The sequence below is a fragment of the Mauremys reevesii genome, unplaced genomic scaffold (assembly GCF_016161935.1).
Source record: "Mauremys reevesii isolate NIE-2019 unplaced genomic scaffold, ASM1616193v1 Contig177, whole genome shotgun sequence".
Taxonomy (NCBI): Eukaryota; Metazoa; Chordata; order Testudines; family Geoemydidae; genus Mauremys; species Mauremys reevesii.
In genome coordinates this window covers 8,725-70,260 of record NW_024100801.1, presented here as the reverse complement: position 1 = coordinate 70,260, position 61,536 = coordinate 8,725, and the positions used below count along the sequence as shown (strand labels likewise).

Genomic DNA, 61,536 nt, shown 5'->3' with positions numbered 1-61,536 from the left:
CCCAGGCCTGCCTCTTGCCTTCAGCCCAGGCAGCCAGAGGTGCCGGGGAGCTCCCTGGCAGGCCACCACCTCAGCCAGGAAATAAGGAAAAGGGGATGAATGAAGAAGTCAGGAAATAACAAGGAAATGAAGAGGTTTGTCGAATGGGTTTCTGCCCGATTTATCATCTTCTCAGCTACCGCTCAAAGTTAAAGACCTAAAGTCGACCTATCGGCATAAGTACAGATGGTTAGATAGGAATTAAAAGGAGCTGCTGTCACAAGTGTTAGGTGCCTGCAAGCAGCATGCAGACTGTTGAAAAACACCGCAGTTAGAGGCTCAGATGAAACGTTTGCCCTAAATCAGAATCGACAATAGGAGGACCAGCAGAACGCCACTCTAGGTAAACGGCCGAGTACTGGAGGCTATTAGAGGCAAAAAGTCATTCCTCAAAATTTGGAAATCAGATCCTAGTGAGGATAATAGGAAGGTGCACAAACTCTGGCCTGTTAATTGTCAAAGTCTAACAAGTCAGGCCAAGAAAGAATCTGAGAAGCAACGTGCTAAAGATACAAAAGCTAAGCATAAATCCGGTCAATGCGAGTCCTGGTCTGTCCCCGCAGAAAGGTGAACCCCCTCTGTGGCTGGAGTGAGCTCCTCTAAGCCGACCTGCGCCAGGTAGTGCTCATTGTGAAAATGTTTCCTCTGACGGTTGGGAAAACAGGACCAGCGGTGCTCAGGCTGGCTGACACAATTAACCCCCCCCAACAACAACAACAACGAACACCATGCAGTCCAGAGGAAGGGAGCCTTTGATCTTCCCTCTCATGCCTTAACTGGGGACCATACACACTAATATAGCAGTAACCAGTGCCACAGAGCACAAAGCCCACCAGTAATGCCCTCCCTGGTCGGAGCTCCACCACCTTCTGTACTCGCACCACGAATGTGACTCCAGCCCCATCATTCTTCCCTGGCCAGGAGGCCCTTCCTCCAATCACCCTCTGCCTATTGAGCTACCCTAGAGTTATTAATGGGCATTTCCTGAACACTCACCATGGCTAAGTCCAGCTGCTCCAAGGCACTGAACATCAAGCACCTCCTCCTGGGCCCCCAAATCCCTTCCATCTTCCACACGGCCACTTTTACAGATGCCCCTTCCCTGGTACTGCCCTTGCTCAGCTGCACAGAGGAGTTTTCATCCCCTATTCCTGCCTGTCACTGCCCAGCAGCCCTCTGGCACCATTCCTGAGGGTCACCCTGCCTTGCTCTCTTCCTGCCATGTTGGGAAAGACAGCTCCCATCTCTCCTTGTTAAAAGTCAGGTGGGCCAACTAGGGGCAGAAGCCCATTCTATGTTTTCCTACAGCAGAGACTCACCTTCAGGGCCACCCAGAGGGGAGGCAAGTGGGGCAATTTGCCTCAGGCCCTGCAGGGGCCCCGTGAGAATACAGTATTGCCACATTTTTTAATGGAAGGGGCCCCCAAAATTGCTTTACCCCAGGGAAACCCTGCTCATCTTGGGTGCAGGCACCACTGGGCTTCTAGAAAACAAGCTGCCCCTGCACAAAGAGGATGAAAGCACCTGCCAAAGCCTGGGATTGAACCAGGGACCTTTAGATCTTCAGTCTAATGCTCTCCCAACTGAGCTACTTTAGCAGCTGTATGCTAGTATTTTGGCCTGGTGCTTCTCTGTCTGGGATGTTTTTGCAGCAGTTGCACACAAAAAGGGCGTCATTGGGAGTGGCCCATGAAGACAAGACTCGCTTTTGCCTGCCTTGCTCAGCTTGACTTGCTGCTTCACCCCGTTCCTGCCCTAGTGCCCGGGTTGACCTGGTGGTGGAAGGGGACTGGGGCCAGTGGCGCGGGAGGAAGTTGAGCTGGACCCTGGGGGTGAGAGTCTGGCCACCACCTCCCGCCCCGTTGTCCTGGCTTCCCCACTGGGCGTCAGTTCGGGAGGAAGTGGGGCTTCTGCCTCCTCCCGATTTTCACACCGCAGAGGAGCGTGAACAGGAAAACGAACGGCTGCTCCACACCCCACCGGAGGAACCCGATGCCTTAGCTGCTCCCCTGCTCCCAGCTATGCTACTGAGTGGAAGTGTCCTGTGCCCATAACACAGAGGTGGATCAATCAAAACCCTCTTCTGCCAGCACCAGGCCTCCTGCTTCTTACACTGGGCCTGCAAGCGAGGGGGCAGCTGGCACGGTGCCAAGAGTCTAACCTGTGAGGCAGGAGGTGGCTGACACCCGCAGCCTGCTGGGAGCTCCCAGAAGTTATTAAGGACAGAGACTCCTCAATGCCCTTAGTAACAAGGGTTTGGGGGTCACCGAGGCCAGTAAGGGGGTCACTATGTCAGCCCTATAACCCTGGGTGTCAGGTCACTGTGTAGCTTTGATCTAGAGCTCGGATCCCAACAACCGACCAGCAGCCCACAGCCTCCCCCTGTGTCTGCCCCACCTGGTTCCTCCTTACAGGCCGACCTTACCCCCCTTCCAGCCCCGGATTCACCCCTAATCATCCTACTGCCACTCAGAGCCACAGCCGTGGAGGTGCTGAAGGAGGAGGGTGACTCTAGGTGGGGTTCTTCTCTAACGATGGCTGGCAGAAAGGTGGTGCTCTGCTCTGTCAGCGACCTGCCCAGGTGCCTCGCTGCCAGGGGATGCAGACGTTTCTGTAAGGCCATTTAATGGGGTATTTGGCTTCTGAATGAATGTGAGGAATGTGCAATCCTGAGAGGGAATTTCCACCTCTCTCTTCAGGGCCCCAGTGGCCTAATGGATAAGGCATTGGCTTCCTAAGCCAGAGATTGTGGGTTCAAGTCCCATCTGGGGTAGAAAAACTCCTTCCTTCCTGTATATTGCAACAAAGCCCTGGTGTTATTTTCCCCAAGGAAGCTGGGAGACGTTTGAACCCAAAGTACTGGATCTTGGGAGCAATCCCCCAGAAACAGCATCTTCCACTTGACAAATCCTTTCTAGACCCATCAGTAGCAAACACTTAATACTAGTGTTTGTCTGAGAATAGAAGGAAGGGGAGTGTTTACTCCGACACCTCAGTGAGTGACACAGACAGAAAGAGCAAGGCTGTCCTGAAAGAGAATGGATCTGTCTGGAGACAAAGCACAACCTGAGAATGAGCAACAGTGTGAAAAGAAGAACTTCAAATGTGTGTTAAGTGTTAGATAGGTTGGTCTGACAAATTTCAAGAAAATACCAATGCTCGTAGACTGATGCGGACACTGGCTGCTACTGATCTTTTACTGAGAATTCATTGAGAAATATTTTCCTTAACTATGTTATGGAATATAAGATGGGCTATGAAGGCATCATTCCTCCTGCTTTCGCCCTTCGAGACAACACGGCTACATGGCATGCGGCCAGTGCTCACCTTCCAGTCAACTGCTAGAGAAGACAACACAGATAGGGATGGCAGCAGGGCAGACTGGAGCTCCACGGAGACGGTGGGACCAGCTCTCATCAATGGGGAGGTGGCCACCCCAGCATGCACAAGGCTGAGCCAGTAAGTGCGGCGTGTGCTCCACGGTGCCCCTACTCCCTGCATGTGGTGGTGGAGGGCAGTTACTGAGTTCGGTTGGTTTGGGAAATTTAGGGCTTGGCTACACTTGCAGAGGTAGAGCGCTGGGAGTTAAACCACAGCAGGGAAACCGCTGCCGTGTGTTCACACTGACAGCTGCAAGCGCACTGGAGTGGCCACATTAGCAGCTCTGGCAATGCCACAGAGAGCAGTGCACTGTGGTAACTATCCCAGTGTGCAAGTGGCTGCAATGTGCTTTTCAAATGGGGGGCCGGGGTGGAGTGTGACAGGAAGTGTGTTGTGTGTACGTGGGGGGAGTGACAGTGTGTTTGGGGGGGGGCTGAGAGTGTGTCAGCATGCTGTCTTGTGTGTTCAGACAGCAGCAGACCCCCACCTCCCCTCATACACACTCACAACAGCAGCACTCCACACTAATGGTTGCTTTGTCCCAGAGCAGATAAGCAGCCGGCTGTCAGAAACGGAGCTTCGAAAGGGGATATCCGCATGCCTGCAGCCGATTTCAAAACAATGACCAGAGTGGGCACTTGACTTCAGGGGATTATAGGACATTTCCTGAGGCCAAACACAGTGCAGTGGTGCAACACGTCATCCACACTGATGCCCGGGTATTTCAGCAGGGCTCAGCGAGCTTTATACTTCTCATGGAGGTGGATTACCAGGAGCGCTCCACCTACAGAGCCCAGGTGCTCCATGTGCCTTGCGTGTGGACACCTCAGGAGTTAGGGCACCTGGGCTGCTTTAATGGGCTCTAACTTGCAAGTGTAGCCAAGCCCCTAGACTATGTCACTTGTGTGACTTACTTGTGCTATTGTAATAAATACAATAGACGTGCAATGGTCAGAAATTGCACCAGCAGAGAAGTATATTAAAGGGAAACCCTAAGGAAATTAAGAGTTTAAATTATCCTCCACATGTCCCGCATCCCACTAAAATGAATCCAACCCACAGGGCACGTGGGCAGAAGTATCGGTGTCAGGATGCTACATTGTAAGCACAGTAAATGAAGCTGCAAAATAAATGATGTTTAAATGACCTCACTCTATTTTTTACAATCCGGTGTTAAGAGGTAATAGATACAGATGGGCACCAGGCAGGGTCGTTTGGAGGACGAAGCCTTTATGGTTCCATCCCCCACCACTGTCAAGTTTTAGCCAATTAGGACAAGTCAGCAAATAAGAACAACCTCAGGTATCAGTAACTGCTACAGGTAGCAAAGTCCTACAGGGAGCAGTTTCTGGCACTACACCTGCGCAGCTCTGCTCCCCGGCTCTTCTCAGGCTCCTGCTCTCTCCTTAGCTCCGCCCCACTCTGGCCCAGGCAGTTCCAGCTCCCACGGAGGATGGGACCCCCTGGCCTGGTGACTCCCTCATTACACTGCCTGGCCTGTCAGTCCAGCTAACTTGGAGCTTTGGCCTCTCCCCGTTGCCCCTGGGGACTGTCAGTCTCAGGGTCCTGATTTCCCATTGACTCTTCCCCCTTCTATTGCTGCTGGGAACTAGCCAACCAAAACCCCCACTAAGTTTTAGTAAGGGGTCAACAGTCCCTTACTTGATCCGGCCCCGTGAGGGTCACTGATGCACAGAGACAGCAGCATGAGCTGGTCCCATGGTGTAATGTTCCATGGGCATCCTACTAGATTGCCAGCTGCTTTTCAACTGCAGTGTGAGACTGTTTCTGTGTGGGGAGAGACAGTGAGTGTGTTGAGGTAGGTAGGAGCGATCATTATTATCCCTCCTTGAAAGAGGAAGAAGCTAAGGCTGAGAAAGGAGAATTGACTTGTCTTAGGTCACACGGCCAGTCAGTGGCAGAGTTGGGAATAGGACCCAAGAGCCCTGATTTTCAAACTAACCATCACATCTTGAATTTCAGACATTGAATGATCTGAATAAAGTGCTCTCAGATGAGCTCCAGACCAACAACAGTTCACAGTAATTATTCAGCAAGTATTTGAGGAGAACTGCAATGTTAGAGAGAATCATGAACTGCTCAGAGACCATTAATGCAGAAAGCAGCAAAATTTGTCAAACATATGACTGGTTCTGACTTATTTCCTTGGTCTTAAAAGAGAACAACAAGGACCTGAGTCTCCTCCCTGTCAATAACCCCCTGCTCAGCCAATCAGGGTAGAGACTGAGGACGAGAAGCTGAGGGTTCTCACCAGAGAGCCCAAAGGATGGCCCAGGTCACCAGTGGGGATCACTGCCCGAGCACTATTTCAGCCCCACATTTTTGGGTGGACCTCCCACAGTGGGAGCTCCAGACCACTCCGTCACAACACACACACACACACACACACACACACACCCCTCGCTCCTGGAGTTGGGAGGGGAACAGGTGAAAAGACAAAAGAAGCAAGAGACAAAGAGAAAGGAGGAAGGGATGGATGGAGGAAAAGGGGAAACAAAAAGGACAAAACCTAATGTCCCCAGTGATTCTAAGGGACAAAATCCCAGGTGCAAAATAAAATTCTGCCTCCTTAAGCTCGTGTTTTCCATGCCTAGAATTCAATAGTCACCACATGGATCAGACTGAACAGGTTTCAAACCTCGAGGAGACTCTTACCTTCTAAACAGGGAGGGCTGTTTTCTAGTAAAATCAGGAAAAGGGAAGGAGAAAACTCGAAAGAGGTTCCTCCTGACGCTCACGTACGTGAACCCGAATACTCTCTCAGCCCTGGTCTACACTAAGGTCGGGGGTCGAACTACGGTACGCGAATTCAGCTACGTGAATAACGTAGCTGAATTCGAACTACCCTAGTTCAACTCACTTACCCGTCCAGACGCCGCGGAAGCGAACTCCGCGGCTCCAAGGTCGACTCCGGCAACTCCTCCTGCCGCGGTGGAGTACCGGAGTTCAAACTAGCGCTTCCGGGGTTCGAACTATCGCGTCTAGATCAGACGCGATAGTTCGAACTCCGAGCAGTCGAACTTGCCGCGTCGACCCAGCAGGTAAGTGTAAACGTGCCCTCAGTCCTCAAAGAGAGACCTGGAGAAGGAGACTTGCTGAAGCAAAGCCACAGGGGTCTCTGAGGTTTCCCTGGCCCTTCGCCCCTGTCCTGCCTGCCTGATGTCAGCATCTCTCTGTGAGGTCACCACCTCCCCACCACCTTTGACCAATAGTCTGAGGTCCTGCAAAAAGCCTTTGTGATGTCACTGCCACACCCCTCCCTTGCTGTGCTAATGTCCTGCCCCTGCCCAGGCACTTTGGAGGTTTGAGCTACTCCCTGTGGATCACCCCACTCAAGGAGCGTTCGTTCTAGGAAGCAAGCCGGCTAGACAGGAAAACATCAGACGCTGCTCCCAATGCTACACTCAGTTTTTCAGAAATTAGTCGACTGTATGGCCAGAAGAGACCATTAGAGCATCTAATCTGACCCCCTGCATATCACAGGCCTCCTGTATGACACCAGAGCTACTTTTGGGGCAAACCCATTCCAGAAAGGCATCTAGTCTCCATTATATGACATCAGGAGATGGCAAATCCACCACTTTCCTTGGTAGCTTGTTCCTGTGGTGAATCATCCTCGCTGTTGAATATTTGTGTCTTATTTCTAATATGAATTTGTCTCTTTTCACCTTCCAGCTACTGGGTCTTGTTATGCCTTTCTATGCTCAATTAAAAGCCCTTTAATACCCAATCTTTTGTCTCCATTAAGGCCCTTCAACACTTCAATGAAGTCACCTTTCAATCTTCTTTTGATAAGCTAAAGAGGTTGAGCTTGTTCAATAGCTCACTAGAAGGCATTTTTCTCCAGCCCTCAGAACACTTCGTGGCTCTTTGGTCATCAGATTCCTGAACTGCAGCTGGATGTGGTTCTTGTTCTTCTGCACAACATAGCTCCTGGAGAAGAGGATCTGCAAATGTACATTCCTATGATACCTTTGTTTAACTGATGAAAACATAAACTAGACACTTAGAGGATTGGAACTGATTTCAGCTGATGGACAGCTTCGCTAGGTTTTTATGCATTTGGACAGCGAAATGTTGAGTGTTTACATTGATATCAAGCACTCCTGTATAGAGGAGCCCTGAACATAATGGAGAATGGAAATGAAAATGTTTAACTTTTTAAAAAAAGAAAGAGGGTTATAAAGGAACACGGGGGTTTGAACTGAGGACTACTTAAACTGCAGTCAAGCACTCTAACACTGAACAATAACCCCATGATGCTAAGAGTATGGAACCGTGATGTCCAGGACTTTGAAGGACAAACCCTGCTTCATCGAGGTCCTTTGCCATTCCCAGACCACAGGTGGTTTTAAAAATGGGGTTTGATTAAACTTCTTAAATGTGGCAAACACCACAGCTTGCACACCCACCGATATAGCTTCTCCCAGTGACATAGCTGCCATCTCTTGGGAAGTGGATTAACTACACCCCCAGGAAAACTCTCTCCCATCAGCATAGAGCAGTGGTTCTCAAACTGTGAGTCAGGTCCCCAAAGTGGGTCATAACCCTGTTTTAATGGGGTCGCCAGGGCTGGCATTAGACTTGTTGGTGCCTGGGGCTGAAACCAAAAGTCTGAGCCCCACCAGCCAGGGCTGAATCCCTCAAGCTCTGGTTTTACCCTCTCCTAACTGGGGCAGGGCTCAGGCTTTGTCTCCTCTGCCTGTGCTCAGTGTAGAGGGGCTTGGTGTGTCTTTCTAGGGTCAGGTAGTAAGTTTTTTGGGGGTTTTTTTTGGCAAAAGGGGTTGTAGTGAAAGGAAGTTTGAGAAACCCTGGCGCAGAGCCCTGAGTATGTCTAGACTTGGCTCCTGTGGAAAATCAGACACTGGAAGTACAGCCATGGAGACACCACACACCAGCCTTGATTAACTGGCAAGAATAAAACCTCCACAGACAAGTGCCTTTTGTTTTCTATCCCATCTCCCTAAGCCCTCAGCCACCACCACTTAACAAAGGGGCTTTGCTACACGATGGTTCTGGTCTCACTGAAGGGTCATTTCCAATTGTTTGCTCAAACCAGCATTAGGGAAAATGGTGCCCTGGGCAAAGCTTGTACTTTGGCACTTCCCATTGCCCTGGGCGATCCCCACTCCCTTTACCGCTAGCTCCTGTGCTCCCAAACCTTGTACCTCCTTCACCCCTAACTCCTGCCCCTCCTGTGCCCCCTTTGCCCTTAACTCCCTGTGCCACCAGCCATTGCCCTCTCCTGCAGCCCCTTCACATGGCTCCAGTGCTGGGGCCCTGCACTTGTTCTCCCTTTCCTGGGTTTTGGCATCACTAGCCGCTGATTAGTGAGTAGGGTTCAGTGGTTCCCAAAATGTGGGGCAAGACTCCTAGGGGGACACAGAGGAACATTCATGGAGTCAATGAAATCAATTGAGCTTCTTCAGTCTCTCGCTGCAGACATTTCCCTTGTTTTTAAAGGCAAAAATCCTGATCTTTCCAACGGGAGCTGCTGCTTCAATGTTCAGTTTGGGGAGGGATCTGGCTGCACTCAGAGATCTGCCCGCGGGTTACAATCTGCGACCCGAAGGGCCGAACGCAAACAGCGTTTAGATGGGACCGTTAGTGCCGCCCCCGTGTGGCCAAAGATTAGAACTGACCAGCAGAGTTTACAGCTGGAGCCTGGGACGCTCCTGAACAAACTGGGCCCGAAGCCTCTCGCGTGGGATCCTCGCTGTGCAGCAGGAGGCGGAGGGAAGCTGATTGTCAGGGCTCAGGGCAGCTCCCTGCCAGGCTGAGCCGGTGTCTGTGCTAAGCTTGGCATCAATCAGGTGATTCTGGGCAGTTCGGGGTCCCCGGGCTCCCACAGGAGGGTGAAGCAGGTCACCCCTGGAGCAGGTTAAAGCTGCAGGGTGACAGTGGGGTTGCTGCCCCTGTGAACAGCTGCTGTAGCACCGCCTGGGCAGGACAGGGAGAGCCAGTTATAATCCCCCCAGCCTGTATCGGGGGATGGGAGCACTCACACCCTGGGGACCCTGAGCTGGGGCGGAGGGAGGCCCCCGTGCCCCAGGGTTGCTGTAAGGGCGAACAGGGGCACCCACCCACCCACCAGAGATCTACGGGGGGGGGGAGAGTGGCACCCACACATCCAGGATCTTGTGGGGGGGGACAAGGGCATCCACATTGCGGGATCCTCTGCAGAGGGACGGACACTCACACATCCAGGATTCTGTATGGGGGGCAGAGGTACCCGGACACCTGGGCGGGGGAAGGGGGCACTGAAACATCCGGGATCTTACCTGGGAGGACAGCGGCACCTGCAGCTCGACATGAGATGGGGGCGGGGGGAGCAGGAGCATTTCCCAGTTCCAGGCTGTCCCCGTCTGGCCCAGGCACAGAGCTCACAAGCAGAGTTTAAAGCTCCAGCTGCCAAGCAATAAAAGCAGCTGGGCTCCATGGCTGGTGCCTGTGATCCCAGCGCCTGGGGAGGCTGAGGCCAGTGTATCGCTTAAGCTCAGGAGTTCTGGGCTGCAGGGGGGCTGTGCCGATCGGGTGTCCGCACTAAGCTTGGCATCAATATGGTGATCCCGGGGAAGCTTGGGGTCCCCAGGTTGCCTAAGGAGAGGTGAACCGGCCCAGGTTGGAAACAGAGCAGGTCAAAACTCCTGTGCTGATCAGTAGTGGGATTGTGCCTGTGAATAACCCCTGCAGTGTAGCCTGGGTGAGACACGGTCTCTTTTATACAGACACCCCGCAGAGCCTGCAGGGGATGGGAGCACCCACACGCTGGGGATGCTGACTGGGGTGAGGGACGCACCCAAGCAACACGGATCTTGAGAAGGGGAACAGAGACACCCACAGATCCTGGATGGGGGCAGGCAGGGGAAACCACACACGGGAGGTAGTTCATGGGGTGGGGGACAGAGACACCCACCAGAGATCCTGGATGGGAGCACCCACATGATGGGGATCTTGAACTGGGAGCAGGAAAGCACCATGTACCAGAGGTTCTGAAGGGGAACAGGGACACCCACACACCACGTGTCTTGCAGCAAGAGCTGCGGTCTTCATTTACACAGGGCAGTGATGGGGACTTAACCACGCCCCTCGCGGAGCTTGTTCCACTAGATGATTAGCCTCATTGCCAGGGCGGCTTCAGGAAGTGCGGGGCCCAATTCGAACAGTTTTGATGGGGCCCCGGCAGGGATGACTAAAACAAAAAAACACTTAAAAAAAACCCTTTCATGTCTTCCATGTATTATTTACTTTCCATGACTATATAAATAATAACAAAATTATCTATTACATACATTGCATCATATATTAATTAGCTGATTTGCACTTTCATATCAGGAAAATAATTTGTTTTGATAGTTGTACAACTGATTTTCTTCACTATTTTATTAAAATTTATAAAATATTTCCTTCTTAATATAAAATTGCCCCCATCCTTCCCACCCCTCCAGCGCCACCCACCCCTGTGTAAACAAACCCTCCTACCCAGCTCCGCCCCATTGAAACAAGGTTCAGGGGCGGGGGGAGGAAGAAACAGCACACATGGGGTGACCAGATCACAGCAGTAAAATAGGACCTGCCCCCTCCCTGCTCAGCCCCACCATCACATCCTTCTTCACCCCCTAGCCCCCCCGCTGGCTTGCTGTATCCTCCTAGTCAGTCCCCACCACTCGCCTCCTTTCACCTTCTCCTCCCCTGCCAGAAACCCCCATGCCCGCCCCTAGAACTCCTGCTGGCTCACTGCTCGACTCTTTGCCCACTCACCCCTCATCCTTCCTCCAAGTATAACGCTCATTCAAAGACCCAGGGTCACTATATTACTGCACATTGCAGTCCATCAATGCAGTTGTAGATAAATCTCTGCATTATGCATTTTTGTATAACTTTATATGACTTTGTATTGAACCTTGGTAATATGTTATAGCAGGCCCTAAAGGTAGTGTAATTAAGGTAAAAGAAAATGTCTTTTGCTTGGAGTAGAATAAGATCTTCCCCCCACTTTGTAATCAGTTGCCCTGTTGAATGGATGAGGTGGGACTGAGGAAGGTGTGGAAGGCAGCACCTCCAGACACCTGCAACCCTTGGAGAGGGGCTGGGAGCCAGACGGAGGAGAGCTTTGCCCAGGCTGAGTGGGACGGAGTTTGGGTGCTGGGTGCAGGCTCTGGGCTGGGGCACAGGTGGGGTGCAGGAAGGGTGGAGGGTGCTGGCTGTGGGTGGGAGTGCAGTGGGCTGGGTGCTGGCTCTGGGATAGATTTTGGGGGCCGGAGAGGGGGTGGTGGATGCTGGGAGGGACTGCCATCACATGTGGCTTGCTTTCTCCTCTGCTGCCCTCACCATAGCCTTGGTGGGGAATGGGGCTGCCCTTGCCCAGTGTTTGCAGGAGTGGTGGCTGGGGAAACCCAGTCAAACTCTGGTTTTACTCTTTCGTTGATGGGTCACTTTAACCCATTACACACCCTTTCCCGCCTCTCTCACCCCCTTTTCTACTGGGCTTGCTTGATCTTTCGGTGGAGCCAGATGAAAACCACAAACCCCAGTGAGAGCAACAGGCTGGAAGACTAGACTGAACCCACCACCCAGCCTAGTCCATCCCAGAGCCCAGGACTGAGGGCAAATGTCCCCCCACCCCCAGGCCACCTGTTTCCACTCCTGGCCTCTCCCAGCACTACCAGCGATTCTGTATGGCTGCATCAGGCGGGATTTCAACCGACTCTCCTGCTAAATTCACCCCTGTTTGCACCAAGAGCACCTTCCTTCCCTGCCTAGAGCTGCTGGATGGCTAGAAAGCTGAGCTGGGCATTTGATTGGTCTGGAATATTATCATGCCCCCTCAAAAAACCTTAATATCCACACAGCTTTGGGGGGAGATAGCCCCCCCCCAAGATGGTCTAATTTATTGATGTAGGGCAAACGAAGGAGCCATAGTTTTATGGAAATCTTCAGCCCCTACAGCGGTCTTGCAGCAGGGAAAGCAGAGTTGATGGGAAGGGAACTGGTCTGGATAGAAGCCCCAGTCCTCTTCCTGTGCAAAATAATTTGGAGAGGGGAATCAGATCACCCGTGCCTCAGTTTCCCTCTTGCCGGAGGGGCGCGGGGAGAGAAGTCTCAGCCTGCCCTGTTGCAGACCTTTCGCATTCTCCCTCTTGATGTATTTGGTTTCCTCCTCACACCTCCCTCTCTCTCACCTGGAGTTCACAGCACTAAGTACCGGCTCGGGGCTTTTTTCCTGGGTTACAGGATCCCGGCTTTAGTTTTGAACCAGACACAGGCAGGCACCAACTCACCCTCAAACAGCAACACCACGAAAACCACAACACCAGCCCAATATTACAACCCTCCGGGGAATCACAGGGTCAAACACTCACGGCTGGAAGCCCCAGCAGCTGCTCAGGTGAGTGAGGTGCACGGCAGAGATTCCTGTCTCCCACCGGGCCGGAAGCTCCTCGGCGTCTCCTCCAGGTGAGTGCTGGGGGTGGGGAGGGGGAAGGCTGCAAAGCACATGTGCCTCCTCCCCTCCCCCTCCCCCCCTCCTGACCTGCAACACCCAGGCGGCTGCCTCTGCCTCAGCCCTCAGCCGGCCAGGGTCTCTCGTTGCCTAGCAACAACAGCTGCTGCTTCCGGGAGACGCTGCCGGCGCGGGGCCCTCTCAGGCGCGGGCCCACCTGGGAATCGGGCAAATCGGCCTAAAGCCGGCCCTGTGCTCAACACTACGAGTTTATATCGAATTGAGCAGCGTTAAATCGCATTAACTCTGCACCCGTCCACAGCGAAGCCCTTTATATCAATATAAAGGGCTCTTAATACCGTATCTGTACTCCTCCCGACGAGGAGTAGCGCTGAAATCGGCATTGCCATGTCGGATTAGGGTTAGTGTGGCCGCAATTCGATGGTATTGGCCTCCGGGCGCTATCCCACAGTGCACCATTGTGACCGCTCTGGACAGCAATCTGAACTGGGATGCACTGGCCAGGTTGACAGGAAAAGCCCCATGAACTTTTGAATTTAATTTCCTGTTTGCCCAGCATGGCGCCGATCAGCACAGGTGACCATGCAGTCCCAGAATCCAAAAAGAGCTCCAGCATGGACCGCACGGGAGATACTGAAGCTGGTCTCTGTATGGGGAGATTAATCTATTCTATCAGAACTCTGTTCCAAAAGACAAAATGCCAAAGCATTTGAAAAAATCTCCAAGGCCATGATAGACAGAGGCCACAGCAGGGACTCAACACAGTGCTGAAACTTAAGGAGCTGAGACAAGCGTACCAGAAAGCCAAAGAATGAAATGGACGCTCACGGAGGGAGGGGCGACTGATGACTGTAGCTATCCCACAGTTCCCGTGACTCTCCGAAAACCATTTGAATTCTTGGCTGAGTTCCCAAAGCCTGAAGGGTCAAAAACATTGTTGCGGGTGGTTCAGGGTATATGTCGTTTCCCCCCCTCCCCCGTCCTGTGAAAGCAAAGGGGAAAAAATCATTTCTCGCCTTTTTTCAATGTCACCGTATGTCTACTGGATGCTGCTGTCAGACGCGGTGCTGCAGCGCTACACAGCAGCATCCCCTTCCCTTCCCTTCCCTTCCAGACAGCAGACGGTACAGTAGGACTGGTATCAGTCATCGTCATCCCGTGAGTGCTCCTGGCTGGCCTCGGTGAGGTCGCCCAGGGCGCCTGGCAAAATGGGAATGACTCCCAGGTCATTCTCTTCTTTAAGCTTTGTCTAATGGAGAGTCAGTCCTGCCTGCAATATCATAGCAGCTGGAGGCTGCCCTCCCCACCCTCCTTTGAGCTCTACTTGCAGAGGCAATAAAGTCAGTGTTGTTTCAAATTCCTGCATTCTTTATTACTCTGTCACACAAATGGGGGATAACTGCCACAGTAGCCCAGGAGGGGTGGGTGAGGAGGGAAGCAATGGGTGGGGTTGTTGCAGGGGCACTCCCTAGAATGGCATGCAGCTCATCATTTCTGTGGGGTGTCTGGGGCTCTGACCTGGAGCAGCCATTTGCCTCTCTGGTTCTTTAGTAGGCTTGCCCGATAGTCCAGACAGGACTGACTCTCCCTTTAGACAAAACTTAAGGAAGGGAATGACCTGGGGAGTCATTCCCATTTTTGTCCATGCGCACCCGGCCGACCTCACCGAGGCCAGCCAGGAGCACCCATGACAGCAGCAAATGGTACAGTATAACTGGCAATTGTCATTGTCAAGTTGCAAAGCAGCAGACGGGACAGTATGGCTGGTAACCATCTTTGCTAAAAGAACAGGAATACTTGTGGCACCTTAAAGACTAACAAATTTATTTTAGCATGAGCTTTCGTGAGCTACAGCTCACTTCTTCGGATGCATAGAATGGAACATACAGACAGGAGATATTTATACATACAGAGAACATGAAAAGGTGGAAGTATGCATAACAACAGGAAAAGTCTAATCAATTGAGATGAGCTATCATTAGCAGGAGGACAAACAACTTTTTGAAGTGATAATTAAGATGGCCCATAGAAGGTGTGAGGAGAACTTAACATAGGGAAATAGATTCAATTAGTGTAATGACTCAACCATTCCCAACTTGCAGAAGGCAAGGATGCTGCTGTGTAGCGCTGCAGTACTGGCCTGTCAGCACCATCCAGTAGACATATGGTGATAGTGAAAAAAGGCTGACCGGGCTCCATGGTTGCCATGCTATGGCGTGTGCCTGGGCAATCCAGGGAAAAGGTCACTAAATGATTGTCTGCCGTTGCTTTCACAGAGGGAGGATTGACTGACGACATTTACCCAGCATCACCCACGACACTGTTTTTGCCCCATCAGGCGTTGGGATCTCAATCCAGAATTCCAATGGGCGGGAGAGACTGCGGAACTATGGGATAGCTATGGGATAGCTACCCACAGTGCAACGCCCGAAATTGACGCTAGCCTCAGTACATGGATGCACACCACCGAATTAATGTGCTTAGTGGGGCCGCACTGACTTTATACAATCTGTTTCCAAAACTGGTTTCTGTAAAATTGGAATAATCCTGTAGTGTAGACATACCCTGTGATTAACAACTTTGGTGGCTAATTGAAAGGCTGATGGTTCAAACCCAAGTGAAGATGGAGGTGTTTTTTTTTTAGTGATGAGAATCCAGTACATTTTAACAGGCAGAAAATCTCCTCAATGCTACTCTAGCCTCATTAGGCAAGCATAAGGAGCACTTTTGCCAGATGCATTGGTGGTATAGTGGTGAGCATAGCTGCCTTCCAAGCAGTTGACCTGGGTTCAATTCCCAGCCGATACAGAGATATGATGTTTGCTCCCCTGGGAATTGGTTTAATTTCAGTCACATTGTATCAGTTTACCAAGGGAATGAGAGAATCAATGTCCTGCAGGTCATTCAACACACAATGGAGGAAGAAAGTGGCGGGACTATACAATGAGCTGTTGGAGTTATCCTGGTATTACAATGTTTGGTTTATTTTTTAAAAAAACATCCTTTACTTCCCTCTCCCTTTTAGACTCAGAGCCTTTAAGGTCAGAAGGGACCAGTGTGATCATCTAGTCCAACCTGCTGCACCTTGCAGGCCAAAAGACCCCACCCACCCACTCCTGTAATAGACCCGGGACGGAGGCAGCTCTGTGCTCTGCCCCTACCCCAGGCAGCACATGGAGGCTCTCTGCTCCTCTCCCCCAATGGGTGTGCAGAGATGTGCCAACAGCAGTAAGGTGGCTCCCTGCCCACTCTGCCTCCGTTCCTCCGTGCCCCTCCCAGAAATGGACGGTATGTCCCAGCGTCCCCAGGGCGGGGGGAGTGTCTCCATTCATTGCCCCTACCCCGAGTACCAACTCTGCAGCGGCCATTGGCCAGGAACTGCAGCCAATGGGAGCTCTGGGGGCAGTGCCTGCAGGCAGCGGTGCACAGAGACCCCCTGGCACGGCCCACCTAGGAGCTGCTGCCGGAGGGTTGTGTGTACCGGTCACTTTGGGAGCTGCAGTACCCGGGGTAAGCGCCACCCCTCCTGCACCCCAACCTCCCCAGCGCAGAGCCAGCACCGCACACCCAAATTTCCTGCCAGAGCTTTGCTTCTCTTCCTTTCACCCAGAACTGTCCTTCTCCTGGGCTGCAAGTAGCCATCCCTGGGAAGCCAAGAGGCAGGCACAGGATTCAACCTCCCAGCAGCCAACCGCACCTCCCCAGGCTTTGCAGAACGAATGGTGATGCTCTACTAACCCCACTTAGCCGCACTGAGGCGCTTAGCTTCTGCCCTGCCTTCCTCAGCTCGACTTTCCTCTTTTGCCCCATTGCTGCCTCACTCCCTCCTTTGGCAAGTCACACAGAGGAGGCAGCAGGAAGAGCCGGCCTCCACCGGCCAACCTCCAAGTTCAGAGGAAGCCAAGCCACAAGGCTTCAAAAGGTGACTGGCCCAGATCCTCTAGCTTTCCCCTGCTGATGCCAAGGCTTTTTTCTCAGCTCATTTCACCACCCTCTATCCTGCAGGGGTTGAGTTTATCGCAGGTGTTACCCAAAATTGGGCCAGCTAGTCAGCATAGGGAGAACTAATGACACACCAGAGTTTGGCAGAAAGCAGCACGTTTATTATACTGACAGCTAAGCTCAAAAGAAGAAGCGGGGTGGAGGGAGTGTCACACTCACACTCGCATACTCACACTCCCAGGACTGGCAGGGAACTGGAGATGTCAGGATTCTGCAAAGTAAGTGTCCCACAGCACAGCTATGGACGGTGCGATGAAGGTAACTCTCCCTGAGGCACAATGAAATACAACGCAGAGAACCACTGGCCAGGCGGTCCGGGCAAAGGGCCTTCACTGGAGGTACAAGCTTGTGAGTGCTCTCCTGAGCACAGGGCCCCTCCCCCTTTTAAGGGCCTGCACCTCATGGCCTGCGACTAGAGATGACTTGGCTGCATCTGGTTGGTCACACTCCACCTTGGGCAGTGTCCATGCTCTGGGTGTGTGAGTGCTGCCTAATTAGCGTCCCAGACACCTTGTCTACCTGGAAGTTCTTCTGCTCTTCAACCAGAACATTCATCCCAGGAGCATTCCAGGAGGGAGCAGGAGGGGGAAAACCACTTCACAGGCATTCAGAGAGGGACAGGAGACAAAAGTGGGAGCAGGGGACGTATAAGAGACCTTTTGAACATAGAAATCACTGCTGCTCCTACAACAGTAGGGATAGGACACTAGGAGCTGGGAAAATTAAGCCATCATGTTTCTGAACCAGGGACTTTTTACGTGTCAAGCAAACGTGATAACCACTACACTACAGAAACTCTGTCACAGGGCTCTGCCCCTCCCTTCATAAGAACATAAGAATGGCCATATTGGGTCAGACCAAAGGTCCATCCAACCTCACATCCTATCTGCCAACAGTGGCCAATGGCGGGTGCCCCAGAGGGACTGAACCTAAAAGGCAATGATCAGGTGATCTCTCTCCTGCCATCCATCTCCACCCTGTGACAAACAGAGGCTAGGGACAGCATTCCTTACCCATCCTGGCTAATAGCCATTCATGGACTTAACCTCCATTAATTTATCTGCAAAAAGAACAAGGAGTACTTGTGGCACCTTAGAAACTAACAAATTTATTTGAGCATAAGCTTTCCTGGTCTAAAACCAACTTCATTGGATGCATGCAGTGGAAAATACAGCAGGAAGATAGATATATACATACATATATATATACATATACATACATACACACACACACAGAGAACATGAAAATTGGCTGTTGCCATACACACTATAACGAGAGTGATCAGTTAAGGTGAGCTTTTATCAGCTGGAGAAAAAAAACCTTTTTGTAGGGGCTTTCATGGCCTTTGAGAAAGCAAGACAGAGCCTTGGAAGACCCAGCAGGGTTTGTGGCACAGGAATTGTGCTCAGATTCCACTGAGACTTCAACTCAGGTTGCAGGATTCAAAGTCCTGAGTGCTGGCCCTTACACCATGGGACCAGCAGAGCACCTGTTGATTACTGTCGACTTCCAGCAGGGAGGACTCTGTGGGCAGGGGCGGCTCTAGGCATTTTGCCGCCCCAAGCACAGCAGGCAGGTTGCCTTCGGCGGCTTGCCTGTGGAGGTCCGCCGGGTCGCAGGACCAGCGGACCCTTCGCAGGCACGCCGCCGAAGGCAGCCTGCCTGCCGCCTCGTGGCGACCGGCAGAGCACCCCGCGGCTTGCTGTCCCAAGCACGCACTTGGTGTGCTGGGGCCTGGAGCCGCCCCTGTCTGTGGGGACAATTTTTTCTGGCAGGGAGGACTCAGTGGGAACATGCCTCTCTGGCCAGCCCTGCATTTGCTCAAAAAGTCAGCACCCAGCACTTTGCTGCAGGCCAGAGGCCTTTCTTCCTCCAGACTGTGAGGCCAGTGGACAGGTGAGGCAGTAGCACCTTCAGTCCCAGGCAGTAAACGGCCCTTCTTAGGAAAGGCCATGTCCTGAAAAGGAAAAATGAAAGTCAAGGAGAGTCTTTCTAAAACTCTTTGGGAATGTCACAGGGGAAAGTGTTTTTTAGCCTGACAAGGGACTTGAACCCTGGACCCTCAGCTTAAAAGTCTGATGGTCGACCAACTGAGCTCACCAGACTCAGATTTAAAAAAATTGCAAATTTTGTGCAGAAGAGAAACTAGTCAAGAAAAATGAGGGCAGGAAACAATACAGAAAACCTGCTACTCTCGCTCTCTTAGCAGTTCTAGCCCCCAACCTGCTCCTCCATCTGGTGCCTTGAGGCCGTATTCTTCTTTTTTAATAAATATCAAATCCTGGAGAAAACACAGTTATACAAAGCAAAACGAAATCACAAACAGAAATGTCATTGGAAATACAAATATAAAAAAGGGAAAGGCAATTCCCATCACTTTATCATGCCGGGACCATTCCTGTATCGAGAGCACCCGCGAAGGTCCCTGTGTGCTTACGAGAAACCTGGAGGAACTCATACCACAGCCTGAACATGAAACTCAACTGCTCCCAGGTGCCGCAGTAAAACCCTTTCCCTGCTGTGACCTTGCACTCCATTGTGGGAGCCATTGAAATAATCACAGCAAAGTAGTTCAGGGAAACTGTTATTAATGAAGTGTGAGTGAAAGGTGAGAATCTGATGGTGTCAGTGTCACACTAGAGGGCGCTGAGATGGTTTTAAATTTGTCATCCAAACCCAGCCACCACCTAGCACATGTTTTAACCTCTTCTTCTCTTACCGTTGCTCCTTATCAGGGAAGGGAGAGAGCAAAGGAGCAGAAACAGAGACCCAGTGACCGGAGCAAACATTTCTTTGCTCCTTGCTTGGCTCTGTCAGTTATTCGGGTACAAACTCACCCCCCACCCACCGTCTGGGCTGGGCTCAGTGGGCAGGAAGAGCTCAGCTGTCAGTGGCACTTGGGGAGCTCGGGACATTACTGGGAGCTGCTCGAACGTTTATGTGAAAACCACCTAAACACGGACACAAGGTCTAGGCTGCAGTAACTCATCTTGCATCTGCGGCTGTTGAAGCTACAAGGCAGAGGACTAAGTACAACATTTAAACTGATGTTTGACCTCAGAGAATAAAACAAATGTGTCTGTGAAAAGAGGGGAGTCGAGTTCAATCCCTTGTCACCATCAATGTGCAAACCAGGAACCTGTTGCTTTGCATTCCTGATGTGTCGCCCTCATGTGGCTATTCTCAGAGACTTTAAGGGCAGAAGGGACCATTATGATCATCTAGTCTGACCTCCTGCACAACGCAGGCCACAGAATCTCACCCACCCACTTCTATAACAAACCCCTAACCTATGTCTGAGTAACCTATTCTGTTCAGTCCCTTTAATTAAAAAAATGTGTTTTTTTCATAGAAACTATATTTTCCTTGTAGAGACACAGGGGCAGATTAATCTACAAAGGGAAGGTGATTCCAAGGCAGTTCTGGAGGAGAAGGGAACGTTTTCAGCATCACTAAATTATTTTGTTGTGCCTCACAGAGAGAGAAAGAGAGAGAGAAAATAAACCTATTAATTTGAGCTACCGACACAGTTCACAGCATGAAAAACACAATTTTGTGTTCAATGAGTTGTGTTCATTTACATAATATGAAAAATATGTATTAGGCAATGCATGAAAACCTCACTGCATTGAACTACCCACTTGATCTAGTCAATGTACTACAGAATATTTAAAGAAGTTAAGAAAGATGTGCTTATAAATCAACGTGTTGTGCCATTTACACACGTACAAGACACAGAAGAAACTGAATTATTTGAGCTACTAAAATTTCCATTTTCTCACAGCATTTTAGGTCTCAAGGTTGTTTTAATTTGCTCATTTTTTTGGAACTAGAAATGGGGAAAGAGTACACTGAAGTCAGTGGAATTACCGCAGTGAGGGATTAGTCTCATTATTTGCCACTAACAAAACCTTTGTTAACACAGAGTTAACTTTGACTGTGACTATCTCTTACCTTCCAGAACATCGAGTTCAGTAAAACTCAGACTCTGGAAAAACAGGGAATACAGAGTGAGGGTACATGCCCAGATAACCTTAACTCTGCCCTCTAGAAGAGAATCCTGATAGCATATGAGAACAAGGAAAGGTTTAGGGACAAATTACAGCTACTTCCCAAGAGTTTGTTTCTTCTGTAATTAATTGATCCTGGCCCCATCGATTGATCCTGGCCTGGTGTCTGGCTGTGGAATTTACTGTTTACTATTTTTATCCTGCGTATTTAAAGATGAAACTGCTTTACAAAAGCTCCTTTATTCTAGGTGATACAAACAGGTCACTTCCCAGCTAGTTCAAGGAGATGGAATTTTCCTGACCCACAGGGAACTTAAACTAACATGCTCAAGATCACACATTCCTTAGGAGAAAACAAAGGGGGAAAAAACCAAAACCCACCAAACCGTTGCTGTTTCTACCCAAATGATCAATGAGACCAGAAAGTGAGACTGTGCAATTAACTGTCTGGGACTACACTGACTCTGCAGTTACTTGGATGCAGACACACCCAGCTCTACGGTTGGTAACGTACAGAGACTCTGCTGCTGCTCATGAACTAGCAGCACATGACCTCTGAACAGCTGCCATTCAAATGTATCTGAAAGTTACAAGGAACAACGATCTGTGTTAAAGGAAGGCTGCCATGTATTAGAGCCCCAGTTGATGCCGCAAAGAATCCTGTGGCACTTTGTAGACTAACACGTTTTGCAGCATGAGCTTTCGTGGGTGAATACCCACTTCTTCGGATGCAAGACACAGTTGATGCCGTGTGCACAAAGAGAGGTTTGAATGTGTAACAGGGAGTTTGGTAAATCTTGGCTATTTTAGTTTTGTAACAGGCTCCTGTCCACCCCCAGTAGAGTTTTCAGTCCCAATGGCAACTTACTTACCAAATGTAATACAGACTAGTCCATGCCAACCAAGTGGATGTGGTTCTTCTTCTTCTGCACATTGTAGCCCATAGAGGCCAAGGACCTGCAAATGTGTTTTCATGTGCCTTTGTTTCATTGATGAAAACAAACCTAGACACTTAGAGGATTGGAACTGATTTCAGCTGGGGGCCATGTTTGCTAGGTTTTTATGCATTTGCACAGGAAAACATTGAGTGTGTCCCATTCAAGAATGCTTATTTAGTGGAGCTCCTGAACATACTGGAAATGGAACTATTTTTATTGAGGGAACAGGTTTGGGAGGGGGCACTTGGATTTGAACCAAGGACCACTTGATCTGCAGTCAAACACTCTACCACTGAGCTATACCCCCATGACATTTGAAGAGGCAAGTCAGTGATCTTAAGGATTTTGAAAGATGGGCTCTGCCTCAGAGAGCTCCTTTTCTATTCCCAGACCACAGGGGTTTAAAAATGGGGTTTGATTAAACTTTATATACCCATGTAGACACCACAGCTTGCACACCCACCAGCATAGCTTCCCCCCACTGACATAGCTACCACCTCTCGGGGAGATGGGTTAACTACACGGATGGGACAGCTCTCTCCCCTCCGCTTAGAGCAGCTTCATTATTTATGAATAGGTGGGAAATAACCTCCTGAATGGACAGGCACCAATGTATCAGATATTGCTGTGTCTGCATTCAATATGGGTAACTGGTCATATTGGGCTGGATTAGTAGGAGCATTGCCAGCAGATCGAGAGAAGTGATTATTCCCCTCTAGTCAGCACTGGTGAGGCCACATCTGGAGCATTGTGTCCAGGTTTCACCCCCCCCCCCCACTACAGAAACAAATTGGAGAGAGTCTAGGGGAGGGCAACAAAAATGATTAGGGGGCCGGGGACTTCCCAGGAGTGGCTGAGGGCAGGGCCCCCCCGAGGGGGGAGCAGGGGGCACTTGCCCCAGGCCCTGCAGGGCCCCCAGGAGAATACAGGATTCTATAGTATTGCAACTTTTTTTTCTGGAAGGGTGTGACGATGCTGTTCTGGCGGGACCCAACTGAGAGTGCCAAATCAGGACCAATTTCTTAAACAGGGCAGCCACAGCCCTAGGCTGGGGTTTTTCCACCTCTAAGGTAAACCAAACCAGCCAGACAAAAAGGACTTTGGTCTCACCCCACTGGCTAACCACAAGTCACACAAGCAATTTCCTTAGACACTCCAGTCTCCCAGTATCACCACCAGTGCACTCGTCCTGGGGATAAATGGTTATGAAAACCAACACCCCAATAAAAGGAAAAGGTTCTCTCGATCCCAAAGGACCAAGCCCCAGACCCAGGTAAACATACACATTAGATCTTACCCACAAATCACGCTGTTGCCAATCCTTTAGAATCTAAAATCTAAAGGTTTATTTACAAAGGGAAAAAGGTAGAGATGAGAGGTAGAATTGGTTAAATTGAATCAATTACATACAGTAATGGCAAAGGTTCTTAGTTCAGGCTTGCAGCAGTGCTGGAGTAAACTGCAGGTTCAAATCAAGTCTCTGGAACATCCCCCGCTGGGATGGGTCGTTCAGTCCTTTGTGCAGAGCTTCAGTTTGTAGCAAAGTCCCTCCAGAGGTCAGAAGCAGGATTGAAGACCAGATGGAGATGATGCATCAGCCTTTTATAGACTTTTCCAGGTGTAAGAATCTCTTTGTCCTCACTGTGGAAAATTACAGCAAAATGGAGTCTGCAGTCACATGGACAAGTCTCTGCATACTTTGCTGAGTCACAAGGTGTGTCTGCCTTCTCTCCATGGGTCAATTGTGTAGCTGATGGTCCTTAATGGGCCATCAAGCCAGCTAGGCAGGGCTAACACCAGCTTGTCTGGGATGTTTCCCAGAAGCAGAGCATAATACAAAATACAGCCAATACTTATAACTTCAACTACAAAATGATACACAGACATACAGACAGCATAATCATAACCAGCAACCCAGAACCTGGTCTTAGACACCTTAGATGACCCCCTTTACTTAAGATTTGGTGCCACTACAGGACCTTGGTTGCAACCCATGTTCTATATGGTCCCAATTTATATCAATAACGTCACAAAGGGGCCCCTGAAATTGTTTTGCCCCAGGCCCCTGAATCCTGTGGGCGGCCCCTGCCCAGACCGTGGTGCTGTCCCCGCTCCACCCCTTCCTCGTTCTCCTCCCTCCGAGGCCCCACCTGTGCTCCGCCCTCACTCCCATTTGGCCACTTCCCACCCCTGCTCTTGGCTGAGGCCTGCTGGTCGCTCGCTCCTCTCCTCCCCCTACCCCATGGTCTGCCTGCTGCCCCCACCTCTCTGCCCCCTCCCCCGAGACCTGCCCTGCCCACTGTTCCAACCTCTGCCCCTCCCCTGAGACCCCGTCCACGTTCAGTCGTCTGTTATTCCATGACACATCAGGGATGGAATAAAAAGCTGAGTTTACTCCAGGGTGAGGAAAGAAAGGAGCCATCAACCCCCTGACATTGCTGCTTTATTAACATGTTTTAAACAAACAGCTATTGAATGTCCACCCTATGCCCCTTGTGTCACCAGAGCACATCCATGCTAGCAGTTTTGGGATGGCCACAGACAGCAGTGCACTGTGGGTAGCTATCCCACTGTGCAACTGGCTGCAGAGTGCTTTGGGAAGGGTTTGCAATGCCTCCCGGGCTGGTACAGCATCACATGATGCAGGTTTCTCTATCCCATTGTTCCATGGGCATCCTACTAGATTGCCAGCTGCTTTTCAACTGCCGTGTGCGTGGCAGGATAGAGCCTGTTTGTGTGGGGAGAGACAGTGAGTGTGTTGAGGTAGGTAGGAGCGGATCATTATTATCCCTACGTGAAAGAGGGAGAAGCTAAGGCTGAGAAAGGAGAAGTGACTTGTCTCAGGTCACACAGCCAGCCAGTGGCAGAGTTGGGAGTAGGACCCAAGAGCCCTGATTTTCAAACTAACCATTGGATCTTGCATCCGAAGAAGTGGGTATTCACCCACGAAAGCTCATGCTGCAAAACGTCTGTTAGTCTATAAGGTGCCACAGGATTCTTTGCTGCTTCTACAGAACCAGACTAACACGGATACCCCTCTGATACTTGACATCGGATCTTGAATTTCAGACATTGAATGACCTGAATAAAGTGCTCTCAGATGAGCTCCACACCAACAACAGTGCACAGTAATTATTCAGCAAGTATTTGAGAACTGCAATGTTAGAGAGAATCATGAACTGCTCAGAGACCATTAATGCAGCGAAGCAGCAAAATTTGTCACACATATAACAGGTTCTGACTTATTTCCTTGGTCTTAAAAGAGAACAACAAGGACCTGAGTCTCCTCCCTGTCAATAACCCCCTGCTCAGCCAATCAGGGTAGAGACTGAGGATGGGAGGCTGAGGATTCTCACCAGAGAGCCCAAAGGATGGCCCAGGTCACTGGTGGGGATCACTGCCCGAGCACTATTTCAGCCCCACGTTTTGGGTGGACCTCCCACAGTGGGAGCTGCCGAGCACTCCCCCGCAACACACACACACACACACACACACACACACACACACACCTCCTGGTGTTGGGAGGGGAACAGGTGAAAGGACAAAAGAAGCAAGAGACAAAGAGAAAGGAGGAAGGGATGGATGGAGGAAAAGGTGAAACAAAAAGGACAAATCCTAATGTCCCCAGTGATTCTGAGGGACAAAATCCCAGGTGTGGAATAAAATTCTGCCTCCTTAAGCTCGTGTTTTCCATGCCTAGAATTCAACTGTCACCAGATGGATCAGACTGAACAGGTTTCAAACCTCGAGGAGGCTCTTACCTTCTAAACAGGGACGGCTGTTTTCTAGTAAAATCACTAAAAGGGAAGGAGAAAAGTCGAAAGAGGTTCCTCCTGGTGCTCACGTCCGTGAACCCGAATACTCTCTCAGTCCTCAAAGAGAGACCTGGAGAAGGAGACTTGCTGAAGCAAAGCCACAGGGGTCTCTGAGGTTTCCCTGGCCCCTCGCCCCTGTCCTGCCTGCCTGATGTCAGCATCTCTCTGTGAGGTCACCACCTCCCCACCACCTTTGACCAATAGTCTGAGGTCCTGCAAAAGGCCTTTGTGATGTCACTGCCACACCCCTCCCTTGCTGTGCTAATGTCCTGCCCCTGCCCAGGCACTTTGGAGGTTTGAGCTACTCCCTGTGGATCACCCACTCAAGGAGCGTTCGTTCTAGGCAGCAAGCCGGCTAGACAGGAAAACATCAGACACTGCTCCCAATGCTACACTCAGTTTTTCAGAAATTAGTCAACTTTATGGCCAGAAGAGACCATTGGAGCATCTAATCTGACCCCCTGCATATCACAGGCCTCCTGTATGACACAATAGCTACTTTTGGGGCAAACACATTCCAGAAGGGCGTCTAGTCTTCATTAAATGACATCAGGAGATGGCGAATCCACCACTTTCTCTAGAAGACATTTTTCTCCAGCCCTCAGAACATTTGGTGGCTCTTTGCTATTGAACGAGCTCAACCTGTTTAGCTTATCAAAAGAAGATTGAAAGGTGATTTCACTGAAGTGTTGAAGGGCATTAATGGAGACAAAAGATTGGGTATGAAAGGGCTCTTTAATCGAGCAGAGAAAGGCATAACAAGACCCAATGGCTGGAAGGTGAAAAGAGACAAATTCATATTACAGCTAAGGCACAAATATTCAACAGCCAGGATGATTCACGACAGGAACAAGCTCCCAAGGAATGTGGTGGATTCTAATTCTAATTCCTTATGAATATTCTGTGTGTTTGTGTGTGTAGGGGAGGAACATGCTCTGTGCCCAGAGGACTTTATTCTTCCAGCCTGCATGGACAGAGGGGATGTCAAGGAGTTGCTCCTTCAATCCCCCCCACAGAAAGGCCCTTCTTAGGAAAGGCAAAATCCTAGAGAGAAAGAGTAACACTGAACAAGACTCCAGAGAGACAGATTTTTATAATCCCAGTGAGAAGTCTTTCACCTGACCAGGGACTTGAACCCTGGACTCTCAGATTAAAAGTCTGATGCTCTACCAACTGAGCTAGCCAGGCTCACATGTGAAAATACAAGTTGGTGCAGAGGTGAAGCTAGTAAAGAAAAAGCGAGATGGCCACAATAGGGGAAACCTGCTGCTCTTCTCTCTTCCCAGCCCTGGCCTGGCTGGGTATTAGCGCTGGTTAAAAGATGGGAAAATATCGGCATCTACCAGCCTTTCATAGCTGTACAAGACTCAGGCACAATACAGAGGTGCCCATCTGTAAGTGCCAAATGGTTGGATTGGCTAATGCAGCCTGTAGACATCCAGGGCACTCTGGGATATACAGCCAAGTGTCCATCACCATCATCATTTCAAAGGGATAATGATAATGGTAGCAAGGTTCACAACTGACTCAGCAGTTGCATACAAAGGTGCACGTTTGGCAGTTACGTTGGCTCAGGTTGGCCACCCGGTCTAGATGTAGAAGTTACAACATTTAAACTTGAACGAGGGGCCAATTTCCCATCATTTCCCACCTTTACATCCAAACACGATGAAGGTAGCAGATAGAGCCAGAGCAGGTTGTCTATGGGACCAAGTATATGCAGAGTCTCCTCGACAGAGGTTTGTTCAACCTGTTCTTAAAAACCTCTGAGGACAGAGACACCACAGACGCCTTTGGGAGCCTATTCCAGAGCTTAACTGCACTCGGAGTCTGACATTGGTGAAATAGGAGGCTGAGAAAAGCAACACTGGCTGTCAGAAAAAAACAGCCCTCCCTAGTGCTTTAAGCAGTAGGTTCTGTTGTTTTAACAGCCATGGCCTGGGTTCAATTCCTCCTAAAACCGGAAGTTTTTCAATGAAAATCTCCATTCATTTCGCATTTGAAATGGAAAGGCAAAGAGGGCTTCTTGTCCTTATCAACAAGGCAAAGAATGGCTTTTTTCTCAGTAAATATTTTTAAAAGGCGCTGACTCGACCTGAAGATCTCATTTCATTTGTATTTACAATGGAATGATTCTCTCTAGGATAGACAGAAATTCTTCAGCTAGACTCGGATTCCACGGGAATACGAGAAGCGATTGTGTCTAACACCTGCCTTTTTTTGGACAACAGTGATGTCCAGGTTTTCCATGGACATTTCCCTTCCAGCACCTCAGGCCCCATCCAACAATACAAGCAACTGAAATGCACAGAAAGTTTCTCACCATAGGATTCAGTGACCAGGCTGGGGAAAGTTTTGCCATTTGAAGATGTTTGAATTCCTCCAACTTCTCTCCTACAAATGCTGAATAGTTGGTGGTGTAATGTTACAGGAGAGGTTGAAATTAGGCTATTTTGTCAGATAGAAGACAGTGATTGTGTCAGGAGTGGGATGTGAATGGAGCCTAGAGCAACAAATGACAGTATTAGGGGGCTTATTCCTTCACTCTCTCACTTCCTGGCCCTTCTTGCATGACCAGAGAGCAGCAATACCCAAAGTCCAAAGGCGCAAACAATTCGATGTTTATTGGGGTGAACGTCCAGCAAGCAATGATTCCAGTTTCCTTCCTTAGTGTCCCCTTCTCAGCTCTGACACCACAGAGCCTTGTCTGTGTCCCAATTTCTGTTCCCATCCCTGTTCCCATTTCCCCTGTAGCAAAACATGATCCCACCCCCATCCCCAGTCCCTGTTCCCATTCCCGCCTTCCTGATTGACTGCAGACTATATAGTAAAACCTGAGTTCTGCTTAGCTATTCCTTAACCAATCATTTTACTGAAATGTAACTAACCAATCCTAATATACTGTAACGTGATTATCTAACCAATTATATTCCACCACCTTCATTGGTTTACACCCAACAAAATTAATTATACAGCAGACAGAAACAATCACAGAACCAGACAGAGACCATGCAAATAAACATACAAAACAATACAGAAGGGAGGATTTCACAACTACAGATATGCCTTGTGACCTTGCTGAGTCACAATAGACAGGGTTTTCCAGCTGTGTCTATTGATAAGTGAGTTCTTGCCAGACAGGATGCTACCAAACTAAGTTTCCTTTCTCTGGAGGTGATGGAATATCAGGGCAGGATTGGATTCTCACAGCCCAATCACACCTTATTTTAGTGTGACTAGTTGGGAATGTGAGGATGTGACCATACACTTCCCACCTTATGGCTGCCTTTGCTGCTTAGCCGAAGAACCAGGCCTCAGACTGTCACAGTAAGAGAAGGCCATTACACAGACAGACAGTGATTTTTTATTCTTTCTTTTATACCTTTATAACTAGCTAAGTGATAAAAATACACCTAAATTCTTAAAGTACAGGCCTTTGCAGACTGGCCTGAATCTCTGTATCCTAACAGTCCTCAAGGTCAGGCAGCCTCTGGGTAAGGGGGTGGGGACTCAGGTCCTTCCACAGGCCAATTCCACCAGGGTTGTGTATAAACCAGGGAAGTTCCCCACAATAGCCAGACCAGATGCCCCCTTTACACTTGTGCTCTGTTCTCATTGCTTCTCTGTCTCTCTTCCCTCATCTCTGCTGCTCCTGCCTGGGCTTTCTCAGCACCTGGCCCCAGCACTTCCTGGCAGCCAGAGACTGCACTTTCTGCATCTGTGGATGTGGCCTCTCTCCTGCTTGCTAAGGAAAGGAACCTTTCCAGGAAATGGCCACAGCTTCTGGGAATCCCTGTGTAGCTGTGAACAGAGTTTGGGTCCTGGCACACAAGGCAACTTAAAAGCTGAGCGCCCAGACAGGGGCTTGAACCCTGGACCCTCAGATTATGAGCCTGATGCTCTACCAACTGAGCGACCTAGGTTTGTTAGGAAAGAGCTTCACCATTCACCACAAGAGTGAGCAGGCAGGCAAAGTGGGGGCAAAAAAAGTCCCTGGAACCCCTCCTCTTTTTCTGCACAGCCACTGCCTGTCAGCAGGATTCCTCCTCCTCCTCAGGGAGACTAAATCTCCCAACCTAGACAGCCGGTCCATCCGCTGCACCTCAATCCCCCATGCCTGAGCCTCCCTGCCAAAGCCCTGAACCTGGCCCTATACAATTAAGTCTCACTTGTCGCTGGGAACTTAACTTCTTGTGCCCAGAGCGTCTCGGCCCCCTCAGCAGATGACCTGAGAAACACAGTGTCCGGCTTTTCCAAAGAAGTGTTTAGACCTCTCATCATGTGGCCTAAAGCCCTTTGGATCGGATGATTCAGGATTTGAGTCCCCTCATGGTTGTGCTCACTTTGTGCTGCAAGTCCTGCTCCCTTCAGGGCTGGAACCTCTTCTTGGCCGCTCAGGCCAATGCTCTGGCTTCAGCTAGAGCCCTGGGAAGGAGTTGGGGGGTGGGTGTCACAAAGGCTGGGGCATGAGCCCCAGGTGCTTCCAGTCTCGCCTTTGCCCTTCCTGACTTGCCAAAGAAAATGGGCGGCTCCACTGCCAAAGTCAGCACCATGAGTGGGAACGGTAAGAGGCCCCACCAGGGGGCCTGGCCCTGCTTTCCTACCCTCTTCTGATGTTGGCCACAGAGCATCAGCAGCCGCCCCGCATGCTGGCCTGTGGGTGGCCTTCAGTGGGGTTCAGCACAGCAGGGAGCAGGCTGGCCCTGTGGCTGTCTGCTGGCCACACATGGTCCTCCCCTCCTCTTGCCCTGGCCTCCGCTGCTTTTAAGCCTTCCCTTGGAGCTGTCAGCACCAGCTGCCTCTGCTCCAGATGCCCAGAGGAGGAGAGGTGCTGGGCTCCCACCTGCCCAGCCCTGCTTCCTTCAAGCACAGTGGAAAGTGCCAGACTTGTGGGCACCAGGTGAAGCCATGAGAATCCCAACCCTCAGATGTCAGTAGCCAGTTCTAGAGCCCTGACCCATCCAGCAGGAGGGGAAAAAATTGCTCTTGCACAGCTGGAGACAGGGAAGTGGAGCAGCGTGAGCTCCAGGGCTTTACCACAAGGTCCTACTGAGATTTGAACTCAGATTGTAGGATTCAGAGTCCTGAGTGCTGCCCATTACACCATGGGACCAGCTCCTGCTGCCTTCTCTGGCCATCAGTGACCCTCATGGGGCCGGCTCATGTAAGGGACTGTTGGCCCCTTACTAAAGCTTAGTGGGGGTTTGGTTGGCTAGTTCCCAGTCCCAGTAGAAGGGGAAGGGCCAATGGAAATCAGGACCCTGAGACTGACAGTCCCCAGGGGCAATGGGGAGAGGCCAAAGCTCCAAGTTAGCCGCACTGACAGGCCAGGCAGTGTAATGAGGGAGTCACAAGGCCAGGGGGTCCCATCCTCCATGGGAGCTGGACCTGCCTGGGCCAGAGTGGGGCAGAGCTAAGGAGAGAGCAGGAGCCCAAAAAGAGCCGGGGAGCAGAGCTGCGCAGGTGTAGTGCCAGAAACTGCTCCCTGTAGGACTTTGCTACCTGTAGCAGTTACTGAGACCTGAGGTTGTTCTTATTTGCTGACTTGTCCTAATTGGCTCAAACTTGACAGTGGTGGGGGATGGAAGCATAAAGGCTTCGTCCTCCAAACAACCCTGCCTGGTGTACATCTGTATCTATTACCTCTTAACACCGAATTGTAAAAAATAGAGTGAGGTCATTTAAACATCATTTATTTTGCAGCTTCATTTACTGTGCTAACAATGTAGCATCCTGACACCGATACTTCTGCCCACGTGCCCTGTGGGCTGGATTCATTTTAGTGGGACGCAGGACATGTGGAGGATAATTTAAACTCTTAATTTCCTTAGGGTTTCTTTAATATACTTCTCTGCTGGTGCAATTTCTGACCATTGCACGTCTATTGTATTTATTACAATAGCACAAGTAAGTCACACAAGTGACATAGTCTAGGGGCTTGGCTACACTTGCAAGTTAGAGCGCATTAAAGCAGCCCCGGGCGCCCTAACTCCTGAGGTGTCCACACTGGCAAGGCACATGGAGCACCTGGGCTCTGTAGGTGGAGCGCTCCTGGTAATCCACTTCCATGAGAACCATAAAGCTTACTGAGCCCTGCTGAAACGCCCTGGCATCAGTGTGAGTGTGGATCTCCCTCAGTCTCCCCCGCAATGCTGGTCAGTTGTATTGTCACTGTGTTAGTCAGTGCTTCCCTTCAGGGCCGGCCCTAGAGGGGTCTGTGACAAATCCCCCCTTTCCTCCTCAGGCCCTGCCCCCGCTCTACCTTTTCTCCCAAGCCCCCACCCCTGTCCCATCTCTTCCCGGCTTGCACCTTCCTGCCCCATTCCTCTCCCTCCTCCACCTCTCCCTGTCCCTACTCCTTCCCCTCCCCACCCAGCGCCTCCTGCACCCCACTGAACAGCTGATCACTGGCAGGTGGGAGGTGCTGAAGGGGAAGAGGAGGAGCTTGTCAGCAAGGCCTGTAGTGGCAGGGGGCGGGGGGAGCTGGCTGCCAGTGGGCGCTGAGCACCTATTTTTTCTCTGTTGGTTCTGCAGCCCCGTAGCTCCCATGGAGTCGCTGACTTGGCTCCTTTCACACCCTAGAGAGAGGAGCAGAACCAGGGCTATGGCTGATCTATGGGGCACCAGGTGAGTGGCAGAGGCTTCAGGTGCCGAGAGTTTGCCTGACCCCTCAGGGACACAGTGTGAGGGGGTGTCCCAGGCATCTCGATAAAAGGAGCAGAACAGGATTTACATGGGGTGGGGAGAGAATTGAGAGTGTCTCAGGGGGTTGTACAGAGGTATTGCCCGGGTGAGGGACTGGCTAAAACACAGACCTCGCTGTGAGCAGGATTTGAACCTGCGCAGAGGAACCCTATTGGATTTCATCTCCAATGCCTTAACCACTTGGCCATCACAGCTGTGAGCACAAAATTGCCCCAATGCCAGAGAAACTGGTAAAGAATCCCAATGCCCAGGTGTGAAGTTATCTAACTACAGAATTCCCACCACAAACCTGGCCCCCAAAGCACAGGGGGGATTGGGGGTTTGTTCTCTTTGCTTAGCCACGTGCAGTCGCACAGAGAGCGCATTTAAAAGTCTCCCCTCCCACAGAGCGGGAAGGGGAAATGATTCTCAACTTGGAGCCTGATGTTGGGTGACCAGACGTCCCGATTTTATCAGGACTGTCCCGATATTTGCCTGTTTGTCCCGCGTCCCGACCGATGTTTGGTCAGGACACTGGACAAACAAACAATTTTGCCCTCTTCTCCGGCACACAGGCAGAGCCCGGAGGGACACTCGCCCCCCCCGACTCCGCCCCCTCCTTCCCCCATTGGATCCCACCCCAAATCCTCGCCCTGGCCCTGCCTCTTCCCCAAGCAGGCGGCATCCTCCTCCCTCCCAGGTTTGCACACGGGCCATGGCCATGGCCGGGAGTGCAGCATGGAGGCTGCTCCAGCCCTGGAGCCTCCGGGGCAGCGCATTGGGGCTGGGGGCAGTGGGGAGCGGGCAGGACCCATGTGGGTGGGGGGCAGAGACACACGTGGGGCAGACATGCTTCTGCCAGGAGGGCCCGGGCCCGGCTGCCTGGTTCGCCCCTTGCTTGGGAGCTGCAGGAGGGACCTGGAGTGCGGCTCGGCTGCAGAGCTCGGAGCCCAGGCTGGGCCCAGGAGCGAGGGGACAGGGGAGCTGGGGGTGTATCAGGGGTCGGAGCCGAGACTTGGGTGGAGACGGGGCTGTGCCACTGCCGCCTGGCGGGGGAGGCGGGAGCCTCCGGCTTTTTTTTTTTTTTTTTGCTCTGCCCCCGCGTCCCGATATTTTATCTTTGACATCTGGTCACCCCAGCCTGATGTGAATGAGGACGTCTGGACCAAGGGGGCAGGGACTGGCCTTTGCTAGAGAAACCACTGTCAAGTGTTAGCCAATTAGGACAAGTCAGCAAATAAGAACAACCTCAGGTCTCAGTAACTGCTGCAGGCAGCAAAGTCCTACAGGGAGCAGTTTCTGGCACTACACCTGTGCAGCTCTGCTCCCCGGCTCTTCTCGGGCTCCTGCTCTCTCCTTAGCTCCGCCCCACTCTGGCCCAGGCAGTTCCAGCTCCCACGGAGGATGGGACCCCCTGGCCTGGTGACTCCCTCATTACACTGCCTGGCCTGTCAGTGCGGCTAACTTGGAGCTTTGGCCTCTCCCCATTGCCCCTGGGGACTGTCAGTCTCAGGGTCCTGATTTCCCATTGGCCCTTCCCCCTTCTATTGGGACTGGGAACTAGCCAACCAAAAACCCCACTAAGTTTTAGTAAGGGGCCTACAGTCCCTTACATGAGCCAGCCCCGTGAGGGTCACCACTGTGCAGAGAAAGCAGCACAAGCTGGTCCCATGGTGTAACGGGCAGCACTCAGGACTCTGAATCCTGCAATCTGAGTTCAAATCTCAGTGGGACCTTGTGTTGGCTTGTGGTAAAGCTCCCAGTGCTCAACTTCCTTGTCTCCAGCTGTCTAAGAGCCAATCTTTCCCTCCTGCTGTGTGACTCGCCCACTGGAGCTAGGTCTTGCGGGGTGAATGGCCAAAATTGGTTGGGGCTCTAGAACTTGTGACCCTGACTCCTGTGGTTGGGATTCTTGCTGCTTCACATGAGGCCCACAAGTTTGGTCATTTTGCTTGCAGCCACGTTACCTCTTGTCCACCTGGCACTTGAAGGAAGGAGGGCCAGGGCCAGGCTTCATAGTCAGGGCTAGGCAGGAGGGAGGCAGAGTCCCAGGCTGGAGCCCAGCACCTCTCCTCCTCTGGGCACCTAGAGCAGAGGCAGCTGGTGCTGACAGCTCCAAGGGAAGGCTTAAAAGCTACAGAGCAACCGAGGGCAGGGCCAGAGGAGGAGAGGACCATGCCTATGTGTGGCCAGCAGACGGCCACAAAGACACTCGGTCAGCCTGCTCCCTGGCATGGCAAACCCCTACTGAAGACGTGCTTAATCCACTTGCTGATCAGGAGGAAAACCTGTCAAAATCTGTGTGCGAGGAGAACCCACTTGGCTCGGAAGGAGCGAGGAAAAAGAGCAAGTGAACAAAATAACTTGTGACAGAGCAAGCGAAAAGAACGTGAAAGGCAGAGAAAGAAATAAAGGGAGAGAAAAAATATTAGAAAAAGAAGGAAAGAAAGGAAGAGCGTGAAAGGTAGAGGGGAAAAAGAAAGCAAGAACATACAAGCTAGAGAAGGAAAGGAATGAAAAAGAACGAATGAACCACAAGCGCTAGCTGAAGCTGGAATGGGAGAGTCAGAGAAAGGACAGACTGACCTTAAGTAAGGTTGCACCCAGATTCTCCATGTTGGGGCACAGGCCTCCCATTTCAGTCCTTGCCCTGCTTGGGGGACCATCCATAGGTGCCTATTGGTACCCCCATGCTCTGAGCAGGGGACAAGCCCCCATACCCTCCTCGGGACATGGGCTCTCCCAATCCTGACCACCTTCCCGCACCCTCCTGGGAATGGGGGGAAGGTGGGGGGTAGGCGTGTGCTGAGCAGCACCGTGGGTGTCTCTCTCTGGGGCGAAGGAAGAGGATATTTTTTGTACCAGAAGGAAAGAGCAGGGGGCGGGGGCGTTTGTGGAGCCGGGGCGCACACCAGAGAGAAGAACTGAACGCAGCCCAGCGTGAGCCCAGTGCCAGTTGGAGCCGAGACGCCCGTACCTGGAGGACCATCTGCAGAACCTACCTTGATGGTGCCGTCCATCACCGCTCCCACACGGAGCTTCCCGCCTAGACCTCCCTGGACGAGGTGAGGTGGTGCATTGGCAAAGGGGGCTGTTTGAGCAGTGTGTGTGTGTGTGTGTGTGTGTGTGTGTGTGTAATATTTTGGGACGTGAAGGCACAAACTGCTGGGGCTGGTTTCCTGTTGGTGTGAGCTTTATTTTTTTTCTCTCATCTTCTTGTTTTAGGGCTAGGGCTGGGTGGCTTCCTGCGCTGCCGTTGACAAGGGCAGCGGCACAAGGGGCTCAGGGTGCAGAATCGGGGAGGGGGAAGGGTGCACGGGAGGTCACAGGGATAAGAATCACATTTAGCCCTTGCACGGTAATGGTGGTGCACTCACGCACTGCCACATCTTTTAGTATCATGACTATTTATCTGTACAACAGCAGCACCTTCAGAGACCGGCGCAGAATCAAGTCCCCCGTTGGGCCAGGCGCTGCCCAGACACAGCGAGAGACAGGCCATGCCCCAGAGAGTTTACAGGCTCCACACCCAAAAAGTGGGAGGAGAAACAGAGGCCCAGTATCACACAGCAGCACTGAGAATAAAACCCAGGAGTCCTGGCTCCTCCTGCTCTAACCACTAGACCCCACTCTGCTCCCAGAGTTGGGGACAGAACCCAGGAGCCCTGGCTCCCCAAAAGGGCGGGAGTGGGGTCTAGTGGTTAGAGGAATGGAAGATGGGTGTCAGGACTCCTGGGTTCCAGTCCCAGTTCTGGGGTTAGAGGGGAGTCTCATATGTTAGCACAGGTGAGACTGGGAGCCAGGACTCCTGGGTTCTTCCCATCCCCCCCAAACCATCTTGCACAGCAGGAGGGAGCTGGGCAGGAAGTGGTGATGGGGTTAAAAACTACCAAGAAATGCAAACCCTTGAAGGAGCCTGTGCCAGACAATCCAGCACGAGGGGGGAGAGGATATGTGGCTGGGGGGAGGAAAAGCCTTGGGCTGCACTGGGGGAGCGCAGAGCAGGGGTGACACCCCAGAAACCTGCAGCAAAGGGATGGACAGGTGGGGTGGGTGGATAGAAGAGGCAGCGAGACTAAAATCTAAAAGGGGAGTGTGGAGTCTAGTGGTCAGAGCGGGGGGGGGGGCGGGTTTGGTGGTCAGAATTCCTGGGTTCTATCTCCAGCCCTGGGAGGGGAGTGGGGTCCAGTGGTTAGAGTGTGTCAGGGGGAGAGCCAGGACTCCTGGGTTCTCTCCCTGGCTCTGACTCTCTTGTGCAATCCCTCGGCAGTTACCCAACTCACCAGCGTGTGGGAGCGAGGGGCTGGGGCCGGTTGTGACACAGCCCAGAGTCCCGTACTGCCCCTTTGTTACCCAACCCGGGGCAGGGTGGGGGATGGCCTGGGAGACCCGCTAAGAAAGGCGTTTCTGGTGGGTTTGTGTGTGGGTCACGCTGCCCCCTGCTGGATAGACCCCTCTAGGTCAGAACCAGTCTCAGCCCGGGTCAGACCCTGGGAGCCAGCCCCCTCTGTCGCCACGGCCATGTCTATTGGTGTCCTGGAAAGGTCCGTTCTCCTTGGTAACTGTCCAGTGGCAGTGAGTTCCACAGGCCTCGGTACACGCTGTGTGGGGCAGGAAGTCCTTGTGTTGGGAGCAGTGGGAGTGAACTGTGTGCGGTTGTGTCTCTGAGCACAGTTGTGAATATTCTGGTGTGTGTGTAATTGTAAGTGTGGCTGGGGGTGTGATCGTTTCTCTCTTTGCGGGTTGGGCTAGCATGCCCCTCTGGGTGTGTTGTGTGTGAGTGTTTTTGGGATTGTCTGAGTCCCTTTGTGCGTCAATGTGTGTGTGTGTGTCACTTGCTGCTGGATACAAAATCCTGCAAAGCCACCACATGTGTACACACACACACACACACACACACACACACACACACAGAGTGGGGCTCAGCCCCACCAGCAGGGGGCAGCAGGGACACACACGTCTCTCCTGGGCCAGCTTGGACAATTTCCCATCACGACCCGGCACAGTGCTGGTGCCCCCACACGGGGGTGGGCAGTGACCGGGCGGGGGGGGGGCAGATGTGCTGGATTCAGAAGGAAGCACTTTGGGAAAATCAGTCAAGGCCCTTAGCAGAGCTGGGACACAGACCCAGTGACCCCTGCACCACCCTGGGAGGGGAGTGGGGTTGAGTGGTCAGAGCAGGGAGGGCTGGGCACCAGGACCCTGGGTTCTATCCCTGGCCCAGGGAGGAGGTCTACAGCAGGGGGACTGGGGGCCAGGACTCCTGGGTTCCATAGGGGAGACTGTTTTTTTCTGTACTTCCCTCCCTAGAGATCCCAGCCCCGCCCCCTAGTGGAGCGTGAGTGGGAGCAGGGGAAGTTACTCCCCCACATGATTCAACCCTCCCCTCCACCATGGGCTGTGACATCATGGACCCCTCCCTCCCCAAGGCAGACAGTAGAAGCCCCGCCCCCCCAGAGAAGGGGGGGGGTCTAGTTGCACCCACAACAATCCCACTCATGGTTGCAAAGAAACCCCCACAAACCACCGCTAGGACAGGATCTGCTGCTTTCTTTTCACCATGAGCTGCTCCCCGCCAGGCACCACACCCCATTCACACCCCTTTGGTCACTACGTAGCTCAGTGGCAATCACTGCCCCGAAGTGACTCCGGCGCAGGCACCCACAGGACGAACTCCCCACACCGGATTCTGTCCACACGCAGAGAATTCTCTCTGCCGGGCTCCTTCGGTTCCTCTCGCTGCTCCCCGTCCTGCCGCCAGACACTGCTCATCTGCATAGCCCCGCCCATGGACACGCGACACCTTCTGTAGTTTTGCTCTCCAGTGAATGAGTCGCCTGCAGAGAGTGAACACGTCAGCACACGTCACAGCCCCAGCGCACGTCACAGCCGCCGGGCGGGGATTGTCTGTGAGCCCGACGCTGGGGGCGGGGCTTCAGGGAGAGACCCAGCCCCATAGACAGCCTGGGGCAGGGAGCTATTGGGGGAAGGGATGAGGGGATGGGGGGAGAAGGGGGAAGGGAGAGACCCAGCCCCATAGACCTGCAGGGACAGGGGATCTTGGGGTCAGGAGGGGAGAAGGGGGATTGGCAGAGACCCAGCCCGGGGTGCAGGGGAAATGGGGTGGGGTGGAGGGAGACATGTCGGGTGGGGGTGGGGTGTGTGAAATGTTGGTCCAGGGAAACTGAGTCACTCCCAGGACATCGTGTGCAGGGGGGAGCACAGGGGCAGGGAGAGAGCCCCAGCCCCACAGAGCCCCAGAGGGATATTGGGGGCAGGGGAGGGGATGGAGGGGGGAGAGACCCAGCCCCATAGACCCCTAGAGGCAGCGGGATATGGGGGGGTAGGAGAGGGGATGGCAGAGGAGATACCCATCTCCTTAGACCCCCAGAGGCAGGAAATGAGGGGAGAAGGGGGGAGGGAGGGATCCAGCCCTATAGACCTGTAGGGGCCGGGAGCTATTGGGGGCAGGAGGGGAGAAGGGGGGTTGGCAGAGACCCAGCCCGGGGTGCAGGGGAAATGGGGTGGTTTGGAGGGAACTGGGGAGGAGAAGAGACACAGGGCAGGACACATGTTGGGACAGGGAAACTGACTCACTCCAAATACATGCGGAGCAGGGCAGGGCGGAGGCAGATCATGCTGGTCCCAGGGTAATTTCGGGGGGTTCTGATTCCCCACTCAGCCGGGGGGCTCCCCTCTGGGCTGAGGAGACCTGGAGTGGGACGGGTGCAGGGGCTGTGTGTGTGTGTGTCAGGCTGGGGGAGCTGCCTGGGCAGAGGGGCTAGAACCAGGGGCGGCTCCAGGCACCAGCACACCCAGTGCCTGGTTGGGGGGCAAGCTGCAGGGGGCTCTGCTGGTCACCACTAGGGCAGCAGGCATCCCAGCCCCTCACCCACTCTACCCCCCTCGCCCCACTCCCCTCCCGGAGCGGGGGAAAACCCAGGAGTCCTGGCTCCCAGCCCTGCCCCTCCCCCACTCTACCCCCCTCACCCCACTCCCCTCCCAGAGCTGGGGGAGAACCCAGGAGGCCTGGCTCCCAGCCCCTCCCCGCCCCGCGCGGGGGGCGACCCCAGGAGTCCTGGCCCCCCGCCCTGCCCCTCCCCCGTATGTCCAGCTGGCTCAATCCAACCGCCCCCCCCCCCCCCGAGTCGGGAGAGAGGAGGCCACGGGAGACGCCGGCGGGGAGGGGGCGCGGGGGGCGCGGTGGGGCGCTGCGGGGGGGGTAGGGGTCTTGGGGGAAGGGGCGATGCAGGGGCAGGGATTAGAGGGAACAGGTGGTGCAGGGGTGGGGTCTTGGGGCAATGTGAGGACAGGACCCCAGGGGGAAGGGGCGGTGCAGGGCGGGGTCCCAGGGGAAGGGCGGTGCAGGGGCGGGGTCTCAGGGGAAGGGGCGGTGCGGGGGGGGGGTCTCGAGGAGAAAGGGAAGCTCAAGGGTGGGAACTCTGGGGAAGGGGCCATGTGGGGTGGGACCTGGGGAAAGGGTGCAGGGAGGGGTGTATTGGGGCAATGTGGGAGTGGGGACTCGGGGAAGGGGCAGAGCGAGGGTGAGGTACTGGGGAAAAGGGGCAATGCGAGGGTGGTGCCTTGCAGGAAGGGACAGGGCGGGGCAGGAATTCAGGGAAAGGGGCGGGGATTAGGGAACAGGTGATGTGAGGGCAGGACCAGCGGGGGCAGGGCTTTGGGGAAAGGGGGTCCGGGAGCAGGGCTTTGGGGGCGGGCACAGCGGGGGTGCAGGGGCGGGGCTTTGGGGGCGGGCACAGCAAGGGCGGGGCTTTGGGGCGGGCACAGCGGGCGGGGGCTGGGGGAAGGACTCATTCCGGCCGGGGGCGGGTCTGTCCGGGGGTGACGCTGTCCCTGCAGCGGGTGTTTGGAGCCGGGCTCCCCCGGGGCAGGGGGTGGGGCGGGGCCGGGGGCAGCGGGAGTCGGGGGGTGACACGTGGCCGGTGCCTGGGCCCGGCGGACCCACCCGGACCCGCTCACACCCAGCCCGGGGGGAGGGGGGGTTACAAGGGGCGCCGGGAACATCCCGCGGGGCGCACACGTGGATCCAGCCCCCGCACAGAGCCGGACCCGGCCCGGCCCCGCCCCGCCAGGGGGGGGGGGGAGGCGTTTCGACGGCGGGAGCTTCGCCCCCCCCTGCGCGCTCCCGCCCCCGCTGCTTTGTGCCGGGGGGTGAAAGGGGCGAAGCGGCGCAGCACGTTCCTGCGCGGAGCAGCGTCACACCCTGCACGGGGGGGCGGGGCCGGGGCTCTCTGGGGGCGGGGCGGGGATGATGAGTTGCGTTGAGGGGAGGTGTCAGGTGGACCCAGGTACCCGCCCTCACCTGGGCTGGGGCGGACGGAGGCGCCCCGGGGCAGGCTGGGAGTTGTAGTTCCTGGCTCGTCTCAGAGCGGAAGTGACGGAGAGTTGCTCAGACAACGCGCCCCCTCCCAGTGCACTCCGGGAAGCGTAGTTCTCCCTTTCACACACGCGGCCTCTATTGGAGGAGGGGCCGTAACTCGTCACTTCGCCGCGCCCCTCCCTGATTGGCGGAGACAGGGGCGGCTCTACAAAGTAGGCTGCCCCAAGCAGCGCGGAGCGCTGCGCCGCCCGTCCCCAGTCCCGCGGCGGGTCCCCTCTTCCCGCGGCTCCGGCATCCTGGGGAGGGCGGCATTTGGCTCCGGTGGAGCTCCCGCCGGCATGCCTGCGGCAGGTCCACCGGAGCCGCGGGAAGACGGGACCCGCCGCAGGCATGACTGCGGCAGGTCCGCTCGTCCCGGGCTCCGGTGGACCTGCCGCAGGCATGCCGGCGGGAGCTCCACCAGAGCCAAATGCCGCCCTCCCCAGGATGCCGCCCCAAGCGGGCGCTTGGCCCGCTGGTGCCTAGAGCCGCCCCTGGGCGGAGAGAGCGCGGGACAGAGACTCGGCGCGTGGGGGGAGGCCCCGGTCCCCCCCCCATGCTTTGCTGCCCCCCCCCCTCCGGGCACGCGCTGCGGCCGTTGGGATTCGAATCCCGCGTGGGATCCGGGCTGGGGGGGGCACAGGGCAGAGGCAGCGCGGAGTGAAAGGGCTTCACCCCCCCCCCAGCTGGGACTGGGGGGCAGCAGCGGGGGAGAGGGCTCAGCCCCGCCCTCCTCCTCCCCCTCTGTAGGGCCCCAACCGCCCCTTCAAGCCCCCAACCTGCCCCCATGTCCCCGTCCTCTGTTGTGACCCTCTGCCAGCCCCACCCCCATCTGTGGGGATCCTCGGCCCCAGCATCCCCTCCCGCCTGTCCGATCTGCCTGGCCTTTCCCTTCACCCCCCTGCCCTCCTCCTCCTCCTCCTCCTCCCCCCCGTCCTCAGTGCCCTGACCCCAAACTCCTCCTCTAGCCCCACCCCCGACATCCTCCTCAGCACCCTGCCCCCCTTCCTCCTCCTCCTCCCCCATCCCTGTCCTCAGCACCCTGCCCCCTTCCTCCTCCTCCTCCTCCTCCCCATCCCTGTCCTCAGCGCCCTGCCCCTAATTGCATCCAGCCCATTTCCCATGGCTGGGCCCCACTTTCCCATCCCCACTGCCCCAGTCCATCCCCAGGGTGTGAGGTTCCTCATCTCCAATCTCTGCTGCCCCAACCTGCCGGGTTCCCTTTTCAGCCACTGTGGGGTCCTCCAACCCGCCCCACCCATCCACTCTGGGCTCTAAATCCCACATTCCCACAATGCCCCTTGGTAACCCCACCCTCCTCTATCCCTAATCCCCCTCGTCCCTTCCCTGGGGTCCTCCTGGACACCCCAACCCACAGTCCGGCCCCCACATACATCCCAGTCCCTCATTCACACGCTGAGCTAGTCCTTCAGGGGCCCCCACAGCCCCCCAAACTCCTCCATCCATGAGCCCCGTGGGCCTGTGGCCGGGAAGTGGGGGAAGCTCCCACTGTGGCTGGGCTGGGTGTGGGTGTTAATCTTTTCCTGGTTTGTGTGTGCTGTGCTCAGCAAGGCTTTTTGCTCCCTCGGGGTGGGGGGTGGTTTTGGCCGAAGGTGACGTGGTTTGGTAGCCCTGTGGATGCTGCGTGGTGTCTGGAATGGGGCGTGTGTTCCCATCATGCCCCTTCCCCTCTGCCTGCAGAGCTGAGCACAGACAGGCCTGAGGAGTGTGTCTGCCTCACGTGTCTCCCCGCCCCCCACCCACATGGGTCCTGCCTGCTCAGCACAGCCCATAGCCCCACTGCGCTGCCCTCCAGGCTCCAGGGCTGGAGCAGCCTCCATGCTGCGTTCCCGGCCATGGCCATGGCCCGTGTGCAAACCTGGGAGGGAGGAGGATGCTGCCAGCTTGGGGAAGCGGCAGGGCCACGGCGAGGATGGGGGGTGGGAGCCAATGGGGCAGTGAGGGGTGGGGATGGGGGCAGGCCAGGCGGGGATTTGGGAGGGATCCATTGGGGCAGTTCGGGCGTGGGGGTGGGGGCAGGGCCAGGGTGAGGATTTGGGGTGGGATCCAATGGGGGAAGGAGGGGGCGGGGTCGGGGGGTGAGTGTCCTCCAGGATCTGCCTGTGTGCCGGGCAGAGGGCAATTATTTGTTTGTCCAGTGTCCCACCAAACATCAGTCGGGACGTGGGACAAACAAGCAAATATCGGGACAGTCCCGATACAATCAGGACGTCTGGTCACCCTACATCAGGCTCCAAGTTGAGAATCATTTCCCTTCCTGCTCTGTGGAGGGGAGACTTTTAAATGCGCTCTCTGAGACTGCACGTGGCTAAAAGAGAACAAACCCCAATCCCACCTGTGCTTTGGGGCCAGGTTTGTGGTGGGAATTCTGTAGTTAGATAACTTCACACCTGGGCATTGGGATTCTTTACCAGTTTCTCTGGCATTGGGGCAGTTTTAGGCTCAGAGCTGTGATGGCCGAGTGGTTAAGGCGTTGGAGTCGAAATCCACTAGGGTTCCCATGCGCAGGTTCAAATCCTGCTCACAGCGAGGTCTGTGTTTTAGCCAGTCCTCACCCGGGCAATACTTCTGTCCAACCCCTGAGACACTCTCAGTTCTCTCCCCACCCCAAGGAAATCCTGTTCTGCTCCTTTCATAGAGATCCTGGGACACCCCTCACCCTGTGTCTCTGAGGGTCAGGCAAACTCTCAGCACCTGAAGCCTCTGCCACTCACCTGTTGCCCCATAGATTAGCCCTGGTTCTGGCTCCTCTCTCTAGCTTGTGAAAGGAGCTGAGTCAGCGACTCCATGGGAGCTACGGGGCTGCAGAACCAGCAGAGAAAAAATAGGTGCTCAGCGCCCACTGGCAGCCAGCTCCCGCCCCCCACTACAGGCCTTGCTGACAAGCTCCTCCTCTTCCCCTTCAGCCCCTCCCACCTGCCAGTGATCAGCTGTTCCGTGGGGTGCAGGAGGCGCTGGGCGGGGAGGGGGAGGAGACGGGACAGTAAGAGGTGGGGGAGGGCGAGGACTGGGGCAGGAAGGTGCAGGCCAGGAAGAGATGGGACAGGGGTGGGGCTTGGGGAAGGGGTGGAGTGAGTGCAGGGCCTGGTACAGAAGGGGGGGGAGATTTGTCCTGGGCCCTGCACCCCTCTAGGGCCGGCCCTGCAGGGAAGCACCAACTCTCACAGTGACAATACAACTGACCAGCATTGCGGGGGAGGCTGAGGGAGATCTGCACTCACCAGGTCTCTTCTCTCCCCCACGGTGAGCCAGACACTGCTCTCCCCTGGCTCTCACTCTAGCAGCTGGACGTCAAGGAGCCATTTCCCCACAGCAAGGGCCTTGAGTGCCCCTGTGGTGCGGGGGGGCGGGCGCTGCTGCTGCCTGTGGGGCTGGCTGGGGGGCTGATGTCTGCTCAGACTCTCAGCTGCCAGGCCGGAGGGGGCACTTGGGACCTTACCAGACTGGCTCAGTGAAGACGGGGGGTTGACAGAGCAATACAGACGCTCTCCAGAGCACGGAGCAGCAGCCGCCCATGCAGCCAGGCAATGAGCATTTCCCACAGCCTGGAGCCGAGGGGGAGGCGGCAGCTGCTGTTCCAGCTCCTCTGGGACAGGCCCTGTCAGCCAACAGCCACTTCTTACTCCCCACAGCTAAGGGCGCCGGGTTCCTCCGGTGGGGGTGTGGAGCAGCCGTTCGTTTTCCTGTCCTTTTGTGTGCAACTGCTGACAAACACATCCCAGACAGAGAAGCAACAGGCCAAAGGGCTGTCACACAGCTGCTAAAGTAGTGCAGCTGGGAGAGCGTTAGACTGAAGATCTAAAGGTCCCTGGTTCAACCCCAGGCTAAGGCAGGTCCTTTCATCCCCTTTGTGCAGGAGGTGGTTTGTTCTCTGGGAGCACAGCCAGAGGTGGCAGGCTTGTATAACCTTTTGGTGGTGGCTCCCGCCCTGTAAGCCGATATAAAATGAAGCTACAACACGTTGGCACCACAAGATTACAAGGGTCAATTAAAAGTGGAAAGTCAGAAGCAGCACTTGCCTGCTTCAATAGACGGTATTATATTTTGCTGCACAGACTGAGAGGCAAGGAAACAGAGGGGCAGTCAGTGCTCAGGGAGGAGAGAGGTCAGTGATTTACACCCACCAGGGGACACTGTCTTTTTGAGGCGAGTGCAGTTTGCTTGGGATGATGCTGATGATGGATAGAAAAAAGGCTGGAGTCAATGACTGATGAGACCACAGAAGGGGAAGGGGAATGGCAGCCCCACAGAAGGTCCTGGGTGCTCAGATGCCCCAGTTATTGCACCCTGGCCTGTCACAGAGAGAGAAAAGACCCAGCGGGACCCAGCCCCCCTACAGTGATCCCATGGACAAGAACCTGGCTGGGAGTGGGGTGAAGTTCCCTCTGGGCAAAGGGGAGCTGAAATCCCTCAGTGTCCTGGAGTTTAAGCAATGGAAGCTTCAAACCCTGCACGGGTGTGGGCTGAGGTGCATCAGCAGAAGGTTGGGCTGGACAGGGGCGGCAGGTTTGTACAATTTTTGGTGGTGCCCAGAATGGGACTGTCCTGCCCCCACACCTGCCTAAGGCTCTGGGAGGAGTTTGGGTGTGGGAGGAGTGGGGCTGGGCTCTGGGAGAGTTTGGGTGCAGGGTCTGGACTCAGTCAGGGGGTTGTGCTGCAGGAGGGTGTGCAGGGGGCAAGCTCTTGGAGGGAGTTTGGGTGCAGGTGTGGGGTCTGGGTTGGGGTTGGGGTGCAGGAGAGGTGAGGGGTGCAGCATTTACCTTGGGCATCTCCCAAAAGCAACCTGCACCCTCCTCTGGCAGCAGCCCCTAAACGGGAGGGCCAGGGGTGTCTCTGTGCATGGCTGCCCGCAGACTTCACCCCCGCAGCTCCCATTGCCACAGCTGGCAGAGTTGGCACTCAGGGCGGGCAGCGACGGAGACCTCCCCACACCAGGACGTGCCAGCCACTCCCGGGAGTGGTGAGCCACATGGAGTGAGGGCGGGCAGGAAACCGCCTTAGTCCCCTTGTGCTGCTGGCGGTGGTGGCGGGGGTCCCCGGGCCCTTTTAAATTGCCCAAGGGTGGCAGGCAGCACTGAGGGGACACTCCAAGGGCCTAACGTTGCTTTGCACAATGATAAATCTTGGAACAGGACAGAAATGAAATGGCAGCAGAACCTAAGGAATTAAAAGCCTCCGGATTCTTGTGTGTGCACTGACTCCAAACGGAAACTGTAATTTGACTCGCTTTGTGTCTGCGGCTGGTAAAATATCAAGGCAAAATCATTCCAGTGATCGTGACCCTGGGATTGAGGAGGCTTTGGTCTTATTAAAATGTAACTAGCATGTTACACTTGTGTTTTTAAAGGTGGCTTCCCCAAGCAATCCCAAGTTGTTCTTCCCACAGCTGGCTGATGGGGGGCAGCAGGGGATCTCCCCAATCTGGGGGAATCTCTGGGCCCCACTGTTAATTCTCCATCCTTTCTCCCCCTAACCATGCCCACCCCCCATTATCAATGTTTTGGAGCAACCCCTCCCTCCCTTTATGGAATACAGACTCTGTGACAGAGACTGACTGGGGCTCCTCTCTGCATGGCCCCAATGGGGAAGGAAAGAGACTGGAGGGAGGGGGAGAAGACGAGCAGAAGGAGTCAAATGGGGCAAAATCAAAACAGAGGAGATTTTCTTTCTGTCAAAATGTCCTGGAGTCTCATGGCTGAAAAGCCGCATCTTGAGTTAGGTTTGATGCATCAACCTTTCAATTACCAGGCAAAGGTGTGAATCACAGAGACTGATAACTGCCTGCTTCCCAGCTTTGCCAAAGAAGCACCTGCACTGGTGCAACTGGTTAGCGCAGAGGGGGCTACTGCTGGGATTATGAATTCAAGCCTTATTTGGAGCACTGGTTTTTATTACCTGTGTAGTTTCCAACTTGCTTTGCTTAATTTGCATGGAAAGTGCCCTACTAGGAAAAGGAGAGTAAGTTCTAAAAGGTGGCAGTAGGTGCACAGCTTGGAAACATCCCCCCTGTGCTGCCATTAGTTCCAGTAGATTGTTCACTGGCAGCCTGAATTGATTTCTTTGCTGCTGTGAAAGCTGCCATGAAAAGTCTCTGGTCACCAGAGCTCCCTGCTTCTTCCAGCACATTTCTGGCTCCTTCCCTGCCCCAGTCATGGCTGTAGGAGGGTCCTATATACACTGAGCCTCAAACTTTTCCAAGCCTTTTTAGCGCAGTTGGCAGCGTGTCAGTTGCATAATCTAAAGGTCCTGAGTTCAAGCCTCAGAGAAGGCAGTGGGTTTAGCTCCCTGCTTCAGATTTTCTACAGGAAATCAGAGAAAAGAAACTAGAGGAGAGTGGTTTCTAGACACCCTCCCACCCATCTCACACACACACACAGACTTTTCTAAGGCATTAACTTTTCCTTCTCTGTGCAGTTTGTATTCTCCATAGAGCAAAATAAAACAAAAACATGCAAGTCCAAGCCTAATACAGTATGAAACTCAATACAGCTCAAATCTCACCCTCAGAGATCTTCCAATAAGCTTCTTTCGCAGACTAGACTTATTTCTTGTCTGGGCCCAATCTTTTCACCTGGTACAGTCCTTGTTCCAGCTCAGGTGGTAGCTAGGGGATGTCTCATGACTGCAGCCACCTTTGTTCTGTTCCACCCCCTTATACAGCTTTGGTACAAGGCAGGAATCTTTTGTCTCTCTCCTGGGGAAAAGCCCCAGGTTTAAGATGGATTCCTGTACCAGGTGACATGGTCACATGTCCTGTGAGACCCCCAAGCCTTCATTCTTCCTGGCCTGAATCACAGATGGTGCAGGACAGAGCCATCTCCAGTCAATTGTCCTGGTTAATGGGAGCCATCAAGAGTCCAAACCACTATTAATGGCCCACACTTTGCATCATTACAACAGGACCTCAGAGTTATAGTTCATATTTCTAGTTTCAGATACAAGAATGATTGAGTCATACAAATAGGATGAACACACACAATAGATAATAAGCTTTGTAATGATACTGTACAAGAGACCTTTTGCATGAAGCATGTTCCAGTTACATTATATTCACAGGTTTCAGAGTAGCAGCTGTGTTAGTCTGTATCCCAAAAGAACAGGAGACTTGTGGCACCTTAGAGAATAAGAAATTTATTTTAGCATAAGCTTTCATGGGCTACAGCTCACTTCTTCGGATGCATCTAAAGTGATCTGTAGCCCATGAAAGCTTATGCTGAAATAAATTTGTTAGTCTCTAAGGTGCCATAAGTACTCCTATTATATTCACACTCATTAGCATAGTTTCATAAAATCATCAACGTCACAGCAGGGAAAGGGTTTTACTGCAGCACCTGGGAGCAGTTGAGTTTCATGTTCAGGCTGTGGTATGAGTTCCTCCAGGTTTCTCGTAAGCACACAGGGACCTTAGCAGGTGCTCTTGATACAGGAATGGCCCTGACAAGATAAAGTGATGGGGATTGCATTTTCCTTTTTTAGTTTTTTATTTCCAATGACATTTCTGTTTGTGATTTCGTTTTGCTTTGTATAACTGTGTTTTCTCCTGGATTTGATATTTAACTAAAAAAAGAATAAGGCCTCAGGGCGCTGGATGGAGGAGCAGGCGGGGCTAGGACTGCTAAGCGAGCGAGAGTAGCAGGTTTTCTGTATTGTTTCCTGCCCTCATTTTCATGACTAGTTTCTCTTCTGCATGAAATTTGTTTTGTTTATATGTGAGCCTGACTAGCTCAGTTGGTAGAGCATCAGACTTTAATCTGAGGGTCCAGGGTTCAAGTCCCTGGTCAGGTGAAGAAGGACCCTTCCCTCAAAATGGAAGAAAGTATCTCTCCAGGATGTTATTCGGCATCACCTTTTTTTCCCCAGGACTTGGCTTTTCACTAGGAAGGGCCATGTACTGCCTGGGACTGAAGGGGCAACTTCCTCACATGCCCACTGGCCTCTCAGTCAGGATTAAGAAAGGCCTCTGGGAGCTGCAGCAAACTGCTGCATGACAACTTGGTGAGCAAATGCAGGGCTGCCTGCACAGGGTCATCCTCACCAGAGGTCTGGGTGTTTCCTATTGGTCCCATGGTGTAAGGGCCAGCACTCGGGACTTTGAATCCTGCAATCTGAGTTGAAGTCTCAGTGGGATCTGAGGACAATTCCTGTGCCACAAACCCTGCTGGGTCTTCCAAGGCTCTGTCTTGCTCTCTCAAAGGCCATGAAAGCCTGTCTTTTGCCCGCTAGCTGTTGTGACTTGAGCACAAGAGGGGATGTTTGATCCAGAAGCCTGGCCGTGACTGGAGTCCTGTAGGTAGGGATGCAAGCTCCATTTCCTCTGAGTCCTGAAGCTGGACTGCAGCCTGGCCTAGGAGGCAGCCCTATTGGTTGACCTACTGGCCCAAAGTCACTCGGGCGGTGTTGTCTTTCCCCAGGGATGTTGAAGGGCCTAAGGGAGGGACGCCAATACCCCGCCATCAGTCAGGGCGGAAGAGAAGGGCTGCAAGAGTGGGCAGGTTGATGAGCTGGGCCTTCTAGCATTCGGTTGGGGATGACGTGGGGAACACGAACTGGGAGAAATGGTTGGTGGCCTGTGAGGAATGACTCAGCCAGTGATGTAGGTGGACCTTGTCATTAGCCTACAAAGTTGTGATGCTCAAGACCCATCTGTGGGGAATATCTTCAGCCAGGTATTTCCCTGCTCCACGAGTGCTGCTGAGACTGAACACGATGACCTTCCACTTCTTGTGGGGCCATAGGACGTCCCTACCTAGTCAGAAGTGCGGCTTTTCTGTTGTATTAGAAGAGGGGTTGGGCCTGGTGGGCTTTGAAGACTTTTACGGCTCTACTTTTTTGTTTTTCAATTTTCAGTGGGTGGCTGAGCTGGAGGGCAGGTCAGGCCCGAGGGGAATGGTGGGGCAACCACGAAGAACACAACCGACTCTTCCAATATGGCTGTATTTTTTTTTACCCCACTGGGTGCAGCACCAGGTATGGGATGGCCGATGGTGGCAAAAGGGGGGGGGAGATTAGGAAACCTCCCCTCCCCCAGTGTTCTTCTATTCCCACCTTACATCCTACAGGATTTTCAGTGGGTGGCTAGGTGGAAGGTGCTTGTAGGATGGCTTCATCCGCAACAGGCCACCTCACAGCAGTGGCAGCCACAACAGCAAGGCCCCACCTTCGGCTCAGTCTGAACAGAGATCAATGTACCACTGGGTGAGACAGGTCAATTTTAAGGAGCTTCCTCTGAAGGTGAGCAACTGTGCCCAGAACTTACTGACAGGAGTTTTAAAGTATTTGCAAATGTGCATGGCCGGCATGTGCAAAGCAAAGGCTTCCCGGGCACTGTGTCAGGCTCTGGCACCGCTAGAGACAATGGACCAACTTCAGCCACCAGGTGACCCAGGATCTAAGGCAGGAATGGGGTGAGGAAGCAAGTCAAGCTGAGCAAGGCAGGAAAAATTCATCTTGCCTTCATGGGCGCTCGCAATGATGCCCTTTTTGTGTGCCAGGACTGACAAAACATCCCAGACAGAGAAGCAGCAGGCCAAAAAAGCAGCAGGGGTATTCTGTCTGCTACCCAAGATCCATAAACCTGGAAATCCTGGATGCCCCATCATTTCAGGCAATGGCACCCTAACAGCAGGATTGTCTGGCTGTGTAGACTCCCTTCTCAGGCCCTACGCTACCAGCACTCCTAGCTATCTTCGAGACACCACTGACTTCCTGAGGAAACTACAATCCATTGGTGATCTTCCAGAAAACACCATCCTGGCCACTATAGAGGTAGAAGCCCTCTACACCAACGTTCCACACAAAGATGGACTACAAGCCTTCAGGAACAGTATCCCCGATAATGTCACAGCAAACCTGGTGACTGAACTTTGTGACTTTGTCCTCACCCATAACTATTTCAGATTTGGGGACAATGTATACCTTCAAGTCAGGGGCACTGCTATGGGTACCCGCATGGCCCCACAGTATGCCAACATTTTTGTGGCTGACTTAGAACAACGCTTCCTCAGCTCTCATCCTCTAATGCCCCTACTCTACTTGCGCTACACTGATGACATCTTCATCATCTGGACCCATGGAAACGAAAACCCCTGAGGAATTCCACCATGATTTCAACAATTTCCATCCCACCATCAACCTCAGCCTGGACCAGTCCACACAAGAGATCCACTTCCTGGACACTACAGTGCTAATAAGCGATGGTCACATAAACACCACCCTATACCGAAACATACTGACCGCTATACTTACCTACATGCCTCCAGCTTTCACCCAGACCACATCACACAGTCCATTGTCTACAGCCAAGCTCTAAGATACAACCACATATATGCTCCAAACCCTCAGAGAGACAAACACCTACAAGATCTCTATCAAGCGTTCTTACAACTGCAGGACCCACCAGCTGACGTGAAGAAACAGATTGACAGAGCCAGAAGAGTACCCAGAAGTCACCTACTACAGGACAGGCCCAACAAAGAAAGGAACAGAACCCCACTAGCCATCACCTTCAGCCCCCAACTGAAACCTCTCCAGCGCATCATCAAGGATCTACAACCTATCCTGAAGGACGATCCTCACTCTCACAGATCTTGGGAGACAGGCCAGTCCTTGCTTACAGACAGCCCCCCAACCTGAAGCAAATACTTACCAGCAATGACACAACAAAAACACTAACCCAGGAACCTATCCTGCAACAAAGCCTGTTGCCAACTCTGTCCACATATCTATTCAGGGGACACCATCATAGGACCTAATCACATCAGCCACACTATCAGAGGCTCATTCACCTGCATATCTACCAATGTGATATATGCCATCATGTACCAGCAATGCCCCTCTGCCCTGTACATTGGCCAAACCAGACAGTCTCCACGTAAAATAATAAATGGACACAAATCACATGTCAAGAATTATAACATTCAAAAACCAGTCGGAGAACACTTCAATCTCCTGGTCACGCATTTACAGACCTAAAAGTCGCAATATTACAACAAAAAACCTTCAACAACAGACTCCAATGAGAGACTGCTGAATTGGAATTAATTTGCAAACTGGACACCATTAAATTAGGCTTGAATAAAGACTGGGAGTGGATGGGTTATTACAGAAAGTCAAACTATTTCCCCATGTTTATTTGTCCCCCTACTGTTACTCACACCTTCCTGTCAACTGTTGGAAATGGGCCATCCTGATTATCACTACAAAAGGTTTTTTTCTCCTGCTGCTAATAGCTCACCTTAACTGCTCATTCTTGTTAGAGTGTGTATGGCAACACCCATTTTTTTCATGTTCTCTGTGTATATATATATCTTACTGCTTTATTTCCACTGCATGCATCCGATTAAATGGGTTTTAGCCCAGCAAAGCTTATGCTCAAATAAATTTGTTAGTCTCTAAGGTGCCACAAGTACTCCTCTTTCTTTTTGCAGATAAATTAATGGAGATTAAGTCCATGAATGGCTATTAGCCAGGATGGGTAAGGAATGGTATCCCTAGCCTCTGTTTGTCAGAGGGTGGAGATGGATGGTAGGAGAGAAATCACTTGATCATTACCTGTTCAGTCCCTCTGGGGCACCTGGCATTGGCCACTGTTGGCAGATAGGATGTGGGGTTGGATGGACCTTTGGTCTGACCCAGTGTGGCCATTCTTATGTTCTTATGAAGGGAGGGGCAAAACCCTGTGACAGAGTTTCTGTAGTGTAGTGGTTATCATGTTTGCCTAACACGCAAAAGGTCCCTGGTTTGAAACCAGACAGAAACACAATGGCTTAATTTTCCCAGCTCCTACTGGCCTATCTCTGCTGTTGTAAGAGCAGCAGTGATTTCTATGCGCAGAAGGTCTGTTATACTTCCCTGCTCCCACTTTTGTCTCCTCTCCCTCTCTGAATGCCTGTGAAGTGGCTTTCCCCTTCCCGCTCCCTCCTGGAATGCTCCTGGGATGAATGTTCTGGTTGAAGAGCAGAAGAGCTCCCAGGTAGACAAGGTGTCTGGGACTCTAATTAGGCAGCACTCACACACCCAGAGCATGGACACTGCCCAAGGTGGAGTGTGACCAACCAGATGCAGCCAAGTCATCTCTAGTCGCAGGCCATGAGGTGCAGGCCCTTAAAAGGGGAAGGGGCCCTGTGCTCAGGAGAGCACTCACAAGCTTGTACCTCCAGTGAATGCCCTTTGCCCGGACCGCCTGGCCAGTGGTTCTCTGCATTGTATTTCATTGTGCCTCAGGGAGAGTTACCTTCATCGCACCATCCATAGCTGTGCTGTGGGACACTTACCTTGCAGAATCCTGACATCTCCAGTTCCCTGCCAGTCCTGGGAGCGTGAGTATGCGAGTGTGACACCCTCTCCCCCTTCTTCTTTTGAGCTTAGCTGTCATTATAACAAATGTGCTGCTTTCTGCCAAACTCTGGTGGGTCATTAGTCCTGCCTACGCTGATTAGCTGGCCCAATTTCGGGTAACACCTGCAATAAACCCCAACCCCTGCATGGCAGAGGGTGGTGAAATGAGCTGAGGAAAAAGCCTTGGCATCAGCAGGGGAAAGCTAGAGGATCTTGGCCAGTCACCTTTTGAAGACTTGTGGCTTGGTCTCCTCTGCCCTTGGAGGTTGGCCTATGGCGGCCGGCTCTTCCTGCTGCCTCCTCTGCGTGACTTGCCAAAGGAGGGAGTGAGGCGGGAATGGGGCAAAAGAGGAAAGTCGAGCTGAGGAAGGCAGGGCAGAAGCTAAGCACCTCAGTGCGGCTAAGTGGGGTTAGTAGAGCATCACCATTCGTTCTGCAAAGCCTGGGGAGGTGCGGTTGGCTGCTGGGAGGTAGAATCCTGTGTCTGCCTCTTGGCTTCCCAGGGATGGCTACTTGCAGCCCAGGAGAAGAAGGATGGTTCTGGGTGAAAGGAAGACAAGCAAAGCTCTGGGAGGAAATTTGGGTGCGGGGTGCGGGCTCTGTGCTGGGGGAGGGGGTTGGAGTGCAGGAGGGGTGGCGCTTACCCTGGGCACTGCAGCTCCCAAAGTGACTGGTACACACAACCCTGCATAAGCAGCTCGTAGGTGGGTGGGGCCAGGGGGTCTCCGTGTGCCGCTGCAGTTCCTGGCCAATGGGCGCTGCGGAGTTGGTACCCGGGGCAGGGGCAGTGAATGGAGACACTCCCCCCACACCAGGGGATGCTGGGACATGCCGGCCATTTCTGGAAGCGGCACAGAATGACGGAGGCAGAGTGGGCAGGGAGCCACCTCAGTGCTGCTGGCACATCTGTGCACACCCATGGGGAGGGGAGCAGAGGGCCTCCATGTGCTACCTGGGGTAGGGGCAGTGCACAGAGCTGCATCCCCTCCCGGGTCTATTACAGGAGTGGGTGGGTGGGGTCTTTTGGCCTGCAAGGTGCAGCAGGTCGGACTAGATGATCACATTGGTCCCTTCTGACCTTAAAGGCTCTGAGTCTAAAAGGGAGAGGGAAGTAAAGGATTTTTTTTAAAAAAATAAACCTAACATTGTAATACCAGGATAACTCCAACAGCTCATTGTATAGTTCTGCCCCTTTCTTCCTCCATTGTGTGTTGAATGACCTGCAGCACATGGATTTTGTCATTCCATTGATAAACTGATACAATGTGACTGAAATTAAACCAATTCCCAGGAGAGAAAACATCACATCCCTGCATTGGCTGGGAATCGAGCCCAAGTCAGCTGCTTGGAAGGCAGCTACGCTCGCCACTATACCACCAATGCATCTAAGAAAAGCCATACTTATGCTTGCCCAATGAGGCTAGAGCAGCATTGAGAAGATTTTCTGCCTGTTAAAATGTACTGGATTCTCATCACTAAAAAAAAAACACCTCCATCTTCACTTGGGTTTGAACCATCAGCCTTCAATTAGCCACCAAAGTTGTTAACCACAGGGTATGTCTACACTATGGGATTATTCCAATTTTACAGAAACTGTTTTTTGGAAACAGATTGTATAAAGTCGAGTGCACGGAGCCCCAGTAAGCACATTAATTCGGCCGTGTGTGTCCATGTACCGAGGCTGGCGTTGATTTCCAGAGCGTTGCACTGTGGGTAGCTATGCTATAGCTATCCCATAGATCCCGCAGTCTCTCCTGCCCATTGGAATTCTGGGTTGAGATCCCAGTGCCTGATGGGGCAAAAACAGTGTCGTGGGTGATTCTGGGTAAATGTTGTCACTCAATCCTCCCTCCATGAAAGCAACGGCAGACAATCATTTCACACCCTTTTCCCTGGATTGCCCGGGCAGACGCCATAGCACAGCAACCATGGAGCCCATTCAGCCTCTTTTCACTGTCACCGTATGTCTACTGGATGGTGCTGACAGACGTGGTACTGCAGTGCTACACAGCAGCATCCCCTTGCCTTTTGCAAGTTAGCAGAGACGGTTACCAGCCATACTGTCCTGTCTGCTGCCTTGCAAGTTGACAATAACAGTTCCCAGTTATACTGTACCGTCTGCTGCTGTCATGGGTGCTCCTGGCCGGCCTTGGTGAGGTCAGCTGGGGTCACAGGGACAAAAATGGGAATGACTCCCCAGGTCATTCCCTTCCTTAAGTATTGTCTAATGGGAGAGTCAGTCCTGTCTGACTATCGGGCAAACCTACTAAAGAACCAGAGAGTAAATGGTCATTCCTATTTGCCCAGGTGCCCCGGGCGACCTCACGGAGGCCAGCCAGGAGCACTCACGGGACAACGATGACGGATAACAGTCCTACTGTACCGCCTGCCGGCCAGAATGGAAGGGAAGGGGATGTTGCTGTGTAGCGCTGCAGCACCACATCTGCCAGCAGCATCCAGTAGACATAAATCAAAAATGATTTTTCCCCTTTGCTTTCACGGGGGTGGTGATGACATATACCCTGAACCACCCGTGACAATGTTTTTGACCCTTCAGGCTTTGGGAACTCAGCCAAGAATTCAAATGGTTTTCGGTGAGTGCGAGAACTGTGGGATAGCTACACTTGTCAGTCGCCCCTCCTCCGTGAGCGCCCATTTCATTCTTTGGCTTTCTGGCACGCTTGTCTCAGCTCCTTAAGTTTCAGCACTGTGTTGAGTCTCTGTTGCGGCCTCTGTCTATCATGGCCTTGGAGATTTTTTTAAAATGTTTTGGCATTTTGTCTTTTGGAACGGAGTTCTGATAGAACAGATTCATCTCCCCATACAAAGATCAGATTCAGTATCTCCCCTACAGTCAATGCTGGAGCTCTTTTTTGATTCTGGGACTGCATGGTCACCTGTGTTGATCGGCGCTCCACGCTGGGCAAACAGGAAATGAAATTCAAAAGTTCATGGGGCTTTTTCTGTTTACCTGGCCAGTGCATCCGAGTTCAGACTGCTGTCCAGAGCGGTCACAATGGTGCACTGTGGGATAGCACCCGGAGGCCAATACCGTCGAATTGTGGCCACATTAACCCTAATCCGACATGGCAATGCCGATTTCAACGCTACTCCCCTCGTCGGGAGGAGTACAGATACCGGTATTAAGAGACCTTTATATCGATATAAAGGGCTTTGTTGTGTGGATGGGTGCAGGGTTAATGCGATTTAACGCTGCTAAATCTGATATAAACTCGTAGTGTTGACCAGGCCAGAGAGAGCAGCAGGTTTCCCCTATTGTTTCCCACTCTTGTTTTCTTGACTAGTTTCTCCTCTGCACCAACTTGCTGTTTTTCTTTGTGAGTCTGGCTAGCTCAGTGGGCAGAACATCAAACTTTTAATCTGAGGGTCCAGGTTTCAAGTCCCTGGTCAGGTGATAAACTACTCCCAAGATCTTACACTGTCTTGCTGGAGTCCTCTTTGATGTTACTTTTTCTTCAGGATTTTCCTTTCCTCAGAAGGGCCCTTTTGTGTGTGGTTTGAAGGGGCAACTTCCTGACAGCCCTCTGTCCTTGCAGCCTGGAGGAATAAAGGCCTCTGGGCATAGAGCATGTTCCTCCCCTGCACACACACACACACACACACACACACACACACACACACACACACACACACACACACACACACACACACACACACACACACACACAAACACAATATCACAAAGGAAATAGAAAAATCTGCTGGCTGCCCCTGTCCTGCTGGATCCCCAAACGAGGATGCTCTTCAGCCTAAACCCATGACCTCTCTTTTCCCAGTGCCCCTTAATCCCAACCCTCAGTCCCTCCTATGCTCACTGCTCCTCACTCCCAACCAGAGCCTGCTCCTCTTCACCCTTCTCCTCTGTCCCAACCCACATCCCCCTCCTATTCCCAGTGCCCTCAATCCCAACCCACAGCCCTCCTATTCCCAGTGCCCTCAGAACCCACCCCCAGGCCCCTCCTCCTCATGCTGCTCCTCAATCCCAACCCACGGCTCCCTCCTTCCCTCCAGCAGCAGGTGCTTCAGACCCCCTCAGGAAGATTTTCTTGCAAGGTTTCATGTACGAGTCTGCATGTGGATTTTACAGTATGTTGGAAATAGGTTGGGTTACTTGCCGAAATGATCACTTGTGGCTGGTGTTAGATTCCCAGTCTCCATGTTACAGGGGCAGGAGAAATAAAGGGTTTTTATCCTTGTTGTGTGAATCGAGGGCAGCACAACTGTGCTTGGCAGACCCCGACTGAGGGACTCACCCTCAATTCAATAGCACTTGCTAGGCAGGGGACAGGGGTTCCAAAGCCAAGTGTGCTGGGGTCTGGGTCCCAATACTAAAATGTAGGCGTCAGACCAACGTTAGGACAGGGTGGCTGTAGAGGGATGAGTGAGTCCCTAGACAACATAGTGAGTAGGGAGCCTTCTTATTTTCCCCCCTTTTCCACCCAGGCTGGCAGGTAAACTGTACAGAGGCACCTCTGGGCTTGCACTGACTAAGGACAACAGCTGTGAGTGGGGTGCAGAGAGGGGATGGCTCATGTTAAAGGACTTTGGTTGTTGGACTTACAAACCGTAGGGAGAAGGACACTGCCCAGCTTATCTGGGGGTGGGTCTTTCCTCGTGGTTTATGTTTATGTGTTGGGGCTGCTGACATGACTTCTGCTAACCCTGGGCTTACATTGCAGTGTAGACATACCCTGAGAGGGCATCTAGACTGTGACAAAATCCCGCTGGCCTGGATGGTCTGATTTGGGCCCTATGGGCTCAGATTGGGAGCTAAAAACTACAGCGTAGACATTTGGGTTCAGACTGGAGCCCAGGCTTCGAGCCCCTCACCCCTCGTGGGGTCTCGGAGGCTGGGCTGAAGCCCAAGTGTCTACACTGTCATTTTATAACCCTGCAGCACAAGCCCCACAAGCCTGAATCAACTGACCCAGGGTTTGAGAATAGTGACTTGGGTGTGTTAATGGCAGTGTAGACATAATGCTAGGCTATGTCCGCACTGCAATGAAACACCCACGGGTGTCCCGTGCCAGTTCAGGATCCCAGGCAAGGGCCATGAGGTGGTAAATTTGCAGCGTAGACATCTCGGCTCAGGCTCAATACCGGGATCTGGGAGCCCTCAAGGTTGGGAGGGAGTTTAGCAAGCAAAAAAGGTAAAATGGCAGTGGAGTATTACCCTGGACTCAATGGCATTTCTCCATTGGTCTGTCTGCTTTGGGGCAGGGACAATAACACGTCCTGCTGCATTTGTTATTTCAAAGGGCGGTTTAGGATTTTCATTCTCACACACGTTGCACAAAGCAGGACTCAACCCTCGGTGCAAACTAAATGAGCTGCCCACAGTTTCTGCCAGCCACAATGAGCCATTCCGTGTGAGAGCCCAGACCTGCCCCTGAGGAAGCAGGATCATCTGTGACAGGCTGGACCACTGACCTATCAGCTCTTAACTCCCAAACTTTCAGTAAGTCTGTTATCAGTGCCTGTGAGTATAATTTAAACAACTACACTGGGCTGGACCAAAGAGCTCTGTGTTTTGTCCTCCCACAGTAGCCAATACCAGGTTACCCAAGAGCTAGTTAATAAGGCACCACTGGGAATTGAACCCAGGATCTCCTGTTTACAAAACAGGTGCTTTAGCCAGCTAAGCCATGGTGCCTGCCTGTGACAACAGCACAGTGTCTGCCCACACCTGACTCCCTGCCATCCCCACTGGGGCCTGACAAGCTTTGCTTGTGTTTGGATTCTGCAAAGCAGAGGAGCAGGTGAGGTTTTCTTTGCAAGGTGTGTGTGTGTGTGTGTGTGTGTGTGTGTGTGTGTGTGTGTGTGTGTGTGTGTGTGTGTGTGTGTGTGTGTGTGAGAGAGAGAGAGAGAGAGAGAATCTTTGGCCAGCTCAGCACTAAAAGTATACTTCAGCAACAATATATAGATCAGATGTGTGAAAACACACAACGCTCCTCGGTCGGCAGTTTTGGCTGGTGCACACACTGCAATAACACATCTGGCGACAAATTGCCCTGTTTTGGTGACAAAATAAAACCACCTCGACGAGAGGCCTAGTGCTTTTTGCAGCAAACTTAAAGTGACAAATGTCAGTGTAAATGCTGCTGGTCATTATATCACCATAACTGGCCTCCACCAGTATCCCACCATGCCTGCCGTGAACTCACCTGCCCTGCATTCCTGCTACAGAGCCATGGGCCCCTCCCCTTTCATAGCTCCAGAAAGTTCTGACAGCTGAGCCACTATCTAACCGGGATTAGCTTGATAGAACTGCATTGCCAGCCTAAGCCATGTAATTACACCAACCTAATTTTGTAGTGTAGACCTGTCCAAAGAATCACACACACACCTTGGGAGCAAAACTTCATCTGCTCCTCTGCTTTATAGAATACAAACACGAACAACACTTCTCAGGGCCCAGTGGGGATTGGCAGAGAGTCAGGTGTGGGCCATCTTTATCCCAGGAGAGATGGACTCTAAGGGTACGTCTCCATTGCAGTGTAAGCCCAGGTGTGGCACGCTGTGCTCAGAGCAGCACCTGGAAGCCCCATATTCACCACTCTCATATAATGATGACATGGTTTGTTCAAAGTCTGCCTTGTAACGTATCATTTCAAAAGTCTTGATCTGTTGAACATTAATATCGTGTTGGATTGTGTGTGCTCGCATTGGTTGGGAAGTTATGAAGTTTTGCTCTGTGTGTGTTACTGAGATATGTTATGAGGTTGGGAAATGCCCCCCACCAGCCTTTCAGGTGTGACAAGGGAGGAGCCAGACTCGCTGCTGGCCCATTGAAGGGATCCACACTCCCAAGGACTAGCCCAGGAACCGTGTACAATGCAGACGTCTCCGAGATAGCACAGCGACAATGGACACTGCTTGAGTTACATGGTAACAAAGGAGCTTCCTAGCAAGTTGGAAGAAACTATGAAAGAGGGGAAGAGACATCATGACTTGGCCTCTCTCCCCCACAACTCAGCAGCTGGAAACACACCTGGAGGACAAAGACTGAACTGAACTGACTCAGAAATCAGAAGAGAATAATAACAATAATACTTGCAAACCAAAGTCCCCAAACAGACTAGTATTAGTTTTTCAGCAGAAAATTTTCAGTTTGGGGAATTTTGTTTTCTCAGTCAGACCTTGCCAAGGGAAGCAGGGAGAAAATGTTTGAGTTGCCTCCTTCAGAACAGCTTGGCCTAGACACTAGCTCTGGTTCACTGCTCTGGCCTTGCTCGGGTTGAGGGTATTTTAATAATTTGGGCAGGTCCCAGGGTGTTTGGGGGAGAAGATGAGGATGTTACCTCTTGAGATAAAAACTAAGAAATACAGCACTAGAGAATTTCTTTTTTAAAGAAATCTGGGATTTAGACATTTTATTTAAAGCAAGGGAGTTCTGAGTTTCTGAGAAGGTTTTTGTTTGCAAGAAGCAAGATTGTTTGAGCTGTCATTGTACCAAAGGGGGAGATGGTTGTCTACAAAGGAGGGGTGAAAACTAAATGCATCCGATGAGGATGGGATTTGAACCCATGCATGCAGAGCACAATGGATTAGCAGTCCATCACCTTAACCACTAGGCCACCTCATCTGAGCTGTTAAAAAGGGACAGGAGGAGAAATCTAAGGCCAGCAGAGCTAGGGACAATAAGGAGTTTTTAAATACTACGCAGAAGCAGGGGCTGAATGAGCTCCCCCCTCACATCTAGTGAGGAGCTGGGGGAAAGACTTCAGGAACAGACCGTGTTTGCACAGACACACCTACTCTGCCTAGGTATGCAGCATGATGGGGCTGCTTTCCCAAAATGACCAGTTTCGGCTGGTGGTGGGTTACAAATCACTTTAGGATTCAATGGAATGAAATGTTATTATCCTTCCTGCATGAGTGAAGGGCAGCAGAACATACCTAGTCCGTCCTGATGGAGAGCTGGGTGGGTGAGGAATAGCTTTTATTGGACTTCATAGAAGTGATTGAGAACATCACCCTAAACCAGTGGTCCCCAAACATTTCACTCTGTGCCCTATTATCCATGGCTGTGGCCCCTTGGAAGCCGCAGTCAAGAACTGAGGCTGGGAGTGGGGCTGTTGCTTGCTGGGGAGAGGGGTGCAGACAGGGGTAAGGGGGTCGAGGCTGAGCTGGGAGCCAGAGCCCCAGGCTGACGTTGGGGTTGGGGAAGAGCTGGGGCAGAGTGGGGCTGAGTGTTGCTCCTCCATGGGGCTGGCTCAGGCCCTGAGGTGCCCCCATGAATGTTCCTCTGTGTCCCCAGGAGTCATGCCTCACATTTTGGGGACCACTGAACCCTACTCGCTAAGCAGGGGCTAGTGATGCCAAAGCCCAGGAAAGGGAGAACAAGTGCGGGCCCCAGCACTGGAGCCACGTGAAGGGGCTGCAGGAGAGGGGCAATGGCTGGTGGCACAGGGAGTTAAGGGCA

At 52.7% G+C, this 61,536-nt stretch overlaps 11 non-coding genes across 11 annotated transcripts; 4 read left to right on the top strand and 7 right to left on the bottom strand.

Annotated features, from left to right (window-relative positions):
- Positions 1–1,564: 1,564 nt before the first annotated feature.
- On the bottom strand, positions 1,565–1,637 carry TRNAF-GAA. The gene has a single exon. It is a non-coding gene; the product is annotated as a tRNA-Phe (tRNA).
- Positions 1,638–2,739: 1,102 nt separating this feature from the next.
- TRNAR-CCU lies at positions 2,740–2,812 on the top strand. The gene has a single exon. It is a non-coding gene; the product is annotated as a tRNA-Arg (tRNA).
- A 12,828-nt stretch (positions 2,813–15,640) lies between these two features.
- Positions 15,641–15,712, top strand: TRNAG-UCC. Its single transcript has one exon. It is a non-coding gene; the product is annotated as a tRNA-Gly (tRNA).
- Positions 15,713–22,089: 6,377 nt separating this feature from the next.
- TRNAC-GCA lies at positions 22,090–22,161 on the bottom strand. Its single transcript has one exon. It is a non-coding gene; the product is annotated as a tRNA-Cys (tRNA).
- A 4,623-nt stretch (positions 22,162–26,784) lies between these two features.
- TRNAK-UUU lies at positions 26,785–26,857 on the bottom strand. The gene has a single exon. It is a non-coding gene; the product is annotated as a tRNA-Lys (tRNA).
- A 2,662-nt stretch (positions 26,858–29,519) lies between these two features.
- TRNAM-CAU lies at positions 29,520–29,592 on the bottom strand. The gene has a single exon. It is a non-coding gene; the product is annotated as a tRNA-Met (tRNA).
- A 2,894-nt stretch (positions 29,593–32,486) lies between these two features.
- Positions 32,487–32,568, bottom strand: TRNAS-UGA. The gene has a single exon. It is a non-coding gene; the product is annotated as a tRNA-Ser (tRNA).
- Positions 32,569–34,017: 1,449 nt separating this feature from the next.
- Positions 34,018–34,089, top strand: TRNAQ-CUG. The gene has a single exon. It is a non-coding gene; the product is annotated as a tRNA-Gln (tRNA).
- Positions 34,090–43,201: 9,112 nt separating this feature from the next.
- Positions 43,202–43,283, top strand: TRNAS-CGA. The gene has a single exon. It is a non-coding gene; the product is annotated as a tRNA-Ser (tRNA).
- Positions 43,284–58,690: 15,407 nt separating this feature from the next.
- TRNAT-UGU lies at positions 58,691–58,764 on the bottom strand. Its single transcript has one exon. It is a non-coding gene; the product is annotated as a tRNA-Thr (tRNA).
- A 1,850-nt stretch (positions 58,765–60,614) lies between these two features.
- TRNAS-GCU lies at positions 60,615–60,696 on the bottom strand. The gene has a single exon. It is a non-coding gene; the product is annotated as a tRNA-Ser (tRNA).
- Positions 60,697–61,536: the final 840 nt, after the last annotated feature.